At 46.8% G+C, this 72,089-nt stretch overlaps 2 protein-coding genes across 3 annotated transcripts; both read left to right on the top strand.

Moving 5' to 3' along the window:
* Positions 1 to 2,521: 2,521 nt before the first annotated feature.
* Positions 2,522 to 46,907, top strand: LOC141162623 (serine protease 33-like). 2 transcript variants are annotated; one of them, XM_073648906.1, is made up of 6 exons: positions 2,542 to 2,614; positions 25,053 to 25,269; positions 44,140 to 44,344; positions 44,854 to 45,125; positions 45,575 to 45,744; positions 46,500 to 46,907. In XM_073648906.1, the coding sequence occupies exons 2-6, from the start codon at positions 25,197 to 25,199 to the stop codon at positions 46,776 to 46,778; spliced, it is 999 nt and encodes a 332-aa protein (XP_073505007.1). In that variant the 5' UTR covers positions 2,542 to 2,614; positions 25,053 to 25,196; the 3' UTR covers positions 46,779 to 46,907. The 2 variants fall into 2 exon arrangements, with proteins under 2 accessions (XP_073505008.1, XP_073505007.1); XM_073648907.1 differs by lacking the exon at positions 25,053 to 25,269 and having other exon boundaries at positions 2,522 to 2,614.
* A 1,421-nt stretch (positions 46,908 to 48,328) lies between these two features.
* On the top strand, positions 48,329 to 56,427 carry LOC141162624 (serine protease 33-like). The gene is made up of 5 exons (XM_073648908.1): positions 48,329 to 48,446; positions 51,195 to 51,399; positions 53,237 to 53,508; positions 53,899 to 54,068; positions 56,027 to 56,427. The coding sequence occupies exons 1-5, from the start codon at positions 48,404 to 48,406 to the stop codon at positions 56,315 to 56,317; spliced, it is 981 nt and encodes a 326-aa protein (XP_073505009.1). The 5' UTR covers positions 48,329 to 48,403; the 3' UTR covers positions 56,318 to 56,427.
* Positions 56,428 to 72,089: the final 15,662 nt, after the last annotated feature.

Raw genomic sequence — 72,089 nt, forward strand, 5'->3', positions numbered from 1 at the left:
GGTCCGTCGGCAAGGGGGCAGTAGGAGTCTTCCTAATAGAATTCAGCTCACCCCGAATGTCTCGAATTTCCTGACGTATTTCCCGTACCCAATCAGGCTCTTGGTTGGTGAATCCAGGAGCAATTGCCTCATGACTTCTAACTGTGGCTTTGAGAACAGGAACTTCTCTCTCCAGGACTCTAGCTTCAGCCCCTACCTCCAGGAAGCCCATATCAGGGCTCAATCGCAGCCGCTCCTTCAGGATCTGCCTCAGGGAAGGGTCTTTCAAGCCAGCAATCAGTTGGTCACGCAACACCTCATCCAATGGTCTCAGTCCTCGGTTCCCATCTCGAGTTTTCTTAGTGATATGGGCCGTCACTTCCTGTAATGCATTAACATACTGATTTACTGTCTCATTTTCCCCTTGGACCCGCTGAAACAACCGTAAGCGCAAGTGTCCCAAATCTGTAGTGTCACTGTGCATGTCCTCTAGAATTTTTATCACTTTATCCACGGTGTCATGGTCCCCAGGTGGGCGGTACATCACAGTCTGCCGGGCCTCTCCATCAAGGGTTAGGAGGGCCAGCTCCGCCTGGGCCAGAGAGTCACGGGGATACATACGTAGCATACTTCTCAGTCTTTCTGCCCAGTCCCACAGTGACATGCCATCCCCTGTAAACTTGGGAAGATGGCTGAGCATAGACCCCAGGGGTATATGGCTCCGGCTGGACCCAGCCACAGACTGATCCGCCATCTCTGCGTCTGAATGTTGCATCCTGCCGACTACGCCAAATGTAATGCAGGTGCCAGAATGCAACGCACAGAGACACAAGGCGAGAACAGTCAGAGATGATTGCAAACAGTTTTATACAACAGGTATTCTGAAACAAGGGATTAGCAACAAGGGTAATGAACAGTGGTTTGAAATATCAGAAAAATACGAAATTTCTCAAAGTAAGGCGCAGTCTCTTAAAATAAGGCGCAGTCTCTTAAAGTAAGGTGATGCCCTCAAGCATGAGAAGCACCACACAAGTTCTTTAACCGTGAATTTGGCCCTAGCGGGGGTCACCGGTTATTCTCGCTAGGCCGTGAGTCTCTTTCCGGATGAATTCAATTAAATCACGTTGTGCTACTTTAGCCCCAACCGTCCCCCTCCCAACCTGAGTACTTAAACCCAATTGTCCCCGGTACCGTGGGTGAGCAGTGGAAGTGACGGCCCTGCTCACGTATGCAGCTCCTCTCTGCTTGGCTGTTGGGGGCAGTCTCTCGAGCCTTGGATAGGGGGGTCCAGGCCTCGTCTGTCGGCGGCCGACGTCGGGTTCCGCGAACTCACTCAGCACCGTGATCAGGTTCCTAGTATCCTCAGCAGGCACAGCACTCGGGTCACAACTGTGAGAGATCCGGAGCTCTTTTACCGGTGCCCGGCTGGAGCACCTCTCAGGCCTCTGGATTTGGCCTGTCACGCGGGGTTTCTCAGGACGCAGGGAGCACGTCTGCTCCTCTCTGCTGCTTGGCGCCAAAGACCCCTCAGGTTTGGCGCGCTGGCCTCTTATCTCTCTGAACTCCTTCCTGGAAGTCACCTGATCGGGTCCAGCCTCTGAATCTGCCCTCCCTGCAACTTCCTTTGTATATTTTGGTTCCGCTTTACTGTCTCTGGCCAGTAGATGGCAGTCTCGCTCCATCCGTGAAACGTCATGTTGAAGTTCTTTTACAAGCTTTTTTGCTCGTTCTACAAGCGGAGGAGAATTCTCCCACGCTGGGATGGCATTGAGATGACAGGCTGGATCGCAGCTGAGCGTTGCCATCCAGCTTGTCACCCTTCAGAGACACTGCAGAGCGCAAGCATGCCTGTGCTCTGCAGTGTCTATGAAGGATGGCATGCTGGATGGCAGCGCTCAGCTGCGATCCAGCCTGTCATCTCAATGCCATCCCAGGCTTCAAACATCTGCCCCAGCCGTCTGCTTAACCTCCGCTAGAGACTAAAATTAAGGGGAACCCCACGCCAATTTTTTTTCAATAAATCCTTTATTTTAACACTAAATGACAAGTGCAGTAAGCAACACTGTCACTGTACTTCATATATATGTGACTGACATGTTTCTATCTATATAATCTATGTGTGATACTCTATTCTTCCTGTTCTAAATTGTCGGGTACCGGTGTATGCCGCTGCTGAATTGCTGGCTTTTTATGTTTCACTGTGAGCACTGTTCCCATCGATTTGGGCAATCACTGTAATGCCACAACCACCATGGCTGTGGCATTACAGTGAGTGGCAGACAATCCCTGCATGATTGGTGCTCTAAATAGCGCCAAACATGCAGGACAGGGACCCGAGCTCCCGCCCAAGCACCGCGCAAGTACTGGGCGATCTCCGAGCATCTCGAGTACTGAGATGCTCGGGCGAGTACCGAGCAGTGGCGAGCATGCTCGCTCATCACTAATCCTAACAAGAAATGGTAGAAAGAAAGCCATACCAGCAAAAAATTTCAACACTTCCTTGTATACAAAACTGTGGAAACTTTCCCACCCCCTCCTCATATATATAAGAGCTGACCAACTGGTCACCAAGACATTACGAGAAAGGAAGAAATGCAGAAGAACCTGCTCTATGTGCTGATAGTCCTACATGTGGGTAAGGAACACTTAATTTCATCATGTATACAGCATATGCGGTGTTACATAGGACTGCAAATAACATGTATTACATTTTGCATACTCAAAGAGTTATCACTGTGTTATCTGTGGTGTTACATGGGACTGCAGGTGCCATCTACTACATTATCTGTACTCGGAGTTATCACTGTGTTATCTGTGGTGTTACATAGGACTGCAGGTGCCATCTACTACATTATCTGTACTCAGAGAGTTATCACTGTGTTATCTGTGGTGTTACATAGGACTGCAGGTGACATCTACTACATTATCTGTACTCAGAGAGTTATCACTGTGTTATCTGTGGTGTTACATAGGACTGCAGGTGACATCTACTACATTATCTGTACTCAGAGAGTTATCACTGTGTTATCTGTGGTGTTACATAGGACTGCAGGTGACATCTACTGCATTATCTGTACTCAGAGAGTTATCACTGTGTTATCTGTGGTGTTACATAGGACTGCAGGTGACATCTACTGCATTATCTGTACTCAGAGAGTTATCACTGTGTTATCTGTGGTGTTACATAGGACTGCAGGTGACATCTACTACATTATCTGTACTCAGAGAGTTATCACTGTGTTATCTGTGGTGTTACATAGGACTGCAGGTGACATCTACTACATTATCTGTACACAGAGAGTTATCACTGTGTTATCTGTGGTGTTACATAGGACTGCAGGTGACATCTACTACATTATCTGTACTCAGAGAGTTATCACTGTGTTATCTGTGGTGTTACATAGGACTGCAGGTGACATCTACTACATTATCTGTACTCAGTGATGTGGGAGGGCACTGTGGAGGCATCACACTGTGCGAGAGGATTCTGTGGAAGCATTATTCAATGTGGGGGTGACTCGCCCAGGGGAAATGTGAATTACTCGGTTACCCGGGCATTTAGCCTTAAGGAGGTCGCGGTGGTCGGCTCCCGAGCCCGTACCCTGGGGTCCCTCTTTAAGAAGGCGTTGATAGATGTTAAGTTTTATTAAAGAGTTTGTGACGCCACCTGTGGCTTCTGGTGAGAATCACCAGCGCTGCTCAGTCCACTGAGGCCGGTGATAAGGCGGCTTGATGGTATAACTCCCCACAGGTGGAGCTAGGCCTCAGGGCAGTGTATGAAGGGGGATGCAGGACGAAGAGACCCCGCCGGGTCAGAGCAAGAACAGGGACAGACACGATAGTCACTTCAGTACCTTTTTACTGATGGAAATTCAGGCACTCCCCGGAGCACTGTAGGGTGAAGGGTGCATATCAGGATCCTCCCCAATGAGCAGGTTTTGGGCCTCCTGGTTCTTGCTGCTGCGTAGTAAGTTTCTGACCTGCCTGGAGCTAGGCCTAACTTTGTCTCTGTCCTGCGCTGGCTGACCTTGTGGTAGGGCCTTTTCTTGGAGTACACGCACCTTAGCTGCGGGCCTATGTGTCTCCTGGCTCTGTTACGTATCAGCACTTTAGCGATCCTGGGACTTGTAGTTCTCCAGGGATTCCGGTTTATCTTACTGGGTCGTGGAGATCCCGGTAAGCTTCGGACCCGGTGTCCGGTAACCGCTTCGGGGTGAGCCAATTAAGCTCCTCTGCCCCCTTTGTACTAACTCTCCACTTGCCTTCGGCCTACTCGGGCCCTCACAAGGCTACTCACACTAACGGCAGCTTGCCGTGCTTCACTGATCTTATGGCACCGGCACACCTAATGCTCACTACTCTGAGCTACAACTGAGTCTGGACTATGCTCCACTGCAGACTGACCTCTCTCAACAGACTTCTGCTCTCTGTCGACTCCAGTCTAGACACACTCTGACTAACTGCTTAGCTCCACCTTCCCTTATATATCTATCCCTAACAGGCTCCCTCTGGTGGTCTGAGGTGGAAGGTGGAGATGTGTGAATGGTTATGGGGGCCTCTTGTGGAGGAATCCATCAATACACCCTTCTAGGATCTGTGATACCAAGCACAGCTGGGCTTCACAGGGGCACTGTAGAGGCATGATAATGTGTGGAATGGTACTGTAGAAGCATCATACAATGTGGGAGGCCACTGTGGAGGCATAATACGATGTGGAAGGGTACTGTGGAGGCATCATACAATGTGGGAGGGCACTGTGGAGCCATCATACTGTATGGGAAGGCACTTTTGAGGCATCATACAATGTGGTAGGCCACTGTGGAAGCATCATACTGTGTGGGAGGGCACTATGGATGGATCATATTGTATGGCAGGGCGCTGTGGAGGCATCATACAATGCGGGAGGGCACTGTGGAGCCATCATACTGTATGGGACGGCACTGTTGCAGCACTATATTGTGAGGGAGGGCACTGTTTCGGAATCATATGATGTGGGAGTGTAGTGTGGAGGTATCATACAATGAGGGAGGCCACCGTGGAGGTATTATACGATGAGAGAGGGCACTGTCACAGAATCATATAATGTGAAAGGCCACTGTTGAGGTATCATACGATGAGGAAGGGCACTGTTGCAGCATCATACAATGTGAGAGGCCACTGTGGAGGTATCATATGATGATGGAGGGCACTGTCGCAGCATCATACGATTATGGAGGGCACTATTGCAGCATCATACGATGAGGGAGGGCAATGTCGCAGCATCATACAATGTGGGGGTGTAGTGTGGAGGTATCATATGATAAGGAAGGCCACTGCCGCAGCATCATACGATGAGGTAGGGCACTGTCGTGGCATCATATGATGAGGGAGGGCACTGTCGCAGCATCATATGATGAGGGAGGGCACTGTCGTAGCATCATATGATGAGGGAGGGCACTGTCACAGCACCATACAATGTGGGAGTGTAGTGTGGAGGTATCATATGATGAGGGAGGCCACTGTCGCAGCATCATACGATGAGGGAAGGCACTGTCGTAGCATCATATGATGAGGGAGGGCACTGTCGCAGCATCATACAATGTGGGAGGCCACTGTGAAGGTATCATATGATATGGGAGGCCACTGTCGCAGCATCGTACAATGTGGGAGGCCACTGTGGAGGTATCATATGATATGGGAGGCCACTGTTGCAGCATCATATTGTGATGAGGGAGGACACTGTTTGGGGAAAGCGTGTAAATGAATGCACTAAGTGACATTGTACTATAGGAGCTTTTAGTGCATCATAATGTGTGGAGGGGCATTGTGGGGCATCATACTGTATGGGATGCACTGTAGATGCATCGTACAATGTGGTAGGCCACTATGGAAGCATCATACTGTGTGGGATGGCACTATAGACAGATCATATTGTATGGAAGGGCACTGTGGAGTCTTCATACAATGCGGGAGTGCACTGTGGAGGTATCATATGATGATGGAGGGCACTGTCGCAGCATCATACGATTATGGAGGGCACTGTTGCAGCATCAGACGATGAGGGAGGGCAATGTCGCAGCATCATACAATGTGGGAGTGTAGTGTGGAGGTATCATATGATAAGGAAGGCCACTGCCGCAGCATCATACGATGAGGGAGGGCACTGTCGCAGCATAATATGATGAGGGAGGGCACTGTCACAGCACCATACAATGTGGGAGTGTAGTGTGGAGGTATCATATGATTAGGGAGGCCACTGTCGCAGCATCATACGATGAGGGAAGGCACTGTCGTAGCATCATATGATGAGGGAGGGCACTGTCGCAGCATCATACAATGTGGGAGGCCACTGTGAAGGTATCATATGATATGGGAGGCCACTGTCGCAGCATCGTACAATGTGGGAGGCCACTGTGGAGGTATCATATGATATGGGAGGCCACTGTTGCAGCATCATATTGTGATGAGGGAGGACACTGTTTTGGGAAAGCGTGTAAATGAATGCACTAAGTGACATTGTACTATAGGAGCTTTTAGTGCATCATAATGTGTGGAGGGGCATTGTGGGGCATCATACTGTATGGGATGCACTGTAGATGCATCGTACAATGTGGTAGGCCACTATGGAAGCATCATACTGTGTGGGATGGCACTATAGACAGATCATATTGTATGGAAGGGCACTGTGGAGTCTTCATACAATGCGGGAGTGCACTGTGGAGGTATCATATGATGAGGGAGGGCACTGTCACAGCATCATATTGTGATGAGGGAGGACACTGTTCGGGGAAAGAGTGTAAATGAATGTACTAAGTGACATTGTACTATGGGGGCTTTTTATGCATCATAATGTGTGGAGGGGCATTGTGGGGCATCATACTATTTCCTGGCCTTGAAAAGGGTCTTTTAGTGGATTGGAGCACTGAGGGGCTTTTCTAGCTGGAGTATAAAAGGTATCACTTGGAGCTATAAGTTTCGTTTCGCATAAAAAAAATGAAATAAATGTTCTTCTGTCTTTAAAAGTTGGGAGATATGTGGTTCTGACCTCAGAAGTGTTACTTACTCTGAGACTATTTCCTACATTTATGACATATCCATAGAATGATGGATTTCCCAATAGGGCCGACATCTACAGTAACTTGAAAATGAGGCCCAAGTGGAGACGTGGTTGGAATTCCAGTTCATTTGTATGGGAATTCCAACCATGTCTCCACGGATGGTCGGGTTCTATGGAGACCTGTTCTCGAGACAGATGCCGAAACTATTGGTGGGACCCACCTGTACTACGCATTCATGGAATAGTCTGTAGATATGACATAAATCTGCGAGATGGGAATACCCCTTTAACATAGCAATGAAGCTGATCACAAAGTTGAGGTTTTGCTGCAATGTTTCAGTGTATCAATTGCTGTTTGAAAAAGTTGCAGGACTTGTTATTCTCCTATAGTTTACTGTAAGAATCAGTGCCAGGAAGCTGCTGCCAAGGCTAGTAAAAAAGTCACTTCATGTGTAATTAAAGAAGCCCTCTTCCTCCTCCTCTTCCTTGTAATACTCTCCTCCTCATCCTCCTGCTCCTTGTAATACTCTCCTCCTCATCCTCCTGCTCCTTGTAATACTCCTCCTCCTTGTCTTCCTCCTCCTCCCATCAAAGTTTTTATCCTCTTAACCTTTCGCACCAGAGCCTGTTTTCACCTTCGTGACCGAACCAATTTTTACAATTCTGACCACTGTCACTTTATGAAGTAATTACTCTGGAACGCTTCAACGGATCTCCCTGATTCTGAGAATGTTTTTCGTGACATATTGTACTTCATGATAGTGGTAAAAATTTCTTCAATATCACTTGCGTTTATTTGTGAAAAAAATCGGAAATTTGGCGAAAATTTTGAAAATTTTGCAATTTTCAAACTTTGAATTTTCATGCCCTTAAATCAGAGCGATATGTCACACAAAAGAGTTAATAAATAACATTTCCCACATGTCTACTTTACATCAGCACAATTTTTGGAACCAACATTTTTTTTGGTTAGGAAGTTCTAAGGGTTAAAAGTTGACCAGCGATTTCTCATTTTTCCAGCAAAATTTACAAAACCATTTTTTTAAGGGACCAAATCACATTTGAAGTGACTTTGAGGGGCCTTTATGACAGAAAAATACCCAAAAGTGACACCATTCTAAAAACTGCACCCCTCAAGGTGCTCAAAACCACATTCAAGAGGTTTATTAACCCTTCAGGTGCTTCACGGGAATTTTTGGAATGTGGAAGAAAAAAATGAACATTTAACTTTTTTTCACAAAAATGTTACTTTAGACCCAATTTTTTTATTTTCACAAGGGTAACAAGAAAAAATGGACTACACAATTTGTTGTGCAATTTCTCCTGAGTATGCCGGTACCCCATATGTGGGGGAAAACCACTGTTTGGGCGCACGGCATGGCTCGGAAGGGAACGAGCGCCATTTGACTTTTTGAATGTAAAATTTGTTTGAATAATTAGCGGACGCCATGTTGCGTTTGGCGAGCTCCTGATGTGCCTAAACAGTGGAAACCCCCCACAAGTGACACCATTTTGGAAACTAGACCCCTTAGGGAACTTATCTAGATGTGTGGTGAGCACCTTGCACCCCCAGGTTCTTCACAGAAGTTTATAATATTGAGCCGTAAAAATAAAATTTTCACATTTTTCCCACAAAAATGTTTTTCATTCCCTAATTTTTCATTATCATAAGGATAACAGCAGAAATTGCACCATGAAATTTGTTGTACAATTTCTCCTGAGTACGCTGATACACCATATGTGGGGGAAAACCACTGCTTTGGTGTACGGCAGGGTTCGGAAGGGAAAGGAGCGCTACATTGGCTGGGATAGGTGGCAGACACCATGTCACATTTGAAGAGTCGCTGACATGCCGAAACAGCAGAAACCCCAACAAGTGACCCCATTTTGTAAACTACACCTATCAAGGAATTCATCTAGGGAAGTAGTGGGTATTTTTTAATTTTTACATTTATACCATTGGGCAGTGAAGAAAACACAATTATATTTTTACCACAAAAAAATGTTTTACCCTCAGATTTTACATTTTCACAAAAGGCAATGGGTAAAAATGGTGCCGAAATGTGTCACACAATTTCTTCTAAACGTGGCAATACCCCATATGTGGCTGTACCGTACTGCTTAGCCATACGGCAAGATCCGGGAGGGACGGAGCGCTATTTGACTCTTGGAGAACAAATTATTGTAGAATAGTTTGCGGACTCCATATAAACAGCCCCTAAGTGCTAGAAGAGCAGAATCCCCTCTCAAGTGACCCTATTTTGGAAATGATACCCCATTGGGAATTTACCTACAGGTGTGATTTTGACTCCATGGGTGTTTTCCAGAAACAAGCAGCAGTGGATGTTGCTGAGTGAAAATTTCAAACTGCCGTTGAAGTGACCAGTACGCTGTAGTGACCAGTACGTTGTGCCCAGCTCGTGCTTCTGGAGACATGCACCTGTAAATTATTCAAGCTCTTATCGCTACAGAAATGCCAAACATGTGGACCCTAAATGTAGTTTAGGCACATTGTGGGGCTCAGAAGGGAGGGAGGCATTTGGATTTGGGAGCCATTTCGCTTTTCCAGAGCCTTTCTGCTACCAGTAACTTGGAAGTTCCTTATATTTTTACCAGATAACGGACCTGAGTGGGGACTAGCTTTTTTTGAGGACTGAGTTGAAGCTTTTATTGGGAACATTTTACATAACATTTATCCGGCGCTCTAGGCTGAGCACTTACATCGGGGTTTCCATATAAATTTCCAAGTGATGTAATTCAGATGAAACCCCTGCAGGATCCATTCACTATAATGAGGCAGCAGAGTTACTCTGGACTCCGTCTGGCCTCTGTTTAGCGGTGTCCTTTTTTTCAGAAGTGCACAAAACTGTGGCCAACCGCACTTTTATTCACGCCTAAAAAACTGACACCGTGGGATCACAGGCCAGACGGCATCCACAGTGGCCTATATCTGCCTCATTACAGGGAATCTTCCGTCATGGGTTCCATCTGAATGACGTATTTCAGAGATTTACACGGAAACTCTGGTGCAAGTGCTCAGCGCAGAGCGCAGGATAAATGTGAGCAGAGCCGTACTGAGATCTTTGGGAGACATAATAAACAAATCAGTAGCAGGTGAAGAATTGGTTTTATTTATTTTTTACGCCATTCTTCGTGCGGTATAAGTGATGAGATTACTTTATTCTTCGGGTCGGTGTGATTACAGAGATACCAGATTTATATCGGGTTTTTATGATTGACAGCTGTCACACACTAATAAACCCTTTTTTTTGCAAAATCTAGTTTTTGCATCGCCATATTTTGAGAGCTATAATTTTTCCATATTTCGGCCGACAGAGTCATGTGGGGGCTTGTTTTTTGCGGGACAAGTTGACATTTTTATTGGTACCATTTTTGGGTACGTGACTTTTTTGATCGCTTTCTATTCCGTTTTTTGGGAGGTAAAATGAACAAAAACCAACAATTCAGGAATTGTTTTTTGAGTTTTTTTTTATGCTATTCTGCGTGTGGTAAAAGTGATCAGGCAGCGTTATTCTTTGGGTCAGTACGTTTTCAGTGATACTACACTTAACATATATTTCTTTTATGTTTTTTGGCGTTTTTACACAATAAAACAATTTTATAGAAAAAATATTTTTTTTACATCGCTTTATTCTGAGAGCTATAACTTTTTATTTTTCGGCTGATGGAGCTGTATGGCGGCTTTTTTTTTGCGGAACAAGATGATGTTTTCAGCGGTACCATTTTTATTTCCATTTGGCTTTTTGATCGCATTTTATTCCACTTTTCATTTGGCGATATGAGGAAAAAGCATAGTTTTTTGCTCCATTTTTTATTTATTTTTATTATGGTGTGCACAAAAGGAGTTAATTAGTGTGACAGTTTTATAGATCGGGTTGTTTCGGAGCGGCGATACCAAATATGTGTACTTTTTTTGTTTTTGCATAAATATAAGGATTTATTGGCTTAATATTTTATTTATTTATTTGTATTTAATTTGTGATTTTTTTTTAACAGTTTGAAAACATTTTTTTAGACTTTTTTTTTTACTTATTCCCTGTATGGGACATTAATTTTTATTTTTCTAATCACTGTTCTTATGCAATGCAATAGACATGTATTGCATTGCATGAGAGCACCGTTGACAGTGTAAAACTGTCATTATCTCCTGCTAGACTTCAGCTGCAGGCTGAGCCTAGCAGGACACCGTACATGGCAGACCCGGAGGTGGTCATGTGACCTCCGGCTGCCATGACAACGCCAGGTCCTCTCAGACATCACGGGGGCCGTCGGAAAGGTAAATGGACGACCCCCTCTCCTCTCACTATCTTCTAAATGCCGCAATCGCTATAGATCGCGGCATCTAGAGGATAGCAAAGGGTTAACATCATTGGGACCTGATTCAATCAGGTCCCGATGATGTCCCCTGTCAGAGCAGTCACTCTGCACCACACCCTGAGCGCTTGCAGGACCCTGGGGGTCCTGAGCGCTGCGGGACCACCGACCATTTATAAACGTCGGCGCTGCACAAAGACCAGGCAGAGCCGACGTTTATATACAGTGGGCGGTCGGGAAGGGGTTAATATATTGCAGTCATCATATTATACAGCTCTGTGCACTTACAATTGCTCATTCTTCCTTTCTTCCCAGCTAATTCTTCTCTTTTCCATTCGGTCTGTGACATCACATGATTATAAACTGACGAGCTGAATCCATCATAGCTCTATGTACAAACATGACAAAGGGTACTGGCGAGTCATGCATGTTCCCCTTCCTTTTCTAAACGTACTCTTCCCCTTTTCACTCTGTTCCCCTTAATAAACACACTACACACCAGGGTGGATTTTAATGGCCACAGCAGCCTTTATTATAACCATACAACAAGTATAACATATTAAACTAGGAGGATGGTCCTCAAAACCCCTAATCCGTGACAGCCAGTATGTAAATAACCAACTGCTCAGGCTGAATATTTTACCTCTAGCCGTTAAGCGCCAGCTCAGAGGCAGCTGTTAACCAACCTGCCATTCTTAACATAGACCACCACCAACGAGCCCTTCCACCCCCTTAAACACAGGGGTTCCACTAACTGCCACCACTTACAAGATTCCACTTGGGTGGTCCAGAACCTTGTGAGTTCCCCTCCCACTGATCCGCCAATAACCACGTCCAGCAACTTTGAGGACCCTCCCCTCCTTTTGCCATCAACATATACTGTATGTTTTGCAACCCTCAAACATTTGTGTCCATCCTCAACCTTAACCCAAGCTCAATGCCCTCCTGAATAACTAGACACCACATGTCTAGGCCCAACGCATTAAGGTGCACTCCATCCCGCCTCCAGAATTCGCCTTCACCAGATTCCAAGTCTACATGCCGCACCGCCACTGCACCATTCCTTGCCATAAAATGGCCCACCGCTCTATTGACCTTAATCCTTGCTTTATTGATCCTGTCTACGGACCTGGCCCAAGTCACACTTTCCTCGGGATAATATTCGACCACACTGTGGTCACCATGGGAAACATTGCCCATAAACTTAATAGGTCAAATTTGATATCCCCCAAGTCATTGCCCCCGATATGCAATACTAGAACATCCGGCACTCTATCTAGCCTCACAAACCAGTGGAATTCTGGGAGAAATTGACTCCACACCTTGCCCCGATTAGCTATCCACCTGAGTATGGCCTCCTCCCTTGCAAATTCCCAGCTGTCTGCCTGATGGCCGAACCGAGGCTCGCAGTGCTGCCCAAAACACAAAGGAATGGCCCATAATCCATACCAGTTGAGACCCGGCATCTGTAAAGAAATCAAACATAAAAATAAAACGACTTCCGTTTAATTTACCATAACTCACAACCGGGTGGGACGTATATGAGACCTAAATCTTGACGATTGCCACCTACCAATCTGCTTCACTACATCGTCACTGAGCCCATTCCTCGCGGCTTCGGTAGCCACCCCTATTAACTAATCACTAGTGATGAGTGAGCATGCTCGCCACTGCTCGGTACTTGCCCGAGCATCTCAGTACTCGAGAAGCTCGAAGCTCGCCGAGTACTTGCGCGATGCTCGGGTGGGAGCTCGGGTCCCTGTCCTGCATATTTGGCGCTATTTAGAGCACCAATCATGCAGGGATTGTCTGCCACTCACTGTAATGCCACAGCCATGGTGGTTGTGGCATTACAGTGATTGCCCAAATCAATTCTAACAGTGCTCACAGTGAAACATGAAAAGCCGGCAATTCATCAGCGGCATACACCGGTACCCGACAATTTATAACAGAAAGAATAGAGCTTCACACATAGATTAGATAGATAGAAACATGTCAGTCACATATATAATAAGTACTGTGACAGTGTTGATTACTGTACTTGTCATTTAGTGTTAAAATAAAGGATTTATTTAAAAAAAAATTGGCGTGGGGTTCCCCGTAATTTTAGGCTCTAGCGGAGGTTAAGCAGACGGCTGGGGCAGATGTTTGAAGCCTGGGAAGGGGGTAATACCCACGGAGCTTCCCAGGCTACTAATATCAGCCCCCAGCTGAATACATAGCCTTTACTAGCTATTAAAATGGGGGACCCCCAAAAAAAATGACGTGGGGTCCCCCCTATTTTAATAGCTAGCAAAGGCTAGGCAGACAGCTGGGGGCTGATATTAATAGCCCAGGAAGGGTGCCATGAATATTGGCCCCCTCCCAGGCTAGAAACACCAGCCGTCAGCCGCCCCAGAAATGGCGCATCCATAGGATGCGCCAATTCTGGCACTTAGCCTCGCTCTTCCCTCTGCCCTGTAGCGGTGGCAGTGGGGTAATAGGGCTGGGGTTGATGTCAGCTTATAATGCCAGCTGACATCAAGCCCAGGTTAGTAATGGAGAGGCGTCTATAAGACACCCCCATTACTAACCTCATAGTCAAAGTTACAAAAAGACACAAACACCCAGAATAAAGTCCTTTAATTGAAATGAAGACACAATTCTTTATTGTTCTAAATTAAACCATACTTACCGTCACGCCCATTCCAGCTGAAGCCAACGATCTCCTGTAATAAAAGTAAAATAATAAAGCAACATCATCCTTACCTTTCCATGGTTCCCAGGACGGCTCCAGCTCTGCTACATCGAGATGACAGGCTGGATCCCAGCAGAACGCTGCCATCCTGCTTGCCATGCCGCAGACACAGAGTACAGAGTACCCGTATATGCTGTAATACAGGTATATACAGGTGATACAGTGACCATCTCCATACCGAATTTTAGGCCCCATGTCACGCTGCTCCATACAGTATATTGGCCAAATGCTGCTCCATATAGTATATTGGCCCCATGCTGCTACATACAGTATATGGGCCCCCATGATGCTCCATACAGTATATGGGCCCCCATGATGCTCCATACAGTATATGGGCCCCCATGATGCTCCATATAGTATATGGGCCCCCATGATGCTCCATATAGTATATTGGCCCCCATGATTCTCCATACATTATATTGGCCCCCATGATGTTCCATACAGTATATGGGCCCCCATGTGGCTCCATACAGTATATGGGCCCCTATGTCGCTCCATACAGTACATTGGCCCCCATGATGCTGCTCCATACAGTACATTGGCCCCTATGATGCTGCTCCATACAGTAGATTGAGGAGTAGGGGTGGGGGCCCCCAGAGGGGGGGGCTCTCCCTCCCCCGACTCAAGAGCGCGCCTTCCCCCCGTGGGCCCCAGCACTTACCTGGATGCGCCGGGTAGTGACACGGCCGTCGGCCATGGGCATCGCGGCGGGTCAGGTTCGCATGCGTGCACGCACCCCTGCATCCCGTGCTTTTAAAGGGCCCATGTCCCTAAAATTTATTTTATTTTATTTTTTTTACTATTTGTCTCTGGGGCAGTGGGGGCCAAGGCCCACCTGGAATTTTACTGGTACCCCGCCAGGCCAGTCCTGCGGAAGGGCTTCTGTGGGATCTAGCAGAGTGCCCCTGTCTGGAGGGGGGCTCAATGCAAGCACCGCACAAATCATATAGTTGGGGGCGGGGCCAGCTGACTGCTGTCCGAATGACACATGATGCTGCGTGGCCGGAGAGCATATTGTGGGGGCAGGGCCAGCACACTCATTGTGGGTGGAACCAACCGGCTGGTGCCCATGTGTCATTTGGCCTGAGGGAACTGGTGAGTATATGCTGAGGCTGAGGATGGGACCTTCCTTCTCACTATGTGCAGGACCAGTTGGCTGCTGCCCTAAGGATTCCTGGCTCCGTGCAGCTGAAGGGGAGCCCAGAGCAGCCGTGGTATGACTGCAAGGGGCAGGGCCAGCCGGAAGCCGCCCGCTCGAGTCCTGTTGTTGAGAGGTCTTGGGATGTGGCTTTTGCTCCTAGGTTCTCATGCGCACGCCGCCATGTGTGCTTCGCCCTTGGGACCCACAGCTCCTGGTCCGGACACCTCCGCTGATGTCATCTGATGCCACTGTGCAGGATTCCTTCCAGGCCGGGAACGGCGGGAGGCAGCAGGCTGGCCCGCAACCCAACCTGAAGGGTCCCTAGAGGGGCTCATTATGTGGCGCCAGACCTGGGGGGGTTACTTCTGAGCTTTGGAGCGCCAGAGGCCTAGTCCTCCGTGGCCGGCAAATCTCAAGAGGGGACAGGGATTGTCCACCTTCAACCCCCTGGAGTAGGCTCTGGACGGAGGCCTGCAGCCAATCCTCACCCATCAGTCCTGCAACACTTCTCAACTGGTGTAGGGCAGCTTCCACAGACTCCATCTTAGGAATAAAGGCACTCAGTTAAGAAGTATGAGATTCCTCGTTTTTTGCAGGATGTGCCTAAGATGGCTGCTCTCTTCCTGGACATTCCATTATATACCATTTCTCTGTTATCCCCTCCCCTATTATCCCTTCTCCCACCACTGGTTAACCCCATAGCTTCTCCTACTAAATTAACCCTATCCGTATCCCTCAACCACCTTTTACACTACACTCCCTGCCCCAACCCTGTCATGTCGGCCTCCCTTCCATGGCAGGGCCCCAGTACAGCCTCACTGGAGGTCAATTTTCCCTGCATGAGTCATCATTACTGCCAAGGTCCCTGGCAGGGGGAAGGAGGGAGCAGCTGGGTCAGGAAGGAAATGATTTCTATAAGAACAAGAGAATTCCTGTTTGTACATAGAGCAGAGAAAAGAGAAGAATTATCTAGGTAGAAAGGTGAAATGAGCAATTGTAAGTACACAGCGCTGTATAATTTGAAGACTTCAATACATTAAGCTTTGTTCATACTAGCCATTTTTTCAGCATTTTTTCACTGCAGCAAAACTTGATCTCTTGGCTGGAAAGAAGCAGTGTCAAAAATGCAGGTTTTGGTGCATTTTTTGTGTGTTTTTGCTGCATTTCTTATGCGTTTTTCAGGATCCCAAAGTTCAGCTTTTCTTCTAGCACAGAAGCATGAACACAGGTCACCAATGCAAGACATACAGTACAGACCAAAAGTTTGGACACACCTCATTTAAAGATTTTTCTGTATTTTCATGACTATGAAAATTGTACATTCACACTGAAGGCATCAAAACTATGAATTACCACATGTGGAATTATATACTTAACAAAAAAGTGTGAAACAACTGAAAATATGTCTTATATTCTAGGTTCTTCAAAGTAGCCACCTTTTGCTTTGATGACTGCTTTGCACACTCTTGGCATTCTCTTGATGAGCTTCAAGAGGTAGTCACCGGAAATGGTTTTCGCTTCACAGGTGTGCCCTGTCAGGTTTAATAAGTAGGATTTCTTGCCGTATAAATGGGGTTGGGTCCATCAGTTGTGTTGTGCAGAAGTCTGGTGGATACACAGCTGATAGTCCTACTGAATAGACTGTTAGAATTTGTATTATGGCGAGAAAAAAGCAGCTAAGTAAAGAAAAACGAGTGGCCATCATTACTTAAAGAAATGAAGGTCAGTCAGTCCGAAAAATTGGGAAAACTTTGAAAGTGTCCCCAAGAGCAGTTGCAAAAACCATCAAGCGCTACAAAGAAACTGGCTCACATGAGGACCGCCCCAGGAAAGGAAGACCAAGAGTCACCTCTGCTTCTGAGGATAAGTTTATAAGAGTCACCAGCCTCTGAAATCGTAGGTTAACAGCAGCTCAGATTAGAGACCAGGTCAATGCCACACAGAGTTCTAGCAGCGGACACATCTCTTCAACAACCGTTAAGAGGAGACTTTGTGCAGCAGGCCTTCATGATAAAGTAGCTGCTAGGAAACCACTGCTAAGGACAGGCAACAAGCAGAAGAGACTTGTTTGGGCTAAAGAACACAAGGAATGGACATAAGACCAGTGGAAATCTGTGCTTTGGTCTGATGAGTCCAAATTTGAGATCTTTGGTTCCAACCACCGTGTCTTTGTGCGATGCAGAAAAGGTGAACATGCCTGGTTCCCACCGTGAAGCATGGAGGAGGAGGTGTGATGGTGTGGGGGTGCTTTGCTGGTGACACTGTTGGGGATTTATTCAAAATTGAAGGCATACTGAACCAGCATGGCTACCACAGCATCTTGCAGGGGCATGCTATTCCATCAGGTTTGCGTTTAGTTGGACCATCATTTATTTTTCAACAGGACAATGGCCCCAAACACACCTCCAGGCTGTGTAAGGGTTATTTGACTAAGAAGGAGAGTGATGGGGTGCTACGCCAGATGACCTGGCCTCCACAGTCACCAGACCTGAACCCAATCGAGATGGTTTGGGGTGAGCTGGACCGCAGAGTGAAGGCAAAAGGGCCAACAAGTGCTAAGCATCTCTGGGAACTCCTTCAAGATTGTTGGAAGACCATTTCCGGTGACTACCTCTTGAAGCTCATCAAGAGAATGCCAAGAGTGTGCAAAGCCGTCATCAAAGCAAAAGGTGGCTACTTTGAAGAACCTAGAATATAAGACATATTTTCAGTTGTTTCACACTTTTTTGTTAAGTATATAATTCCACATGTGGTAATTCATAGTTTTGATGCCTTCAGTGTGAATGTACAATTTTCATAGTTATGAAAATGCAGAAAAAACTTTAAATGAGAAGGTGTGTCCAAACTTTTGGTCTGTACTGTATGTGAAACCATATTAACCAGAATTACAAATTGTAGGACACTATTTATTTTCACACTATGGTTTGCCATTGAGTGAGTTGCTCAGGGATTGTTCAGTTTCACACCTCTGGGGCCACAGGTATTGTACAATCTCATACCTAGCTCAGCCAATGTTTACATTGTACACATCACTAAGTTATTTAACTGTCCTAATCCAAGCTGCCATCTCAGATGACCAAGACAAGATGGTAAAATCACAAAAATAAATGAACTTTACATACTACTCTACTTGCTTTTTTTCATTAGAAACATAGCAAATTCTGATAGCTATGTTCACACTAGGCGTTTTTTCAGCATTTTTCACCACCCATTACTTTTAATGGATGAAAAACGCTGAAAGAAGTGACATGCTCTATTGTGCAAAAAAACATCATGGCGCACCATGTGGAGAAGAGAGGGGACAAGACCAATAGAGAGGGAATAACGCAGAGAAGAGTGTGAACATCAAGACAGGGGTCAAAATGACACAGAGAATAAAGAGAGGCATAAAGTCTACTATAACGCAGAGAAGAGTCAGGGAACAAAATTCACAGCAGAATGGAGAAGAGGGCGCAACACTAAGCACTCCACAGCTTTGAGAAAGGGGGCTCAAAACTTATGAAAAGACATAGACGAATGGAGGGGCACAAATATCACAGCACAGAGAAGAGTGTGTTACTCTATTAGTAAAGGTGTATAATTTTTTTTCAGAAGCTGACAACTCAAAAAGGCTACCTCGAATAGACTTGGCGCAAGACACTCTATTTAGCAAATCCCAGATAAACCTCTTTAACCCTTATACAGGTATCTAGGACGGCCCCCCCTGGTTGAGTCCATATATTAGCTGCTGGACAGAGGAGCAAGACGAGTAGCCAGCTAGCCAGGTCAGTAACTTGGAGGACATAACCAAGGACAGACTCAGGAGAAAAGACAGGGGCAAAGTCAGACAGGACTACGGAGCAAGAATAAGTTGGGGTCACAGATATGAGTAACAGAATATTAAAAGTATACCAGCAGAATAGAAAAGCAAACACGATATCTGCCAACTCCCAGCAGTCTGAGTTGGCAGACAAGTAACCTGACTGTGGTGGCTTTGTCTTTCAGCCGTTGTCTCACCAAGTTAATGTCAAGAAAATGACTCTCATGTCTCAGAAAAGAAAAAATATCAATGATTTTGGCTTCTGATCAGCAACTTTATTTTGTCAATGGCCAAAGGAGATGCCCATAGGAGATGCCCATATTGTCCTGCAGCTATTTATCCCAATTTCCTTTATAGCCTATAAATGTTGTCTTTCACCATTACTCTGCACATGACTTCAACAGATCCTCATAGCTGATGGCTCCACCAGATAACCCTGAGGGGTTGTCCCAAATTAGCAAGTTAACACTGATCCTTGGGATAACTGATAATGTGTGGATCATTGAGGATCCAACCAATGGAATATCCAATGATCACAAGAAAAAGGGACTAAAATGCCCCGCTCCATTCACAGTCAATGGGACTGCTGGAGATAGCCAAGTGCTATGCTGATGCATGCATTTGCCTGACCACCAATCACTTTTAATTTGGCACTTCAGTGCCCAATTCTTTGGAGTTTGAGGATCCCAGCAGTAGGACTCCCAGAAATACTTAAGTTATTAGAGATAAGCTGTTAGAATCTATCTTGTTTTACTTTTGGCCATCTTTTTGTGGTTTGCTGGCTTCTAGTCTTTTCCTCTGGTGCTCGGTTTCATGGTCACGTGATCTCCTCACTCTTTATTACTCAGCACCTGTCTACTATTCCTTGCTGGACATCAGTGTTGTTACGCTTGTGCTCTGGCTATTTGCCTTTAGTTCTTTGTGCTTTGATCAAATTGATATCCTGGGACTTCTGGTTCCACCAGTTTTGTTTCCTTTAATTTTCATTTCTGCAACTTACTTTTCTTTTAGGAAGTCACCTGTGTTTGTTCCCAGTCCTTAGATCTTTTAGGGACACCCTTTCCCGTTCCTTCAGGTCTTCGTTTCAGTTCAGTGCAGGATTGTCGGTGGGGCTATTCACAAGGAATAGGGCACCCACCCCAGCGTAGGGTTTAAGCTGAGTCTCAGTGCAGGGACAGCTTCTCCCATCTATTCCTTAGTTCTAAGTTCTAAGAGACCAAGCCATTTTTGGTTGAGGTGGATGCCTCATCTATAGGCGTAGGGGCAGTTCTGTCCCAGGAGGGAAAGGATGGTGTGCATCCCTGTGCTTTGTTTTCAAAAATTTTTTCTGAGACAGAGCTCAACTATGATGTTGGGAATCGTGAGTTGTTGGCTATTAAACTGTCGTTCGAGCATTGGCGACACTTTTTGGAGAGGGCTCGACATCCTATACAGGTTTTTACTGATCATAAGAATTTGATTTATCTGGACGCAGCTAAACGTTTGATTGCCTGTCAGGCTGGGTGGGCACTGTTTTTTGCCCGGTTCAATTTTTCCGTAACCTTTGTCCCAGGGACAAAGAATGTTAAGGCTGATGCTTTGTCTCGCAGTTTTTCTCCAGCGGTGAATACTGAGAAGGAGGAGTGTATTTTGCAGAGAGGGGTGGTGGTGGATTCTGAGTTGGAGAATAGCATCCTAGGAGCTCAGAGTGCGGCACCAACTAACACTCCGTGTGGTAAATTGTTTGTGCCTAGGGTCTTGAGGAGAGCGTTGTTTATTGAATGTCATGAGTCTCGGTTGGCGGGTCACCCAGGGATTTCGGAAACTAGGAAGTCTATCGGTCGGAGTTTCTGGTGGCCAGGGTGACAAAGAGATGTCACCAAGTGGGTGCGTCAGTGTTCTGTGTGTGCTAGGTCAAAGGCCTCTCACGCTCTGGCTACGGAGTTGCTGTGCCCCTTGGAAGTTCCTAGTTCGCCATGGACGCATCTTGCCAAGGATTTTATCACCGATCTGCCTGTATCGGATGTTTTTTCTGTCATCTGGGTTGTTGTTGACCGGTTTAGTAAAATGTGTCATCTAGTTCCGTTCAACAAGTTACCTTGCGCCAAGACTCTTGCTAAGGCTTTTGTGAAGGAGATTGTCAGGCTCCATGGTGTTCCCACGGACATTGTTTCTGATAGAGGACCACAGTTTGTGGCTCGCTTTTGGCGTGCTTTTTGTGACAGATTGAAAATTCATTTGTCAATCTCGTCGGGGTATCATCCAGAGTCCAACGGACAGACTGAAAGGAAGAACCAGGATGTCGAGCAGTTTTTGAGATGTTTTGTGGCAGACAATCAGGAAATGTGGTCGGAATTTCTACGACTTGCGAAGTTTGCCCTTAATAACCATACTTCTTCCTCGACTGGGTGTTCTCCTTTTTTTTGTTGTACTGGCATGTATCCATCTTTTGGTACATTTTCCAAAGTTGGGGCTGCTGTGCCGGAGAGGGTTTGGACCAGTGTACGCCTGAATCTAAAAGAGGCTAACAGGAGATCAAAAAGATATTTTGACAAAAAAAGAAAGGAGTCCTTGTTTGCTGTTGGGGATATGGTTTGGTTGTCCTCTAGGAATCTTCATTTAAAAATTCCTTCTAAAAAATTGGGGCCTAAACTTGTGGGTCCTTTCAAGGTGGTTCAGGTTGTCAACTCGGCAGCGGTGAGGTTGGGCATTCCCTCGTCCTGGAGGATTAATTCTGTGTTTCATGTATCGTTACTTAAGAAGGCGGACACGCCTGATAAGCAGGTGAAGCCTACTGTTCTTCCTGTTGATGAGGACGGTGAATATGAGATTTCTCGCATTTTGGATTCCAGGTGGCATAGAGGAAGATTACAGTATCTTGTTTCCTGGAAAGGTTTCGGCCACGAGGATAATTCCTGTGTGAAGACCGAGGACGTCTCGGCCTCAAGGCTAATTAAGGCTTTTCACAGGAGATTTCCTGGTAAGGCCCGGCCTAGAGGATCCGCAGGATCCTCGTTAAAGGGGAGGTACTGTTATAATCTATGTTGTTTTACTTTCGGCCATCTTTTTGTGGTTTGCTAGTTTCTAGTCTTTTCCTCTGCTGCTGGGTTTCGTGGTCACGTGATCTCCTCACTCTTTATTACTCAGCACCTGTCTCCTATTCCTTGCTGGACATCAGTGTTGTTACGCTTGTGATCTGGCTATTTGCCTCTAGTTCTTTGTGCTTTGATCAAATTGATATCCTGAGACTTCTGGTTCCACCAGTTTTGTTTCCTTTAATTTTCGTTTCTGCAACTTACTTTTCTTTTAGAAGGTCACCTGTGTTTGCTCCCAGTCCTTAGATCTTTTAGGGACACCCTTTCCCCTTCCTTTAGGTCTTCATTTGAGTTCAGTGCAGGATCGTCGGTGGGGCTATTCACAAGGAATAGGGCACCCACCCCAGCGTAGGGTTTAAGCTGAGTCTCAGTGCAGGGTCAGCTTCTCCCATCTATTCCTTAGTTCTAAGTTGCTGTTCATAACATAAGCAAGTCAATTCAATGCAAAACAAATTTGTGTCCAATTTTTAGGAATTCAAACTATTTACGATTCATTTTGCGTGAATTGGCTAAAATGGCTTCTTCCATTTTATGCATTGTAGAACAATGCACCAGTCAGAGAAAGATCACATGACCTCCAACATTGCAGAGCAGTCTCCCTCACAATGATTTGTGGCTATAAAATCACATGATTTAGCACAGCAAATCTAGACAGACTATAATAGCCTGTATAAAAGCTCTGGCAGGGAATGCAGCAGCCACTGTGTGTTAAATCTGGATAGTGAAGGGACGTCACAGCTCACAGTGTAACCACAGAGATAAGAAGAGAAAGCCATAAAAAGCTAAAGAAACTTTCCAGATTGTGTGTGACAGCACAGCAGTGAGGAAGAGTTACCATGTGTTTACCTATAGTCATATATACTCAACAAAAATATAAACGCAACCAGGCCCGGCTCAAGGTTTTTGTGGGCCCCGGGTGAGTCTCAGTGGGCCATTTAACACATACCACGATTCATGATGCACAGATGCCGCAGAGCAATATATATATAGTACAAGGCCGAAGATTTCACTTCTTACATTACATGACTGATATCTATTGTAAATTCCATAATAGCTCAGAAACTGGCGAATCGCTCCATACAGAATACTGGCCCTTATAAAATGCTCCATACTGGATACTGGCCCCCATATAACGCTCCATATAGGTATTCTGGCCCCCATATAACGCTCCATGCAGGCTGTGCCCCCAAATAATGTTCCATGCAGGCTGTTCCCCCCACATAATGCCTCATGCAGGCTGTTCCCCCATATAATGCCCCACACAGGCTGTTCCTCCCTTATAATGCCCTATGCAGGCTGTTCCCCCCATATAATGCCTCATGCAGGATGTCACCCCCCTTATAATGCCCCATGCAGGATGTCACCCCCCTTATAATTCCCCATGCAGGATGTCACCCCCTATTATAATGCCCCATGCAGGATGTCACTCCCCCCCTTTTAATGCCCCATGCAAGAAGTCACAACCCCCCTCTCTTATAATGCCCCATGCAGTATGTCACGCCCCCCCTTTTAATGCCCCATGCAAGAAGTCACAACCCCCCTCTCTTATAATGCCCCATGCAGTATGTCACGCCCCCCCTTTTAATGCCCCATGAAGGATGTCACTTCCCCCCCTATATAGTGCCCCATGCAGGATGTCACCCCCCCCCATATAATGCCCCATGCAAGATGTCACTTGTTTCCCCCCCCATATAATGCCCCATGCAGGATGTCATCACCCCCTCCCCCAATCATATAATGCCCCATGCCTCCATACATTAAGAAAAAAATCAAATACTCACCTCACTTCTCACCTGCTGCCACTGCTCTGGACCCCTCACCCACGCCGGCGTCTTCCCACTCTGCACTGTGATGGCTCAAGAGAGAGCACAGTGGAAAGACGTCACCGCACCCTCTGACCTGAGACATCACAGTCAGAGGGCGCGGAAGAGACCGGAGCTGCTGCAGAGGCACGAGGAGGGGTAAGTATTTTGCCGCCGGCTGCCGGGGCCCTGAGCAAGCGGGAGGAGCAGGCGCTGACAATACTCTCCTCCGCTCAAGGGTCCCATAGCGCGGTGGGGTGCCCGGCGGCGAGTGGGTCCCCCACCTGCTAAGGGCCCCGGCACTTGCCCGGGTGCACCGGGTGCTGACGCCGGCCCTGAACGCAACAATTGTTTTTGCTTCCATTTTTCATGAGCTGAACTCAATAATCTAAGACCTTTTCTATGGACACAAAAGACCCCTTTCTCCCAAATATTGTTCACAAATTTATGTAAATCTGTGTTAGTGAGATCTTCTCGTTTGCATCTGGAGATGCCACACTGTGAGGTGGACGGATTATCTCAGCAGAGGAGAAGATCTCACTAACACAGATCTAGACAAAGTTCTGAGCAATATTTGAGAGAAAAAGGCATTTTGTGTCCATAGAAAAAGTCTTAGATCTTTGAGTTCAGCTCATGAAAAATGAGAGAAAAAACAAAAGTGTTGTGTTTATATTTTTGTTCCTGTATGTGTTTGTGTTTAAGAGCTTGACAGGGTTCAATGAAGTCCTTTCAAGGCAGTTAGAGGTTTTGGAATACTTTTGCTTTACCTGTGAATTAAATTTTGCATAGCCGGTGAATTTAAATTTCAAAAGATTCGCTCAATCCTGTGTATAAGTATTAAATAGTCAATTTTGTACCCGACTAAGATGTAACCGATAGGAAGATCAACCATCAAGACCTGCAGTTAATTCAGAGTCCAGATTCTGAAAAATGCAGATGTAGACCCTAAAGCTTTGTCTGGTGTCTAGCAGAGATTCTGAAAAATGCAGACGCAGACCCTAAAGCTTTGTTTGGTGTCTAGCGGACGCACGGTGAAGATATACAATGAATGTGATCAATATGAATCATTGCCTGGAAACAAGACGCGTCACGCTCCACACTTTCACCCTATAGATTTTCATTATGGCCATTGTCTTCTCTGTGTCGCAGGTTTCTGAGCACCAATGTTTGCCTATAGGCCTGGGCAAAGTGTTTATCTTGAGTCTTCAATGTTTTACGAGTTGTTTCTTGGTTTGCTGTTATCCGTTCCTAAGTGATGAGGTTTCCCTATATAATGCTTAGAAATGCATAAATATGGACACAGCTCAGAGCAGAGAGGACACCATGGAGCTGAGGATTATTGGGGCTCTTATATTTTTTCTCTTTGGTAAGTTCCATTTTACAATTTTCATGTGAATACCATAATTTACTATTAATGCTGTCAGGTCAGTTTTAGCTCCCAAATGACCCATACCGTACTGTCAGAGACTTAGACAGATGTGAAAAAATACTCCAAAAGTTAGGATATTTTTAAAAATGTAAATGTTAATAGTTTATTGTTATTAATTACCAAAATATAATGTGAAAGAAGAAAAGAGAAATGTAAATCTCATCAGTCGCTTCCATCATCGCCACTTGCCTTCATCATCAGTATCTGGTGACCCCCTGTCACCTCCATCATCAGTATCTCGTGACCTCCCTTCACCTCCATCATCAGTATCTGGTGACTGCTCTTTATCTCTATCATCAGTATCTGGTGACCACCCATCACTTCCATCATCAGTATCTGGTGACCGCCCGTCACCTTCATCATTGATATCTGGTGACCACACGTTGCCTCCATCATCAGTATCTGGTGACCGCCCGTCTCCTCCATCATCAGTATCTGGTCACCGCCCATCATCTCCATCATCAGTATCTGGTGACCCCCAGTCACCTCCATCATCAGTATCTGGTGACCGCCCGTCGCCTCCATCATCAGTATCTGGTGACTGCTCATTACCTCCATCATCTATATCTGGTGACCACCTATCACCTCCATCATCAGTATCTGGTGATCGCCGTCACATCCATCATTGATATCTGGTGACCACTCGTTGCCTCCATCATCAGTATCTGGTGACCACCCGTTGCCTCCACCATCAGTATCTGGTGACCACTCGTTGCCTCCGTCATCAGTATCTGGTGACCACCCGTTGCCTCCATCATTAGTATCTGGTGACCGCCCGTCACCTCCATCATTGATATCTGGTAACCACTCATTGCCTCTATTATCAGTATCTGGTGACCTTCCGTTGCCTCCATTATCAGTATCTCTTGACCACCCATCACCTTCATCACTTTTTTTAGTTACTTGTACACAGGTTATGGAGGATCTCGGCAGGAGGTTGTGCCAAACATCTTGGAGACCTGACCCCAGATCTCCTGTGTCTGAGGCTTGTGCGGATCCTTCTGTCTCTTCATGTGATACCAGACAGACTGGATGATGTGAGATCAGGGCTCCGAGGCCGGATCATCACCCTCAGGACTCCATTTTTTCTTTCATGTCATAGGTCAAACACTATGACAGAACTGAGCACAGCAGCAAGACACAAGGTAGTTATACTGCATCCGCAAGATGTCTCCCAGGCAAACATTTGCAGCATTTTTCTGCACCCACCTAAAATATTTGCACATTACTGTACATTACTCCTCCAGTTTTTGTTGTTGTTGGATGCTTCATGTTCATGTTGAGGAACATCTTTCATCCTGTCCTCCTCTTCACTCTGCCTTTTTTGAGTCTGTTTTCTCCGGTCAGTTGGGTCATATTGTAAGAATCAATCAATCTTTATAATGTTTGCCACAAGAAACTTGGTTGATTACGCCAAGAATCTACATCTACAGTTGGCTACTAGCTTGTCTTCTCCAGCTCCCTGACGCCCCTACCCCACTTACATTGATCAGTTTTGAAGAGTTATGAGAAGTCAGAATATGACACTGTTTTTAGAGAGGTGCCCTTTAAGTAACTCTGAATTATTGCTCTTCATTATTTGCCAAAAATACCAGAAATGTAACTTTACCAGGAAAGTATATATTTCTCCTACTCTTTTTCCTAGTGTCATAACTTTTTTATATTTCCATTGATATAGCCGTATCATGGCCCATTCATTTTACCATAAAACACACTGAAAAACTGAAAAAAAACAAAACAAAGTGCCCGATGACATGGTGAAAAAAAATACAAAATACTTTGAGTTTTGTTTTTACGGCACTCATTTTGCAGTAAAAACGAGCGGACGTGAATCTCCAGGTCAGTACGATCGCAGCAATACCGAGCTTGTATCCATTTTTATTTCATTTGGTTTGTGTCACCATTTTCCGAGTTCACGGACCTGTGTGACTGTGAGGGTTGTTTTTTCTTTACTATATTTTTCTTTTGTATAGTGAGCTAATGTTTTTATTGGAACCACTTAGGGGTATAGACAACATTTTAATCACTAATTATTGCAGTTTTTAGGGATGTACAGTGGTAAAAAAATGTAAATTTTGGCTTTTCATTTTTTAAAATACATTTTAATTATTTTCATCGGTTGATAGTTAACATTTCTTACACATTACAAAAGCAGATATGTTTAGAATTTTTTTTATTTTTTATTGTATTGTATCTTTCAAACCAGTTTTTATTTTTTAATTTACCCAATATTTTAGTCTAAGTAATTGGAGAAAACACTGATTTTTTATCAGAGTGGTGAGATTGATAAGAAACCAGTAATGTCCAAATATATTTCACGTTCTTACTAGTGATGAGCGAGCACTAAAATGCTCGGGTGCTCAGTTGCTCGGGCCGAGCATATTGGAATACTCGGGTGCTTGACCCGAGCAATGAGCCCAATGTAAGTCTATGGGAAACTCGAGCATTTTTCAGGAGGCTCCCCCCGGCGGTCTGCAGAGGGCCTAAAAATTGCCCAAACCGATGAGAACAGTGCTCAAATGACATGGGAACAGCATGGGGAAGACCCCTGGAAACATTTCTGACTCCCAGGTCACTGCTGTCAACAACGTTGTCAGAGTATTACGCCACTTTTACAGACTCACAATAAAACATACAAAACAAAACCAAAATGGATTTTCCTAGGAAATATGTTAAGGAACACCCTTTCCAGGGTAATGACTTGTATATAAGGCAAAATAAATAACCAAAAACAAAAATACTCCTCCACACCTTGGGCTATGTTCACACAAAGCGTTTTTGATGCGTTTTTGCATTACTTTCAACAGTGACAAATGCATTCACCAGGAAATGTCATTTTAACATTTTACAACCTTATCTGGCAATGTGGTGTGTGACCCATCATCAGACACATCCTATTTTATTTATGATGGAGGGATTCTGAAAGTCATAAAGCCTATTTTTATAGGGACATCAGGCGGCCCTTACTATTCTTAAAAGGCCAGCAGTCGGCCCTCGCTATTGTTAGAGAGCCATCAGCCGACTATGCTTTGTTGTTCCCATTATTAACGAGTGGGTCTCCTATACTGTTATTGTGTATGCAGTGATTGCAAGGCCTGCAAGAAATTTGGACACAACCCAATACCCCTTTGAAGAGACATAGAGGAGGGTCTCTGTAACAAAAAATGTTCCCATTATAAAGGAGCGGGTCTCCTATAGTGCTAATGCCCATGCGGTGACTGCAAGGGCTGCCAAAAATTGAGAAAAACCCCACTAACAATTTAAAAACATATAGAGCTGGGCAACAGTAACGGCATGTTCCCAGTAGAAAAGAATGGGTCTGCTATACAGTTACAGGGTATGCAGTGAGTCAAATGGCTGCCAAAAATTTGGAGGAACTCCAATGCCCCATTGCAGGAGACATAGAGGTCGGAGGGCCTCCTGAAAACAATGTTCCCATTATTAGGAAGTGGGTCTCCCATACTTTTTGCCTATACAGTGAATGCAACGGCTGCCAGAAATTTGGAGGAACTCCAATGCCCATTGCAGGAGACGTAGAGGTCGGAGAGCCTCCTGAAAACAATGTTTCCATTATTAGGAAGTGGGTCTCCCATACTGTTTGCCTATGCAGTGAATGCAACGGCTGCCAGAAATTTGGAGGAACTCCAATGCCCCTTGCAAGAGACGTAGATATGGTGATACGGCAGATATGGTGGTGATATGGTGGTGGAGGATGAAGATGAGATGAAGGAGGTGGACAAGAGCAAATAGACAAAATCAGGAAGCGTATATCCATGTCTTGGTGTGAAGACAGAAGTCCATGGGAATAGAATTAGACCTCTCCAAAAAAATACTCTGTTTTGAGTTTATGTTACACTGCTGTCATTTGATGGTGTTGAGAAGTCTGGCCCAATCCAGCCCTTGTTCATTTTTATAAGAGTCAGTCAGCCTGTCAGCATTTTCAGTTGACAGGTGGATGCGCTTATAAGTTATAATTCCACCAGCGGCACTAAAAACCCGCTCTGAAAAAAACACTAGCGGCAGGGCAGGCCAAGACCTCCAAGGCATAGAGAGCCAGTTCATTCCACATGTCCAGCTTGGATACCCAATAATTATAAGGCACAGAGGAATCACAGAGGACGTTCGTACGGTCGGCAAGGTACTCCCTCACAATCTTCCAAAACTTTTCCATCCTTGTGTAGCATCGGCGTCTCTGCCCCCTGCAAGGCAGAGACACCATCCCTCTCACCGCCCGGCGTCCTCCAGCGCTCCTCTTCCTGCTTCTGCCGGCGCGCGCAGCTTCCCGGGCACTGTGCTTAGGGCGCACGCGCGCTCCTTCCCTCTTAAAGGGGCCGTGCGCGCCGCCCTAAGGAGTCCCCGGCCAATTGCCGGAGGTCCTCCCATATATATAGCACCTCCTCCAATATGGAGGTGCCCGAGCAATAGTTGATGCACAGTGTACTTACCTCTGCTTCAGCCCTCAGGTCCCGCTGCTAGCCTGACTACTAGTCCTGCCCGCCAGCCTGACTATCAGTCCAGCCCGCCAGCCTGACTACTCTCCAGCCCGACAGTCTGTCTTCCGTTCAGTCTGCCAGCCTGTCTATGGGCTTTGCCCGCCTGCTTACCTGGAAGCACCTGCCTGTTACCTGTCGTGCCTACCTGGAGGCCCCTGCTTGCTACCTGCCCGTCACTTGCCGTGACCACCTGTCTGCCTACCTGGAGGCTCCTGGCCGTCACTTGCCGTGACCACCTGACAGCCTACCAAGAGGCTCCTTCCGTCACTTGCCGTGACCACCTGACAGCCTACCTAGAGGCTCCTGCCTGTCACCTGCCGTGACCACCTGTCAGCCTACCTGGAGGCTCCTGCCCGTCACTTGCCGTGACCACCTGTCTGCCTACCTGGAGGCTCCTTCCTGTCACTTGCCATGACCACCTGACAGCCTACCTAGAGGCTCCCGCCTGTTGCCTGCTGTGCCCATCTGCTGTATTGGTCAGTCCCAGCCATCTGACCCGTGGGAGTCACCTGCTCTCTTACAAGGTTGTCCCCAGAGTAGCACCTGGTCCCTCTGCTCGGTCCCTCCCTGGTCACGGAGTCGTTAGCCACCGTATGGCCTAGGTCGGTCCGAGTTGATACTTAGTTACGCCCCTCTGGGTCCCTCCTTGCACCGCAGCACAGAGGTTCCACCATCCAGATCCGTAACAGTTTGCTCGTGCCTTGGAACCCGGTGGCCCCCAAGCTCCTTCGCTCTCTGACCTGTACCAGGAGGTTTCTCATCAGAGATCCCAACAGGAAACCATCCTGAACTTCCTGCGGAGTGTCAACTCCCGCCTGGACACACTGACTGTTCCACCTGTGTCTGCCTCGAGTCGTGAGACTCCCGCTCCGGCAGCGTTTCTGCCCACCAATACCACGGCATCCAACCCATCCAACTCCTCGTTTTGGAGGCAACCCCGCTCTAGCTCGGGGTTTCATAAACCTGTGCATCCTGCACTTTGAACTTTTGGCACATCAGTTTCCCTCCGACCGGGCCAAGGTGGCGTTCATCATGTCTCACCTCACTGGAGAGGCACTGGCATCTGGCTAAATCCCCTGTGGGAGAGAGGGGATCCCCTGGTGTCCAATCTATCGTCTTTCCTCGCTGCTTTCTGGAAAGTCTTCGATGAACCCGGACGAAAATCCTCTACTGCCTCCTCTCTGGTTCGTATCCGCCAAGGGACTCTCATGGTGGGCCAATATGCCATACGGTTCCGTACCCTCGCTTCTGAGCTTGCCTGAGACAACGAGGCCCTGGTGTCCATCCTCTGGGAGGGCCTTTCCGGCCAGATTAAGGATGAGTTAGCCAGCCGGGACATTCCTACCACCCTGGATGACCTGGTGTCGCTAGCTACCCGGATCGACATCCGTTTCCTGGAACGTGCCAAAGAAACTACCTGGGAGCGAAGATTTCCTCGTCTTGCTCCTACTTTTCAGAGACCTGTCTCTCAATTAGCAACTTCCCGGGCACGCTCGCCCGAACCTATGCAGGTTGACAAGACCAAGATGGTCAAATCTCGCCAAGAGTCACACTGAGCCGAGGGGAGCTGTTTCTACTGTGGCAGTAAGGAGCACTTCATCCGTTCCTGCCTGGCGAAGCCGGGAAATGCCAGTATCTAGGACCGCGCGGATAGGTCGTCCTAGGCAAAAGTAAACCCTCTCCTTCCCTGACTTTGTCTGTCTCCATCTCCTGGGGAGAGAACCGCTACTTTGAAATTGCACACCTAGATTCCGGAGCTGCTGGGAACCTCATTTCCCAGTCCCTGGTAGAGAAATATCACATTCCCACCAAACCTCTGGCTGAACCATTGGCAGGCGCCTCCGTGGATGGAAGACTCCTTCCTGTGACCAACCTGCTCGTCACAGAACCTATAACCCTGCAGGTGGGAATGCTGCACTCTGAGAGGATCTCCTTCCATGTGCTTTCTGGTCTCTCTCACTCCCTATTGCTAGGTCTACCCTGGCTTCAGAAACATGAACCTGTGCTGAATTGGCAATCCGGCAAAGTTCTCCGTTGGGGGCAGGATTGCCATAAGTCCTGCCTGGTCCCGGTCCGCCCGGTTCGTCCTCCACCCACCCCGGCTAATCTATGCGGTTTACCGGCGCCCGACTGGTCCTATGCAGATGTCTTCGACAAAAAGGAAGCAGAGACACTGCCACCTCATAGGCCCTATGATTGCCCGATCTACCTGGTACCCGGAGCCACTCCACCCCATGGGCGTATTTACCCGTTGTCGTCGGACGAAACCCGGGCCATGTCAGAGTACATTGAAGAAAATCTGGCTAGGGGATTCATCGGGAAATCTACCTCCCCGGCTGGAGCCGGATTCTTCTTCGTCAAGAAGAAGGATGGCTCGCTATGCCCCTGTATTGACTATAGAGGACTCAATCTAATCACGGTCAAAAACAAATACCCCCTGCCACTCATCTCCGAGTTGTTTGACCGCCTTAAGGGCACCAGGATCTTTTCCAAGCAGGATCTACGTGGGGCGTATAACCTGGTCCGTATCCGTCAAGGAGACAAGTGGAAGACGGCATTCAATACCCAGGATCGTCACTATGAATACCGTGTGATGCCCTTCGGTCTCTGCAATGCTCCCGCCGTCTTCCAAGAATTGGTCAATGACATCTTCCTTGACCTTCTGTATTCCTGCGTGGTGGTGTACCTGGACGATATCTTGGTCTTCTCTCCGGACCTTCCCACACACCGGAGGGATGTTCGTCAGGTCCTGCTTAGGCTCAGGCAGAATCACCTCTATGCCAAATTTGAGAAGTGCCTCTTCAAGCAGACCTCCCTTCCGTTCCTGGGCTATATTATCTCCCAGACAGGTCTACAAATGGATCCCGAGAAGCTCTCTGCCATCTTAAAGTGGCCCCGTCCGGAGGGGTTGAAGGCGATTCAGCGATTCCTGGGCTTCGCCAACTACTATCATCTCTTCATCCCGCACTTCTCTTCCCGGACTGCTCCCATTTCTGCTCTCACCGGTAAGGGAGAAAATCCCAAGGTATTGCCGCCCGAAGCTGAGGAGGCCTTCCTTTCCTTAAAGCAAGCCTTCTCCTCTGCCCCTGTGCTGCACCGTCCGGACTGCAACAAACAGTTCTTCCTGGAGGTCGATGCTTCCTCCTCCGGAGCCGGAGTGGTGCTCACCCAAAAATCTTCATCCGGGAGAATGGTGACCTGCGGCTTCTTCTCCAAACTCTTCTCCTCGTCTGAGCGCAACTACTCTATAGGGAGACCGAGAACTGCTAGCCATCAAATTGGCGCTGGAGGAGTGGCGTTACCTGCTTGAAGGGCCTCTATACCCAGTGATCATCTATACTGATCTCAAAAACCTTGCATATCTCGAGAATGCCCAAAGACTCAATCCGTGTCAGGCCCGGTGGTCTTTGTTCTTCGCTCGCTTCGACTTTATCCTACATTTCCGCCCGGCGGACAAAAATGTTAAGGCTGACGCCTTGTCCCGATCCTTCCTGTCCTCCGATCTAGAAGAGGAGCCTATGCACATCATCGACCCCTCCAAAGTGATGAGTATGGCCCCCTTAGATCTGACTCGTCTCCCACCCGGTAAGACGTTTGTAGCGGTTCCAGATCGGGAGAAGATTCTTCACTGGGGTCATTCATCTAAACTAGCTGGCCATGCCGGTCAGAAGAAAACTTTCCTGCTCATTACCTGGCATTACTGGTGGCCCACCCTACGCAAGGATGTGGTAGACTTCGTCTCGGCCTGTTCGTCTTGTGCCCGCAACAAAGTTCCCAGACATCTTCCAGCCGGTCACCTCCTGCCTCTTCCCGTACCTGCTGCCCCTTGACAACACATTGCTATGGACTTTATTACTGCCAGCTGTACAGTCATTTGGGTGGTCGCCGACCGCTTTTCTAAAATGGCCCACTTCATCCCTCTGCCTGGTCTCCCGTGTGCATCAGAGCTGGCTAAGGACTTCTTCCTTCACATTTTCCGTCTCCATGGCCTACCCCTCCACATTGTGTCAGATCGAGGGGTTCAGTTCACCTCTCACTTCTGGAGAGCTACGTGTAAGCTGCTGGATGTCACCCTGGATTTCTCCTCCGCTTACCACCCACAGTCCAATGGCCAAGTGGAGCGGATCAACCAGATCCTTACCAGCTATCTCCGGCACTTTGTTAATGCTCACCATACCGATTGGGTGGACCTCCTACCAGGGCCGGCTCCAGGTTTTTGTGGGCCCCGGGCGAAAGAGTCTCTGTGGGCCTTTTTAACACATACACGATTCATGATGCACAGATACGGCGGAGAAAAATATATATATATATATAGTACACAGGGCCCAGCCTGCCACCTCATCCTTCACATATCACATATGCAGACATGTGCACACACACGGTACGCAGACATGCGCACGCACACACGGTACGCAGACACATGCACGCACACACAGTACACAGATATGTACACATACAGACATACACAAATTCTTAAAGACATATATAAAACAGACAAATATATATACACAGTCATACTCACTGACATTCACATACATGCACTTACACAGACCCATTACAAATATTTTTAATATGGGGATTGGGGAAGCCTCACTCACCTGTCCCCGGTCCAGTGTCCTGTCCCCGATCCAGTGTCCAGTCCCCGGTCCAGTGTCCTGTCCAGCAGCTCTCAGGTATGGGACAGTGCAGGGCCCCCGGCGTGTCACAGACTTCATGGCCCTGGAACATCAGAGGGGCCCACTTGCGGTCGGGTCCGGGCTGCTCCCCCCATCTGTGCAGGACCTCCGACGGTGTTTGATTGCCGGCACTCCCCCAGACATGGCCGCGCACTGTGCGGTTGTGTCTGCTACTAATGACGCGGCAGGGGTGACACACAAGCACAATTAAAGGTGCAGTGCCATCGATCCTGCCGCGTCATTACTAGCAGACACAGCGCACAGCGCGCGGCCGTGTCTGGGGGAGTGCCGGCAATCAAGCAGCGCCTGCGTCACTGAACAGGTGCCGAAGAAGCGGCTCGGGCCCCGACAGTGAGTGGGCGGTGGGCCCCGACAGTGAGTGGGCCCCTCTGATTTTCCAGGGCCCCGGCACTTGCCCGGGTACGCCGGGTGCTGACGCCGGCCCTGCCTCCTACCATGGGCCGAATTCTCCTACAACAACCATGATAGCCAATCGACTTCCAAGTCCCTGTTCTTTGTAGTCTATGGTCAACATCCCCGGATTCCGTTTTCCGTCTGCGCTTTAGTGGACAACCCTACCGCGGAGTCTCTGGTCAGCAAATTTTCCACCATTTGAGAAAATACTAGGTCCGCACTTCTTCAGTCCTCCAAGCGGATGAAGAGATATGCTGACAAGAGACGTCTGGATCCGCCTCAATTCCGTCCGGGAGACAAGATTTGGCTCTCCTCCAAACATGCTCGGCTCAAAATACCCTCCTACAAGTTGGGTCCTCGATTCATTGGTCCATTTGAAGTCCTCAAACAAATCAACCCAGTGGCCTACAAGTTAAAACTCCCGGGCCACCTTACGGATTCCAAACTCCTTCCACATATCTCTCCTCAAACTTGGGAACCCAGGGAGAACATTCATGCCCCGCTTCTCCTTGAAAAATTTCTTTCTGGCCTAAAAAAGAGGGGGCGTAAAGGGGGGGGGGTACTGTAGCATCGGCATCTCTGCCCCCTGCCAGGCAGAGACGCCGTCCTTCTCACCGCCCGGCGTCCTCCAGCGCTCCTCTTCCTGCTTCTGCCGGTGCGCGCAGCTTCCCGGGCACTGTGCTTAGGGCGCACGCGCGCTCCTTCCCTCTTAAAGGGGACGTGCGCGCCGCCCTAAGGAGTCCCCGGCCAATTGCCGGAGGTCCTCCCATATATATAGCACCTCCTCCAATATGGAGGTGCCCGAGCAATAGTTGATGCACAGTGTACTTACCTCTGCTTCAGCCCTCAGGTCCCGCTGCTAGCCTGACTACTAGTCCTGCCCGCCAGCCTAACTATCAGTCCAGCCCGCCAGCCTGACTACTCTCCAGCCCGACAGTCTGTCTTCCGTTCAGTCTGTCTATGGGCTTTGCCCACCTGCCTACCTGGAAGCACCTGCCTGTTACCTGCCGTGCCTACCTGGAGGCCCCTGCTTGCTACCTGCCTGTCACTTGCCGTGACCACCTGTCTGCCTACCTGGAGGCTCCTGCCCGTCACTTGCCGTGACCACCTGACAGCCTACCTGGAGGCTCCTTCCGTCACTTGCCGTGACCACCTGACAGCCTACCTAGAGGCTCCTGCCTGTCACCTGCCGTGACCACCTGTCAGCCTACCTGGAGGCTCCTGCCTGTCACCTACCGTGACCACCTGTCAGCCTACCTGGAGGCTCCTGCCCGTCACTTGCCGTGACCACCTGACAGCCTACCTAGAGGCTCACGCCTGTTGCCTGCTGTGCCCATCTGCTGTATCGGTCAGTCCCAGCCATCTGACCCGTGAGAGTCACCTGCTCTCTTACAAGGTCGTCCCCAGAGTAGCACATGGTCCCTCTGCACAGTCCCTCCCTGGTCACAGAGTCGTTAGCCGCCGTACGACCTAGGTCGGTCCGAGTTGATACTTAGTTACGCCCCTCTGGGTCCCTCCTTGCACCGCAGCACAGAGGTTCCACCATCCGGATCCGTAACACCTTGTAAAAGTACCCAGCGCCTCAGGGCCTGTGTGATGGGAGGGTCTGAGAAAAGTGTCCCAGAACTTTGGCAGTGTTCCCCTACCTCTGCTGGATTGCATTTGTGTCTCTCTTGCCTATACTCTTTGGTTGTCCAATGAACTGTGACCTCAACCAGCGTTTTCAGATGGGAATTTTTTTAATAATTTCCCAACAAGGGCATTCTGGCACCATTTTATTAGGCCTTTCCAGCATGGGAATAAGAGACAGAAAGTTCTCCCTGATTGTGGGTCTACAAGTGTCACCAACCAGTAATGACTGTCACCTAAAATTTGGACAACGCGCGGGTCACGGGAGAGGCAGCGTAACAAACTCAGCCATGTGTGCCAGACTGCAAAGAGGCAAGACTTCCGTGTCCTCACCAAGAGGACGACTGACCATGCTCTCCTCCTCATCCCTGTCCTCAGGCCATCCACGCTGAACAGACGATATGATAGTAGTAGCCTCTATAGCGCAGGAAACTAGCTCCTGTTCTTTCTCCTCCTCATTGTCACCCAATCCACATTGGGAAGAGTTGAGGTTGGGCTGCGTGGAATCACCCTGTATGGTTCCTTGCTCCATCTCATCGTACTTCGCCTGCAATGCATCCTCTTTAATTGTGAGCAGAGAGCATTTCAGAAGACAGAGAAGCGGGATGGTGATCCTGATTATAGCGTTATCGCCGCTCACCATCTTGGTTGGGTCCTCCAAGTTTTGGAGGATGGTACAGATGTCTGACATCCATGCCCATTCCTGAAGTCTTTTGGGTGGAGTCTGACCTGAATACCGATAGCCTTGTTCATGCTGGTAGTCAACAACTGCCCTCTTCTGCTCACAAATCCTTTCCATCGCAGATCAGTCATTGAGCTGGAAGCTGCAAACGCTGCTGAAGCACAGCAAGAGCGGCAGAAGCTGTAGCTGACTTTTTAAAATGGGCACACAGGCGGCATACTTTGACAAGCAGATCCAGCATATTCAGGTAGCTTTTGAGAAACCGCTGAACCACAACGATAAGCATATGGGCCAGGCATGGTACGTGTGTGAGCTCGCCTCGCCTCAGAGCCGCCACCAGGTTCCGGCCATTGTCACACACGACCATGCCTGGCTGCAGGGTCAGCGGTGTCAGCCACAGATCTGCCTGCTCTTTCAGAGCTGTCCACAACTCTTCAGCATTGTGCGGTTTTTCACCTAAACATATTAGCTTCAGCACAGCCTGTTGCCGCTTGGCTGAGGCAGTGCTGCAGTGCTTCCAGTTTGCGACTGATGTGGTCATTTTGGAGATGGAGATAGAAGAGGAGGAGGAGGAGGCTCAGGAGCTGTAGAATGTGGGGGCAACCCTGATTGACCCAGGGCCCACAATCCTCGTTGTCAGGAGGATGTCTTCCGTCTCAAGGTCCAACTGGGTCCCGGCTTCCACTATATTAACCCAGTGTGCCATCAGCGAGATATACCATCCCTGCCCACAAGCACTTGTCCATGTGTCTGTGTTTGGGTTGACTTTCCCAGTAACTGCGTTGTTGAGGGCACAGCTAATGTTGTGGGACACGTGCTCGTGTAATGCAGGGATGGCACACCAGGAGAAATAGTGGCGGCTGGGGACCGAGTACCGAGGGTCGGCCGCCGCCATCAGGTTGCGGAATGTTTCCATCTCCACGAGCCTAAAAGGCAACATTTCTGGCGCAAGCAGTCACGAAATGTGGGAATTTAGTAGTCTGGCCTGTGGGGCGTTGGCTGAATATTTGCGCTTGCGTTCCAAGGACTGGGGTAGGGACGATTGAACGCTGCACTTGGACAAGGACATGGACGTGCTTGCTGATGGTGCTAGCTGAGAGTGCAATGACAGGTGCAGGGCGGGAGGCATCTTGCCATGCGCCATGGACCGGGGATGGGCGTGCACGCACAACAGTGGAAGGAGCAGTGGTGTCACCCGCAGACACTGTTGCTGGACCCTGGGGTTCGGCCCACTTAGTCGGCTGCTTTGCTGCCATGTGCCTAACCATGCTGGTGGTGATCAGGCTGGTAGTTTTGCTACCCCTGCTGATGGTGGCCTGGCAGGTGGTGCAAATTGCCTTTTTGGTGTTATCTGCGGAGTCTTTAAAAAATAACCAGACTCAGGAAGACCTAACAGTTGTACTGGCAACTTCCGTCGTGTTGGCATTACGAGGAACGCTTTCCCACCTTGTGTCTGTGGCCACCACACTGCTTCTTCCTGCCTGTTGTGGTGTTATGCCTCCCTCCCCCTGTGTGCTGCTGTCCTCGCTCTCTATGTCCTCCTGCCAGGTTGGGTCAGTTACTATATCATCCACCACCTTGTCTTCCATTTCCGCACCCTGGTCCTCCTCCTGACTTTCTGGCAATTGTGCCTCATCATCATCATCCACCTCCTGTGACAGCAATTGCACTTTACCACCGTTGCCTTTGTGTGACCGTGGCTGCTCCAATATTTGGGCATCGCTACACGCGTTCTCCTTTTGACTCGCTTGAAGCTGGCCGGGCAAGAGGCGCTTATCTACCAATGGAAAAGTGAACAGCTCTTCTGAGTGTCCAAGTGTGGGATCAGTTGTCTCTGAGCACTCGGCATGGTGGGAAGAAGGAGGATCAGAGTGAGGAATAAGCGGGCCAGATTCATGGCTACTGACACTTGACCGTGTGGAAGACAGGGTGCTGGTGGTGCCAAAATACAGGGTACTGGTGGTGATGTCAAAGTGACAAGAAGCATTATCTGCTATCCAGCCAACAACCTTTTGACACTGCTCTGGGTTCAATAGTGTTGTGGTGCGGTCCCCTAGTAATTGGGATAGGAAGGTCGAGCGACAAGATGTGGGTGTTTGTTGTGGCACAATTTCAGCTTGCCCAAGGCCATGTCCTCGGCCTCTGCACCATTACGATCACGTCCACTTCCCCATCCCTTGCCACGCACCTTGCCCATTTTAAATGGAGGACAATATTTTCACGATAAATGGCTGATTTTGGAACGCAGTTATATGGGATACATGTGACAGAGAACCACGGTTTTAAATAGCAGGCCTGTAATTTACTGATACTATTCTTCACAGACACCTAGTGTTAATAGCTTGACCGAGACCCTGCAACAAATTGTAAAAGGAGGCCAATATTTTCCACATTCAGTTCAAATTTCTGGATTTTTATCGCTCAAATATGGAACAGATCTGGCTGTATTCTGCAGTGAGAAGAAGCAAATGGAGCACAAAAATGGTGTACTCTGGATTGCTATGGCATTACAGTGATTGGCTGGCAATCCCTGCATGTTCATTGGCTCTGTAAAGAGCGCCAAACGTGCAGGGCTGAGACCCGATCTCCCGCCCGAGCAACCCCGGAAATACTCGCCGAGCGTTGAGCACAGTGATGCTCGAGCGAGTACTGAGCAGTGGCGAGCGAGTTCGCTCATCACTAGTTCTTACATATATTATGAAACTATTGACAGAAAGGAAAGTGCTTATATTATTTAGAACATGAAACTTCTGATTCAAAGACTTAAAAAAAAATTCCATTGTGAAAATAAATAAACCTTTAGGTTTGAGGATCTGGGAGGCCATTTTTTAAGTTGAACTTTGATGTGGTTGTGACGCCTCTACTCAGAGAAGCCCGTGTTTTACCCTGGGTGTTGGGGGACTCGGTGTCAGGCCCTATGATGGAGAGGTGGGATGCAGCCGTGGCCTGGGCCCGACCCGTGCTCAGGGCCGTCACATTAGAAAGAGATGGTGTGGGCTTGTCCGGGTTCAGTGGCTGATTAACGACTACGCCACCTGTGGTGCCTGGTGAAGGGTCACCAGCGCCACTACAGTCCGCTGAGGCCCGGTGTCATGGCGGCCAAAGTTCTCACTGCTACCCACAGGCGGAGTGAGGCCTCAGGGCAGAGGGACAGGAGGATGGGGGTAGTAGTAGAGGGAGACGGGCGCCGCGTCTCGCGGTGTGGCGCAGAATAAACAGTCCGGAGGCCATAGGGGTGAACTTCCAAGGCTTTACTCACTTTAGAGATGGCAGAAGGAAGGCGACTCCCTGCTCCTCGCGGAGTCCTGCGGTCACCAGGGACGGGGGTCTGACAGCCTCCGAGTAAGTCCAGCATTCAGTCAAGACCTTACACCAGAGTGTTCCTGAACTACAGACCAAATCCTTTCCTGTCCGTGTGTGTGCAAATAGGCTGGGTCTCCCTCTGAGCTCCTCTCAGAACAAGGGTACGGGTGGCAATTCCTCTCCATCCGATACCCGGTGGGATCCTCTTGGCCTAACCGGGCTTTCCCGTCCAGGACGTAAAGTAGCAAGGTCGGGTGCTGGGGGCCGGTACCCCTCTTGCAGCCGGAGTCCCTCTGAATATATCAGCATGGCGAGGACAGGTGGCGTACACCGCTCCGTCTGCATCCTGCCTGGGATCCATTTGCTGTGGAGCCACACTCTTAAGCTCCGGGCCTTCTTGATCCTGGTCCTTGGCCGGGTTGAGACATTCCTTGTCTGCAACCTACCTCTCGTCCCAAGGCTGGGGTACGAGGGCTGTGTCCCATGCCGGTGCAGGCCCACACAGGATCTGCGCTCCCGGAGGGTGGTCACATTAACACACAGTACATGACAGCACACAGCAACCAAGGCAGACTAGCCAGGTTGTGCCAAGATGCACCAAAGACTAGCAACAAGACCGCTTGACAGACAGACTGCCAGAGACCAAGATCAAAGATGGCTTTCTATTAAATATGAAATTTAAGTGTAACTAACTTCTACGTCCTCCACCCTCACCCACTAACTGGTTCCTACCACTTTGTGTTCCCCAGTCTCCCTGTAACCAGGGGAGCAGCACCTAGTGCATACTAGCTCCCTCTGGTGGAGAAGTGTGGTGCTGGATGCAAAAGGTTAGGTCCCGACTATCAAACTGTCCTTACCTCAGAGGAGGAACACCACACTCCATTAGAGAAGTGCAGCATCCCTGTGGCGGTCGAACCCTCAGGGGCGCCACATGGTCATAGATCAGCTTAGAAGAATTTGGTAAAAGAGAGATAATTATTACAGACCAGAATGAGCTCAGTGATGGGGAATAGTTGCATTATTACTCTACGACAGTCTTACTGTAAGTCATGTACCGGAAGTGTTCTTCAGGACACGGCGGAGCCACGGGAGAGAAAACCAACTCTTACACAGTTCGTTCCCAATAGAACTATTTTACTTATTTAAGTGAATATTTTCACCCAGATAATACAAAACATTTAACTATTATGCAAATATTAGCCAACAGCTGAACCTCAGTGCTGTACAGCGCAGCACCTAAGCAATCTGTAGTTACTATCTTTCTTTATAGATTTACCTGTTGGCGTACCTGTCTAATCCGGCCGCCTATTCCGCTTTACACCCTAAGAATTGGATTAATTATATGCGTGTAACGTACAGGCTCGCCTGCGGTACAGCACTGAAGTTTACAATCTTACAAATATTCCCTCTATTTCCCTTTCCCTTCCCGTAGTGTTTACAGAGGAACAGTCCGTCCTGAATCAAAAATACCCCAAACAAACTACAGTGATGGACGTTTAGCCGTAAATATAGTCGTACGCAGTTAAATAACCGTCCAGTATTAAGATGCTGCGCAGAAACTTCCCCCTGTAACAAAAAGGAGTTCAAGTATGATCCGGAGTCCATTGTGGGCCGCGTCGGTACCTAAAAGTGGATTGGGATTAGTTATTAAACCAGTATAAACCGTGGCAGCGAATCCGAAAGTTCTGGTCGCTGATATTAGCAACAAACATTGTGTGAAGAAGTTAATCTAACTACAGGCGATATCTCAGGCTTAACCTTTTCGCAACCCTGGGATTTTCCGTTTTTGCATTTTCGTTTTTTGCTCCCCTTGTTCCCAGAGCCATAGCGTTTTTATTTTTTGGTCAATATGGCCGTGTGAAGGCTTATTTTTTGCGGGACGAGTTGTACTTTTCAACGCTGTTACTAGTTTTACCATGCCGTGTACGGGAAAGCGGGAAAAAAATTCCAAGTGCGGTGAAATTGCAAAAAAAAAGTGCAATACCACTGAGGTTTTTTTTACCACGTTCACTAAATGCTAAAAATGACCTGCCCTTCTCATTCTACAGGTCATTACGAGTTGGTAGACACCAAACATGTATAGGTTCTTTTTTAGTTAAGTGGTGAAAAAAAATTCCAAAGTTTGCTAAAAAAAAAAAATATGGCGCCATTTTCCAAGACCCGTAGCATCTCCATTTTTCAGGATCTGGGGCTGGTTGATGGCTTATTTTTTGCACATTGAGCGGACGTTTTTATTGATACCATTTTGGGGTAGATAAGATGTTTTGATCGCCCGTTATTGCATTTTATTGCAATGTTGCGGCGATCAAAAAACCTGTAATTCCGGCGTTTGGAATTTTTTTCTCGTTACGCCATTTACCGATCGGATTAATTCTTTTTTTATATTGATAGATCGGGCGATTCTGAACGTGGCGATACCAAATATGTGTATGTGGGGTTTTTTTTTATTATTTTATTTTGAATGGGGTGAAAGGGGGGTGAATTAAACTTTTATATTTTTTTTTTAATATTTTTAAAAACATTTTTTTTACACTTTTTGCATGCTTCTATAGTCTCCATAGGAGACTAGAAGCAGCAACTATCCGATCGCCTCTGCTACATACAGATGATCAGCAGATCCCCTGTATGCAGCAGAAATGGTCCTGTGCTATGAGTGCTGACCACTAGGTGGCGCTCATAGCGACCAGCTCTTGACAACCACTGGAGTCTTCTGCAGACCCAGGGTTGTCATGCCAACCTATCGGTGACCCGCGATCACGTGATGGGGTCGCCGGTGGGCTGGGTAAATGACGCTCATCCGGTTTGCGCAAGTTAAATGCAGCTGTCAGAGATTGACAGCGGCATTTAACATGTTAACAGCAGCGGGTGGATCGCAATTCCACCCGCGGCTGTTGCGGGCACATGTCAGCTGTAATAATCAGCTGACATGTGCCCAGTTCAGTGCGGGCTCAGCGCTGGAGCCTACACTTTACCGGGGGTTACAGCCTTGTGCGTACAAATACAGCACAGGCTGTAAAGGTTTTGGCGTAAAAATGGTATATTATTTGTGAACAGTTACTCACTGTGGGGCCCCTTCAACAGGTGAGCAATACCATTGATGCTTGTAGCTTAATTCCTCGCGGTGTCCCCTGCTTCACTGTAGGTCCCGGCCTTTATCGTCTCTTAACAGCATTTCTGACAGGAATTTCCTCAAACTTGGACAGGTTCCAGTCGTGAGCAAGCTCAGCTCCAATATACCTTTTCTCTGGTGTCAATGGGGTATTTTCACAAGCAGATGCTGCTGAATTCCCTTCCAGCGCGTCCTCTCCTGTTCAGGATATATTCCAGACTACCCCCAAGATGGCCGCACCACTTATTCCTGTCACATACATTTAACTGTCCACTGGGAATTCTCCTCAGGAGATTAACTAAGCCCCTGCCAGAGTGGAGCTAGAACAATCACCAACTCTCCTTTGGTTGCTGGGCAAATTTCACTGTTACTACCCTCTAACAGGGGTCAAATCAGCAAAGCGCTTAGACCTTTCCTGTGGAACCTTGCTGCAAAATTGTTTTAGAGCCCCCAAAAGTATGATCAATGTACTGACTGACTTGTATGAATCTCTCCTTCCAGCTACTTCCAACCCTGCAGACGGCAGCTCGGTCTGTGGCTCCCCGCAGGTCACCGGCCGCATAGTTGGTGGCTCAGATGCTGTAGAAGGAGAATGGCCGTGGCAAATCAGCCTGCTTCACAAAGTACTAACCAGTTATTACCACATATGTGGAGGCTCCCTGATCGCCCCTCAGTGGGTGCTGACCGCTGCCCATTGCTTTAATGAGTAAGTTCTGGGTTATTTTCCCTCTGTTGACCTGTGTTCTGTTGTTTAATTTATGTTTTTTTTTTCTTTTTCTTTTTTATTTATTATAAGAAAATATAAATATACTGTATATATAAGCATCCCAAGACCTCCTACTCTGTCCATCCACCAACCAACCCATGCAATCTTATCCTGGTGGACTATGGTGGAAGCGGAAACGAGCCATGGCATGTTATTACTTACACAACCTGCAATGCACCTAACAACCACTGGGAGGACACAAGTAGACACCTATAGCATAACCATCTCCCAGCAGAGTACTGGGAATACATGTTTTATTTTAACGTTACTGATCTCAGATTGTGCTATGAAGAGAGGTAAGAAGATAACAAATCTGGACCTCTCCAAACCCCATGCATATGGACATTACATAATAATTGTGTAGTTGGGTGGTGTCTACTCTTATGGATTGAGATATGATGACAAATGTTCAGTCTTTTTAACATCTGATCATATTTTATTCTCTACAGTGATTCTTCAACTTCAAACTTTTTGGTGCGGCTGGGCGCCTACCAGCTCCAAGTCTCTGAATTGAATACAGTCGATATTTCTGTGTCAAGTATTATAGTTTATCCCTCGTACTCAAAAATAACGAACACAGGAGACATCGCTCTGGTCAGGCTCTCCAGTCTGGTCAACTACACCAACTACATCCAGCCCGTCTGCCTGCCCTCCGCCTCCGTCACCTTCCCTTGCGGCATGAACTGCTGGGTCACCGGCTGGGGAGACACTGCATCGGGAGGTAAGGACAAAGATGATGGGTATCATGGGGGTGATTGAGTAATAACAATAATGATGACGACCATAATAATGATGGTGCTAAAAAAAGTAATAAATAGATAACGAAAGAGTAATAAAACCTGGGTTGATCCTAGGAAATGTCACCATTATGGGAGGTCGATTTGCCCCACAATTGTCCTCAATGATGTCCACTATTGGAATAATGAGAATGATGTGAATAATGATGATCACATGAATTATAAAACTTGTGATGATCCTTAGAAAAGTCCCTGGTATGGGAGATCCTAGCCTTAATTGACCACAGAGAATCTACTCTGACCTGGATGTTGATGGCTGATAAAGTTATTTGCTGAGACAAAACATGGGCAGAGCTACGTTCTACATGATCTGAGAAGATAGCCAGTGTGGAGAACACAAGTAATGGAATAACGTGACTTCTTTCCTCCTTAGTGAGCTTGACGTCCCCGTTGACTCTTCAGAAGGTGATGATGCCACTGATCGACTACAAGACGTGTGACAATATGTATCACATAGACTCACAGACCAGCAGTTATTTTACCATAATCTATAACAGCATGATATGTGCCGGATATTCCAAAGGAGGGAAAGACTCCTGCCAGGTGAGCGACCGATGTTGTACTCTTTACAGAATGCACGCAGACAGCTAGTCGATATGCTAGTGCACATGAGCGGCTTTCCATATTTACCTAAGGTCCATCTGAAAAAAAAATCACATTATGGACCCATCATTAGTGGACAAAACTGCTCTTGGAGCTTCACTTGGCCCCAGGGAATGGTCCATGAACGGCAACGTTATTTCGACCATAGACTTAAAGTTCTATGCACAAGTTTCTGATCAAATTCAGACCTTGATCAATATTTTAATCGAAAGGGGTTGTTGACTTTAGAAAAAACATTTCAAATCACCCCAACAAGTCCGATGATTCCTAAGTTTGCAATATGTCTCGTTTAAGCAGAGCAGAGTATCAACAAAAAATGTCTCACCCAGTCCACGTATTGTATCGATAAGCTTTCAATAAGTCACCATGTAGATCTATTTCCAAGGAAGGGCACAGCGGGGGAATTAAAGGGCTTCATGGGACATTGTTATTGGTGGAATTTCAACCAAATTGTAATACCAAGCACGGCTGCGCTCACCCGGCTGCTGCAACCCCTTCCGTTAGGTCATTAAAGAGGGTGTCGGTGGTCATATCTCCATTGATCTGATAACGATGACTTCTACTGCCTTTGGGATTGTAAAAAGTGGAGACTCTCTTTATTCCAATAAGTGGGAAAAATGTGTAACTTTTACCTGTTTGCTAAAGTTTTATAGTTTATCTCTGCTTCTACTAAGCCCTTAGATGTTGTCTTTCAGGGAGACTCCGGAGGACCTCTTGTGTGTAAGGTCAATGGTGTCTGGTACCAGTCTGGTGTTGTAAGCTTTGGAACTGGATGTGCTTTACCCAACCGTCCCGGGGTCTACACCATGGTAACCTCCTACCAGTCCTGGATCCAGTCTTATGTACCAGAGCTGAGCTTCCAAGATGTGACCAATATCCCACAACCTTCTCAAAAATGCAGAGGGAACGTGAACACGTCGAGTTATCTGCTGACGCTCCTCATCATTACAGCCTTCCTAGCTGCTCGTCTTTAAGAACAAATCCTTTGTATCCAATTGTTTTTAAAATGTATCTATCTAAACATTTAACAAAAAAACATGTTACTAAAAACATGAAAAATTTATTTTATTTCATTTTCGAAAAACAATAAAGAAATTGTAACATTTCTGTTGAAGGAATTCAGTCCTGAGAGTTGACGCTGCGTGACCGGTTGACGTTGCGTGACCGGGGAATGACATGGAAATGGATGAATGAAGAGGGATTTCCACTCTTTTGAGCCTTTGTTTTAATACTTTTGTCATGAATCATCAAACTGAGTTTTTGTTCATTCTGGTGACGATTAGGAGATCTATTTTGACCTTGCTTAAAAAATATTTAATGGAAAGCTATGAGAATTGCTGACTTGCTCTAGCACCTCCTCTTTGATGTCGGGGCCACATTGATGATGCCCTCTCCACAACATGTGACCACTGCAGACAATCACTGGGCTCAGCGATCTTCTGTTGTCCACCTACGTATCACTGCTGGTGCAGCGGAGAAACAATGTTGGAGCCAAAAGTGATTTAGTAGTTACAAAATTCCTTTTTTTGTTATATTAAAGCATCAGCAACCTTAACCCAAATTTTAATAAAATAAATATCTCCTTAATATCTTCTCTCCACTCGGAAATCGGTGCTAATCCAAAGACTACAAACTTTACCAGCAACGTATTTGAACTTTTACCTGACGTACCAGAAAATCATTTATGATGGATTTCTCCTTTAGATTAAATTTTTTTTGCCTCTTTAATTCTCTTGGTGTTTCAGATCGTCGCTCAAAAGATCCCTGACGAAGTGTGCAGCTCTGTAGAGAGTACAGAGACTTTCTACTGAACCTGTGTAGAGTCTTTTCAGCAATCAGTGGGGGTCTCTGAACAAAGACCCCCAATCATGTAAAGGGAGTTGTTCACAAAACTTTTATTGCTCTTTAAACTTCGTAAAAGTTGAAATTTCCATCAGTTCAGCCTGTGAGAAAGGTCCCCTTTTTATTTTCTGGTTCACCCCTTCCAGATATTACAGAGCTGCCTCCTTTACTCTCTTCTGTTGATTTTATTTTCCACATTTCTGCAGATCTCTGGCTGAGGTGTTTTGATGATACACCCTCTGTATTTCTATTATTACTATTTCGATAGTAATAGAAGGTATATGTCCTTTTTAAGCGCCGCTCCCGTCAACTTTCGGCCATTCTACACTATGACTACGAGAGAGTCTGGGTAAAAATGCTGAAAAATGATGAAAAATCTAAATTTGAAGGTTTCTTCCTGTGTCGTGAAGTGAACTGTTGTGAAGATTAAGGCATGGATTTATGAATAATCGTCCTGATACAAGGCTCGGCGGCACACACAACACCTTGGATTACTCTTAATTGCATCCGTCATTGTTTCTCAGATTTCTCGGCAGCGCTGTTTATCTTATGATCTACTTTGTGATGATTGAGATTACAGAATTTTCTTTAGTGTTTCCTGTTATCGCTTTTTCTATAGCCTGGAGTGATTGATGAGTTTTTATACTTTGTTATGTAAACTATCAGTTACTATGTAATTGTCCTTTCGTTACGTAATGATTAGAAATTAATCCTTTATAAAGCGGGTATCTAGATCAGATCAACCAGACAGGACACTATGGAGCTGTGGATTCTTGGGGCGCTTATATTTCTGCACCTTGGTAAGTTACTTATTACAGTTTTCATGCTGAATACCATCAGGTACTTCTGACAGGTCCGTTTCGATGATTGAATAGGAGTAATCCTTCTACAAATGTCCTGTCCTTCATTGGGGCTTTCGAGCTTCATGTTCATGATCAGGTTCCTTACTCTTCTATCCTTTTTACTCTTGTGGGTAAAAAAAAAATGTCTTCTCCTCTCCATTCAACTGGGTCAAAATGTAAGGAGAGTAAGGTAAAACCTCGGTCTGATTATTTGGAATTCAAGTAGAAGACTTGGTTTATTTAAGTCAAGGATCACATCTAAAATTGCCACCGATGGGCTTCTCAAGATGTCTACTCTGACTCAGCCACCATACAATACTGTCCTGAAGGATGTCCTCATATCAACTATAAATTATTTGGCACAATATTTGCTCTTTTACATTTATTTTGGGAAGGTAAGTGGGGAATTTTGTAAGTTACATACTACAGTGTTCATTTTGAATACCATCAGGTACTTCTGACAGGTCCGTTTCGATGACTGAATAGGAGTAATCCTTCTACAAATGTCCTGTCCTTCATTGGGGCTTTCGAGCTTCATGTTCATGATCAGATTCCTTACTCTTCTATCCTTTTACTCTTGTGGGTAAAAAAAATGTCTTGTCCATTCAACTGGGGAAAAATGTTACGAGAATAAGATAAAATCTTAGCCTGATCATCTGGGACTCAAGTAGAAGATGTGGTTTAGAGAAGTCAAGGTCCACATCTAAAATTGCAACCAATGGGTTTCTCAGGACGTCTGCTCCATCTCAGCTGTCCTACAATACTATCCTGAAGGGTGTTCCCATATTAACTATTTAATTGAATTTAATGCTTATTGGATGGATGGACAGGGAATTTTTACTATCCCTTTAAGTAATGGGTATGCCTTTTACAAGGTTATCCCACCACAAAAAAAAACTTAAAGCTTTCAATACTATTTTTAATTAAAAAAAATTATACGCAAATTAATTCTTCTATAAATTATAATTGTCTCGGAGCTTTGTTTTTCTTGAGCTCTAAAACTCCCCTGTCAAAGGAGATTTAATAGAGTTAAAGTACTGTATATAGATCCCTTTGGGGGTATTTTTTCTTACTTAAATGCATGAATAATTGGTTATAAAAAATTGCCTTTTGCAATTGGAGTTGATTTCAAATTTGTAGATACGTAGTCTTCTACATCCTTTGGGTATCATAGTACATAGTTGAATGCAGAATGAGTTACTGTGAATGAGTCCATGAGCTTGTTCAGGCCTGTAACACTTATGTCTCTTCTCCATCCTCCGTGCATGACTGTACATGGCAAACTGCAGAATGAGTTACCAGGCAATCATCAGTGATTTTGGTCTGTAATGCTGAATTGATCTGGTTATAAATCAGCTTGGAAGATCCTTCAGGAGAAGAGAGATATGAATTATAGGCCAGAGAACAAGCTCACTGATCCAGGGTCCGAGTTGGATGCCGATGTAGTGACAGTCTATTATTATTTTTTGACTGCGTATGATTATAATGTGCCTTTATTTTTTCACTATTGATTTTATTTTTTTGTGCATTTCATTGCACCAAATCTCTATATATCTTGCAGAATTGAATTATAATTAACTTTGTGGACATATATATATATATATATATATATATATATATATATATATATATTTGTATCTATACATACCTGATATCATTACTCCCTGATAGTATTCTGCTATTCGGTGGCTCCCCTTGGTATTTTAATCTTATTTCTATTATTTTGTGTCTCTCATCGGCCTCCCCTTGCTTTCATTGATCCTTGTTTTTACTATTAACTTTCACATTTTATTTTTATTGTGTAATAGTTTGCATTAAAGGAGAACTCAGAGAGTTACACATGTCTTCTCTGGGCAATTAAAGGCTTTGCAGTATTTAGAATAGCGATTAACTTATTCGCCAAGAAACAAGCCAAGAAAGTTCTCTGTTCGCATCATTAAACCTTCGCAAACTCTTCCACTTTGGTGTTTACTATTGAGTTGATTTTTTTCTGGAAACAGTTAAGTCCTACTACTGACACATGTCCTCCAGGGTTTTTTCGTTACACTGAATGTTTTCTACTCTGGGAAATGACCTACAAGGAGATACTGTGCATGCTTCATGCCCGGAACGCAATGTTGCAAATTAATTCCGGATTGGTCATTCAACTTTAAGTGCGGAGTTCTGTAGGGTTCAGTGATGAGAGCCTGAGGCTTCGCTGTGCCGTCATATGCACCGAGGTTACACAGTGTCACCAGAAATACCTATGGTTCCAAGCTAAAGAGTTACAGATCCAGATCTGCCAGTGTATGGTGCCTCCATGTAGAGTTGTATCCTGCAGAAATTTTCCCCTAGCAATAATGCTTCCATACTCCTCTATAAAATGGCATCTTATTCAACATGACATGTTTTAATATTGGAAGCATGTAGAGGTCCAGTTGGGCCACCTAAAACATGGCGGAGACGGGAGCCTTGGATAAAGGGCTCCCAATGTATGATATATTTTCTTTTTTATCTTACTGAAGACAAAAGTAAGAAATAATAAATCCCATTTGATCCTTCATTTGTGTAAGACCCAAACACAATGAAAAACAGAAAAATAAAAGATAAATGATGAGAAAACACCATCTAATGAGTCCGTATAAACATATACTGTAACAAAAGGGTAAAAGTCATTAATATAAAAAAGGTAAAAACGTGCTGATTTGTAGGAATCTTTCCTTCCAGCTGCGCCCAGCTCTGCCGATGGCGGCTCAGTCTGTGGATCCCCGAAGTTCACCGGGCGGATAGTTGGCGGGACAGACGCTGTGAAGGGAGAATGGCCGTGGCAAGTGAGTCTGCTGTACCTCAAACAGGGCAATTACTACCACGTCTGTGGAGGCTCACTGATCGCATCCCAGTGGGTGCTGACCGCTGCTCACTGCTTTGATAAGTAAGTGCCGGTTCATTTATATGTGTAGGTCTTCTCAATGATTTATGTCTTTATGTTCTCTTTTATTTACTTCTTTCCTTCCTTTTCTTCCTTTTTTTACTTCCTTCCTTTCCTTCCTTCTCTTCCTTTCCTTTCCTTCCTTTCCTTCTTTCCTTTATTTTCTATCTCCTTCCTTTCCTTTCCTTTCCTTCCTTCCTTCCTTCCTTCCTTCCCTTCCTTTCCTTTCCTTCCTTTATTTTCTCTTTCCTTCCTTCCTTCCTTCCCTTCCCTTCCTTTCCTTTCCTTCCTTTATTTTCTCTTTCCTTCCTTCTCTTCCTTTCCTTACCTTCTTTCCCTTCCCGTCCTTTCCTTTCCTTCCTTTATTTTCTCTTTCCTTCCTTCTCTTCCTTTCCTTACCTTCTTTCCCTTCCTTTCCTTCTTTTCTTTCCTTCCTTCATTTTCTCTTTCCTTCCTTCCTTCCTTCCTTCCTTCCTTCCTTCCTTCCTTCCTTCCCTTCCCTTCCCTTCCCTTCCCTTCCTTTCCTTCCTTTATTTTCTCTTTCCTTCCATCTCCTCCTTTCTTTTTCTTTCTTTCCTTTCCTTTCCTTCCTTCCCTTCCTTTCTTTTCCTTTCCTTCTCTTCCTTTCCTTTCCTTTCCTTCCTTCCCTTCCTTTCCTTTATTTTCTATTTCCTTCCTTCCTTCTCTTCCTTTCTTTTCCTTCCTTTCCTTCCTTCCCTTCCTTCCTTTCTTTTTTACACAAATATATAAATATATTAGAATCTCAAGTCCTTCCACCTCTCCCCCCAACAACCACCCCCTGTTCCTTTATCATGATTATCTATAGTGAGAACAGTGTCCACTTTGGGCTTGTATTTTATTCCCGCTTCTCCCCTGAGATGCTGGATTTTGTTTTTCCTAAAATTCACCGTATGGTTCCAGAAATACAAACCTTTACATTTAATACTATTTTTCATGTTCTTTACCAAGGGGGTGCGGCTCACGGGTTAATTAACCATGGCAGCCTAAAGACACCCCCATAGAGAGGGTATAGTAATGTTGACGTGAAACATTGTTACTGTCCATTAGCAAAGACGACGCGTTTCTGGTGCACACTGCACCTCTACTCATGATGTCTCATGTCACCAGAAGAACGTTAATGGACAATATGTGGATGTAACAATGTTTCTACTCTACATAAATAAAGCTGCAGGTGTTATCCATCGAGCCGGCCCTTTCTACTATACCGTGGCTGTTTTCGTCTCTGACAGGGACGATGGTTCCATGTTCCAGAAGACAATAGGTTGATTTGATGAGCTGGCTTCCCCTTACTCACACCCACAGACAATCTTGTAAAACACGCCCTCTTGGACAAGACCTTACAACTAGCACTAAATACAAATAGCAGGTTAAAAATACAAGAAACAGAAAACTGAGGTGAGCAAAGTAAATAAGATGAGAGCAAAAACTGGTCTCTTTTGACCTGCTGACAAATTTGTCAAAGTTTCCAGTTTCTTTTGATACAAATTTATTACAATTTCACAACATGGAAGCAAAATGCTGGACGAGCGGCAAATCACATCATAACGCCTGGGAGGTCACATATAGCATTAACTGCTCCCAACAGAGTATTATTTCAAAGCTTTTTCATGTCCTGATCTTGGAATACGTCTAGTCAAGAGGAAAGGTAAGAAAGAAGCAATGTGAACTTCTTCCAACCCCTTATATTTGGAGAAGAACGTTACATGACAATTGCGCAGTGGTGTCATGTCTGGTCAAACATGGGCTGAGATATGGTCACTAGATGTACTGTATTATTCCTCGGCTCATATAACTTCTGATCGTATTCTCATCTCCACAGGGATTCCAACTCTGATAACTATTTAGTGCGTCTGGGCGCCTACCAACTCCAAGCTGTAGAACCTGAGAGCATCGATAGTTCTGTGTCAAGGATTATAATTTATTACTGGTACTCAAGTAAAACGCTCAGAGGAGACATCGCTCTTATGAAGCTCTCCAGTCCGGTCAACTACACCAACTACATCATGCCCATCTGTCTGCCCTCCGACTCCATCTCCTTCCCTTCTGGCTTGGAGAGCTGGGTCACTGGCTGGGGACATATTGAATCAGAAGGTGAGAGGATGAAATGAATGATGGTGATGATTGGAATGATGTGGATGATGGTGACTATATGGTTGATGCCAATGATCAGTAGAATGATGAAGATAGAAAAAAATAATGAATCTTGAGATGATCCTTGGAAAAATCTCTAGTACGGTGGTCGATCTGCACCACAATCATCTTTGGTGATCTACCACTTGGTTTTTCTTCTCGTTTTGTGCTGCACCATTTCTTAATTGATCACATAGAACCAATGATCTCTGCAGCCACATTGACCAAGGGGTCACTAAGATGTTAATGTTTGTTCTGACTGGCCAGACCCCTGTTCCACATGATCCAACTGGGTATAAATTGTTAACGAGAAGATAAATGACGCATTAACGTGACTTCTTATCTCCTCAGTGACCCTGCCGTCCCCGCTGACTCTTCAGAAGGTGATGCTTCCACTAATTGACTACAAGACGTGTGACAAGATGTATCATGTAAACTCAGGGATCCACAGTTTTTTTACCATAATCCATCACACCATGATATGTGCCGGATATTCAGAAGGAGGGAAAGACTCCTGCCAGGTGAAGGACCAATATTTTATAGACCTTCGTTTATAATAATGGAAATATTTCCATTAATCATTGAATGGTATTGTGAAGATCTGAGGTTGTAGGTTGTAATAATCACCTAGGCAGGTTAACAATGCAACAATATTTTATTTCTTACATCCAAGGTTTTACAACAACTCCAGGTAAATGGCCAAAATATATTGCCCGTAGTCTACAAGCACCCCTCCCCGGGGCGGCGGTTCCACTGCCTTTGTATCAGGTGATACTCACTATCTCCCAACTTTTTTTTGGCCGACAGATTTCGTATCTCGAGCCAGTATAGTCTGTATTCACATTACATGCTTCTCCAGGCGACAGATAAAACTATAGAAACACAGGTATCCAGTAGCAACAGTTCAACAGTTCATCAAATCCAGATCACAAATCCCAAAATGTAGCACGTTTATCCAGCCCAGTTGGCAACCGATCTCCAAGACTCCATAGGCCATCCATCCATCCATGGCTCCACGACCTCAGCCTAGATCCTCTCCCTTCGACATTATTCCACCAATTGCCACTAAAACATATGGCTTAATTGTCCTCCCTCTCCTGGCATGGATTTATATAGTGTGACCCCAAAGAATGGTTAAAAATCAAAAAATAAATATATACTTACCTTCTGATATCCCCCGCAGTCTTGCTTCGCTCTGTCCTGGCTGCCGGCAGCTCGCGGTACACTGAAGGACCAGCCGACGTTAGCATCGCGTGACCCGTCACATGACTATGACATCAGCGCAGGTCCTACAGTCCACCACGATCTGCCGGCAAGGGAGGACAAGCCTAGTGGGGGCCGTCAGAAAGTAAATATAGCATTTATTTTTTATTTTACTCTTTTTTACACAGGTTCTATGGTACCCGGGTCCGGAGGAGAGTCTCCTGTCCTCCACACCCGGGTACCATCCGCACATTGGAACGCATGTAATGCCCATCTACATATACAGTGATGCGGAATCCATGCGTTTCAATGCAAGTCAATGGCGGCGAAAACGCAGCACTTCCGCAAAATAATTGGTAGTGTTGCGGATTTTTCCGCAATGATAATCCGCAGCGGAAATTTCCGCAGCATGTGCACAGCACATGCGGATTATCATTGGGGAACATGGCAGGCCTTCTACCAAGCGTTCTTTAAAAGTTTCTGCAGCGGAATTGCCGCTGCTGAAACACTTAAAAAATGCATAGTGGGCACCCAGCCTTATAGTTTTGTACAAAAGTTTGGGCATCTCTGGTTAAATTGAAAGATTTGTTGATTTTTCGATTGAAACACAGATAAAGTGACCTCCACCATGGGACATCTCTCCTATATAGTCACCCTACCTTGTGTGCTTCATTTGCTTCCTTGCTCAGATTGGGTATTTGTTCCTCACGCTTCCAAGATGACCACTATACTGGCATAGTGATAGGTGTAATCCATGGCTCTCGGCCTTTCCTGTACTGTATTCAAATAAAGGCAGGAAAGACGAGGTTCGGACTTACCACTGCATTGCCCGTGACCGGTGGTGATCATCTTGGAAGCCCAGACCTGATCGAGGAAGCAATCTCCTAACCAAAAGGAACTTGTTAAAATGATAGAATTCCTGATTTTTGCCAAACACTTCACATTTTGGCAGCGTCTTCTGTCACCTGATAACACATTTTTTGTTGCTTTGGGATATTTGTTGGAAAACGTTCAGTTTAGGAAATCTTACATCCATTTCTGGTTTTATATCAGTTTATATAGATACAATAGTGTTCTCACCTCTGAGCTGTAAAAGTCGCTGCTTGCTCATAAATATTTGCTTTTTTGGATGGTTCAGGGTTGAATTTGGCAACACATGGAGTCATTGCCTGTTTTCCAAACTCAATAATTATTCCCAGAACCGGATGAGATTATCTTGGAAAGTCTTGGATCCCTGCTTCTTTTGTCCACTACGCCAATGGATATTGTCTTTCAGGGAGACTCCGGAGGACCTCTCGTGTCCAATATCAACGGCACCTGGTACCAGCCTGGTGTTGTGAGCTGGGGAACTGGATGCGCCTTACCCAACCGCCCCGGGGTCTACACCCTGGTATCTGCCTACCAGTCCTGGATCCAGTTATATATACCAGAGCTGAGGTTATATGATGTGACCGACATCCCTGACATCCCAGAACAACGTCCTGGAACAAGCAAAGGAAACATGAACGCGTCGTGTTATCTGCTGACACTCCTCATCATTACAGCCTCGGTGCTCCGATATCTGTAGATTATAATGTACAGGACCAGGAATTTTGCAGAATGATCGATTACTTGTTATGTCTTGATTATATTCATTGTGTCAACAGGGAATGGATGATTAAAACACTCGTACCAGTACGTTACGCTCAGTGCACTCTTTATTTTCATTCATGATATAATAATCACTGAATTTCTTGAACGGACCTCATCTAAGAAACCTTTGCCCACACTAAAGATTAGTCATCCACCATCGATATCCATCATCAAAATCTCGAATAAAAAAAACCTATCCTCAGAAATTAACTATTAGAAATCTATGAGTGGTCCCAAATGGATTGGACTCTTCTCCTAAAGTCTTAAACTCTTCAACAAATCTCCCTACCCAAAAAAAATAATAAAAAAAAGGAAACTTCTATAGCGCTACTGAAATAGTCCAGACAAAGCGGAGTCAGGACAAAGACTTCTCATTCAGAGAAGCAGGTGATGCTCTTCTGCCGGCCAGGATATGTGATCACTAACAAAAGTCTGGTCATAAATAGAGGAGAATAAAACAGAAATATATGGTATATAGAGAAAGATAGAGGTCATCATGGGGCTAAAATATCAGAATCCATACATATAAATACCTGCAAATTTAGAACAGTAGAACAAAGGGACCATCTTCTTCAAGAGCTTGTGTTGTGATCTGCAACAAGTACTAAGGAAAGAAGGGGAAAGCTGTCCCTACAGTAAGACTAAGCTGAATCCCTACAATGTAGCGGGCTGCCTGTTCCTTGCGAACAGACCCACCTTAGTCCTCGGCTAGTCTGAACGAAGACCTATAGAATAGAGGGAAGGGGTCCCTAAAAGAACCAAGGACTGGAACAAAAAGGTACTAGAGGTCCCAGAAGGACCAAGCGAACTGACAGAGATAAGCACCTGGCTAGCAAAACAGTCAAACAACACTGAAGTCCAGGGATGAGCCCAGGGGATGGGGACGACTCGGCGCCCGGGCCTTGTTGTTTGGTCTTGGGGGTTGTTGCGGTAGTCGGCTCCCTGGCCCGTACCGTGGGCCTCTCTTTTAAAAGGGTGGATATTTATGGGAAAGTTCCTGACGCCACCTGTGGTGTCTGGTGAGGATCACCAGCCCTGTAGCAGCCCTCTGAGGCCAGTGTTAAGGCAGCTTGGGTGGTATAGCTCCCCACAGGTGGAGCTAGGCCTCAGGGCAGCGTAGGAGGGGGGATGCAGGACAGGGAGACCCAGCCGGGCCTGAGGAAGCATAGGCTAAGACACAGTTTACTTCTGTACCCTTTACTGATGGGGGTTCAGGCACATTCCGGAGCACTGTAGGGTGAAGGGTGCATATCAGGATTCTCCCCAGTGAGCGGGTGTAGGGCCTCCTGTTTCTTGCCTGTCCGTAGTAAGTTTCTGACCTACCTGGAGCTAGGCCTAACTTTGTCTCTGTCCTGCACCGGCTGACCTTGTGGTAGGGCCTTCTCTTGGAGTACACGCTCACAGCTTGCGGGGCCTATGTATCTCCTGGCTCTGATACATATCAGCTCTTGGGTGATCCTGGGACCTGTAGTTCTCCAGGAATTCTGGTTGTTCCTATAGGTCGTAAAGATCCCTGTAGGCGCGGAACCAGTGTCCGGTATACGTTTTATGTGGTGAGCGGGTAAAGCTCCTCTGCCCCCTATGTTACTCACTCCTCTAGCCTTTGTCCTCACTCGAGGCCCTCACTAGGCTAAACACACTAGCGGCAGCTTGCCGCGCTTCACCGCTCTTATGGCGTCGGCACGCCTTGGGCACTAACTGAACTATTAGTTAAGCTCTCTAGACTGAGCTCCACTGCAGACTGACCTCTCTCTGGCTCATCTTCTGCAGGAACTCTCACTGCCTAACTCCACCTTCCCTATTTATATCCCTAACGGGTTCCCTCTGGTGGTCTGAGGTGGAAGGTGGAGGTGTGTGAATGCTCTGAGGGCCTCTTGTGGAGGAATCCCTCCATGCACCCTTCTAGGATCTGTGGTACCAAGCGCAGCTGGGCACCACATTCCCCCCTAGCAAAGCTCAGCACTCCTGGGATGAAGTACATTTTGCGACAACAATATAACTATAACAATAACGATCTTCCCTTTTTGGAAGGCACCTTGCTTGAACGTTGTATAAAAACATTACAAACAGTAAATAGATATATACAATTTGGTAAGCAACCCCAGAATCCAAGTCTCTTGTGGTGAGGTTCCCAGACAGGATGTCCATCTCACAGGGTAGAGTACTTGGTAGTTTGAGGGACCTGTCCCAAACCCTCAATGTAGGCCCTGGGGTAGCTGCAGGGCATGGAGATCCTGAGTTGGACCTCCGGTAGAGCCACTCCCAGACAGGTTTTGTTTCTGAGGTCACCTAAAAGGGGCACTCCAGGGAGTGCAATTATGTACAAGAAGCAGTTTTTGGGCTGCACATAGTCCTCAGCCACAGAGTTCTTTAGGTAAATAACAAGAGAAATAATTAGGCAAAGTGTCCATATCACTTGAATTGTCCATTAATGAAGGCAAAAGTATAAGTTAGTAGATACATACATATGAAAATACACAATATAATACTATACAATACCCTAGGGGTAACTATTTACACTGTCAGGGTTTCCTTCTTACGGTCTGTATCTGACAGGGGTCTGACCTAGGGTGCTACGTGTTGATCTGCGTAGTACTGGGATGCGGGAAGCACTAGTATGTGTACTACCTCCCATTCTGTCAGTACTAGGTGTGGAGGGGCTACAAGACTGCATTGACCTCTCTGCAGGACTGGCAAGTATACCATTAGCTGGGCCTTCCTGCTCTGCTCCAACCGGGGATCCTTCTTCCGGGGACTCTTCTTGAGCAAGCTCGTCTGGAGCAACTACATGTTCCTCTTGCTGCTTATAGAAGATGATTACAGGTATGATTACTGCTCCTCCTAGTTGGAGACAATCTGCCGGGAAATCTCCTAAGTCAGTATGTATTACTGCTTCTTTAGGCTCCTCCGGTATGGTGAGAGGCACTTCTTCTTGGGGTTTTAGCAGACCTGGACACAACTTCAGATGGTCCCTGGATACTGTTGCAGTCGTTCTTCCTCCATCTCTACTAATTAGGCAGGTCTTCCTGTTATCGAATCTTGATTGTAACACAGTGTAGGGTTCTCTCTCCCACTGGTCATCAAGTTTATGGTTCCTCCTTTTCCTTTTTAATACCACTTCTCCTGGTGTGAAGGGTTCTGCGGGCGCACTTTTGTTGTAGTGGGCCTCCTGCTTGTCCCTCACCCGAGTGAGACTGTCTTCGACGCAGGTCTGTGCTCTTCTGTACTGCTCCTGTCTGGTCGTGTCCCAGTCCTCAGTGGTCACATCAGCTTCTGGTTCTACAACGCCAAGCTCCAGGTCCATGGGCAACTTCCCGTGTCTTGCTCGCATGAGGTATGCCGGAGTGCAATTGGTGGAACTTACTGGTATATGATTATACAGATCTACCAGGTCAGGTACCTTATCTGGCCACTGGTTTCTCTCCTCTAGTGGTATGGTCTTCAGCAGGTCGATGATGATGTTATTCATCTTTTCAGAGAGACCGTTAGTTTGGGGGTGGTACAGTGTAGTCCTGATCTTTTTACATCCGTACAGATGGCAGAACTCTTTGAACAATTCAGCCTCGAAGGCCGGGCCTTGGTCCGTCAACACCTGCTCAGGGTACCCATGGGGTCTGCAGAAACACGCCTGGAACGTTTTTGCTGCTGTCTCTGCCATCAGGTCCTTGACGGGGGCGACCACCAGGAACCTGGAGTTGTGATCCACCATGGTCAGGGCATAGGAGTACCCTGACCTGCTGGGCGACAACTTGACATGGTCCAGGGCCACAATCTCCAGGGGTAGAGTCGTCTTGATGGGTTGCAGGGGCGTCATCTGGCTGCTGAAGTCTTTTCTTCTTAGGCCACAGGGTCCACAGTCCCGGCACCACCTCTCAATGGAGCTGCGCATTCCAACCCAGTAGAAACGACACTTCAGCAGGGTCTCTAGCTTTTTCCAGCCAAAGTGTCCCGCCTGATCGTGGTAGGCTTCTAATACCATTTGGATATCCATCGTGGGTACCACTATCTGCCATACCATCTCATGGGTCTTTGGATTGAAGTACCTCCGGCGCAGCTTCTCACGGTAGATAAACAACCGGCTTCTCTCATTCCACAGCTGCTTTGCTTGCAGAGACGCGTCCTTCTCCAGGGAGGAACCTTCCTGGGTTATCAGTTCTTTAATACGGCTTACAACCGGGTCACTGTCCTGGGTCTCCTTCCAGCTGTGGTGTGGCAGGGGGTTTAACATCTTCCCACACTGCCTCCTGGTTGCTCATTGCTCGTGGATCACCCCATTCCGGTGAAAGGCAGGTAGCTCAATCTCCTCCAGATCATCCACTTCTTCTTCCGTGTCTGACTGGTGAGGCATCCTGGACAGGGCATCGGCGTTGGCATTCTTGCGCCCCCATCCGGTATTTAATTGTAAATTGGTAGTTTGACAGCCGAGCCATCCACCGCTGCTCCATGGCTCCTAGCTTGGCTGTTTCAAGGTGAGTCAAGAGGTTGTGGTCAGTCTAGGCAGTGAACTTGCTGGAGGCTGGGTAGTGCTTGAACCTTTCAGTGATGGCCCAGACCAAGGCCAGGAACTCCAACTTAAAGCTGCTATAGTTCTCTGGGTTCCTCTCGGTCGGGCGGAGCTTCCTAATTGCGTATGCGATCACTTTCTCTTGGCCATTCTGCTTCTGACTTAGGACTAGAGATGAGCGTTGTTCTACTCGAACTGTTCGCCAATCTCAAATTCGAGCTGTTTTGGGCGGTGTTCGAGCCGTTCGGCGAACACGAACAATTTGATAAAAATTCGGCTGTTCGAGGTTATGTTCGATAACTGTTCGTGCACCAAAAGCGTAACTGGATTTTTTCTCAGTAATGCTGATAATCAATGTTAATAGACAGTTTGAGTGTACAGCGGGGCGGGGGGAGGGGCAGGGGATGGATCTCTGCAGGAACAATGAAAAACTCCATTTTTTTTTCTCTTTCCCGCATTTGCAGCGGGGAGGTGCAATCTGTCAGCCTATCAGCAGTGCACACACGGAGCGAAGTGCTTTTTTTCACACAAGCAAGGGCATGTGTCATTGGCAGTGTATGTCACATGTCCTTGCCCTATAAGACCAAGCCATTTTCCCCGTCGCCACCATTTTCTCACTGCTGCAGCTGCGTGTTAGACGGCACCGCTGTTGCTGTGTGCGCTATACCTTGTTAATTTCAAGCCAATTTTCGCACAAATCTACAGATAGCTTGGGAGTAGGGAATAGTTGTGATTGCAGTCCTTTTAAGGACTAGGTTACAGCATTTCCTATGACTTTTATCAGGCAGGTCTGTGCTCTTAAATAGATAGATTGTGGGAGTAAAGACTAATTGTAATTGGAGTCCTTTTCAGGACTAGGTTACATCAGTTCCTATCAGTTTTTGCCAGGCAGGTCTGTGCCAGTGCTGTGCAAGTTTTTTTCACAGCATTTGGCTGAATCTAGCAAAGCTAATCCTTTTTGGCCTATTGCAGAGTGTGTTAGTCAGTGGAGTAGCCTATCTGTGCTGCAAGATATACCACCTGTGTATAGAATACCAATTTTTTTACTGCACCTAGTGAAGTAAAATCTTTTGGGCATAGCATCATTCTATTAGTCCATCTATACTGACCTCCATCAGGTTGCAAATTAAAACTAATTTTTATCTGCATCTACAGTACCTCTGAAAAAATATTGGGCTTCTAGCTGTGTGTGGGTCTTGTTGTATTAGTCCATCTATACTGACCTCCATCAGGTTGCAAACTGAATATATTTTTTTCTGCATCTACCTCTGAAAAAATATTGGGCTTCTAGCTGTGTGTGGGTCTTGTTCTATTAGTCCATCTATACTGACCTCCATCAGGTTGCAAACTGAATATATTTTTTTCTGCATCTACCTCTGAAAAAATATTTGGGCTTCTAGCTGTGTGTGGGTCTTGTTGTATTAGTCCATCTATACTGACCTCCATCAGGTTGCAAACTGAATATAATTTTTTTCTGCATCTAGCTCTGAAAAAATATTTGGCCTTCTAGCTGTGTGTCGGACTTTTTCTATTAGTCCATCTATACTGACCTCCATCAGGTTGCAAATTAAAAATAATTTTTATCTGCATCTACAGTACCTCTGAAAAAATATTGGGCTTCTAGCTGTGTGTGGGTCTTGTTCTATTAGTCCATCTATACTGACCTCCATCAGGTTGCAAACTGAATATAATTTTTTTCTGCATCTACCTCTGAAAAAATATTGGGCTTCTAGCTGTGTGTGGGTCTTGTTCTATTAATCCATCTATACTGACCTCTATCAGGTTGCAAACTGAATATATTTTTTTCTGCATCTACCTCTGAAAAAATATTGGGCTTCTAGCTGTGTGTGGGTCTTGTTCTATTAATCCATCTATACTGACCTCCATCAGGTTGCAAACTGAATATATTTTTTTCTGCATCTACCTCTGAAAAAATATTGGGCTTCTAGCAGTGTGTCGGACTTTCTCTATTAGTCCATCTATACTGACCTCCATCAGGTTGCAAACTGAATATATTTTTTTCTGCATCTAACCCAGCCAATAGTTTTGGCCTAATACCACAGTTTGGCCACTCAGCTCTGCTCGGTTCCCATCCATTGTTTTTTTGTGCAAACAACTCCAGAGTTGTGAATTAGTTAACCACCAAAATGAGTGGAAAAAGGCCTGCTGCTGGTGGAAAGGGGAATAGGCGTGTTGGGAAGGGGAAAAAAGGTTGTGTCCATAGAGTAGGTGTTAAAGCAACAGTAACATCTGCAGAAGAAAGACCATCTTCCAGCCAAACTAAAATGTCTACTTCTTTTAGCGGACAATGTGATAAGATCCCTTTCTTACGGCCACGCCAATCGCTACAAATTCCAGATGAGGCACAAAAACAGCAGGTGCTTCAACGGATATCAAGTGCTCCTTTAAGTGGGCTCTCCTCCACATCAACTTCAACATCACAAATACTCCAGTCCTCAAAGGTGTCACCCAAATCGCACTTGCTTCCTCACAGCTCCCAAGTCTCCAGCTGCCCATCTGAGTATGAGGTAGAACAGATGGTTGAGTCTGCAGAGCTGTTTACTCATACTATAGCCTGGGAATCAGAGGTCGACTCCAGCGCTTCTGTGAATCCAGACGAGGAAATGATCTGCACTGATGCCCAGAATCTTTATGAGTCGGATCCAGGACCAGACGCAGAAGGTTCTGACCATAATGTAGACCCTCATTCCCAAACTGTAACTCCTGTTGGTGGAGACAATGAGGAAGACGATGATAAGACTCAAATACCTGATTGGAGCGACAACTTTAGTTTTTTGTCAGGGCAGGAACAGGTTGGCTCTGAGGACGACGGGTGTGATAACGCACAGGGTGATGACGATGAGGTTGGAGATCCCACTTACTGTCAACCCACAGTCAGCCAAGAGATGAGGTCAGCAGAGGAGGTGGAGGAAGATGCTAGTGACGACGAGGTCAGGTTGCGCCTTCCTGGACAGAGACGTAGTACTGGAAGCACGTCAACAACTGCATCCTCAAACACAACTCTGCCTCTCACCACAAGTCGTGGTGGCTCTTCAGGTCGCATGGGTGCTAAGCCTTGCATAGCCTGGGCATTTTTTCAGATCGATAAAGATGACCCAACTCGTGTTATCTGTAACATTTGTCAGCAAAAGCTAAGTAGAGGCCAAAAAATACATAGTTTGAGTACTTCATGCATGAACCGGCACATGGACATGAAGCATAAGTTGCAGTGGGAAGCTCAGTGTGCTACAATGCGGCCTAGCCGGCCGGGCCAACCACCGTCTGCCATATCTTGTGCATCCGCGGCCTCTTCATCCTCTGTGACTGGGGGGACAGCAGTCACACCTGTTTTGGGGCGCAGACCTGCCACCTCTTTACCCGCAACAGCCAGCGTGATTGGCAGGTCATCATTTTCTTTGGAGGTGTTAACAGCAGCTGGTGTTGAGCGCTGTCCGACATCGATAGCACCACCTTTGGATCAAGGCAACCTAACATGTCCGCCTGCATCTTCCTCACAGACCGGCAGTTTGCCGGGGACACCCTTATCAACCCCGTCTAAGCACAATAGCCAGCCCTCGGTCCCTCAGATGTGGACAAGTAAAAGACAATTTCCTCCTAGCCATGAGAAAGCTAAGAGGTTGAATTTCACCATCTGCAAGCTCTTGGCTACAGAAATGCTGCCTTTCCGCCTGGTGGACACAGAGGATTTTCGAGACCTTATGTCCGTCGCAGTGCCCCAGTACCAGATGCCCAGTCGGCACTACTTCTCAAAGAAAGGTGTGCCTGCGCACCACCAGCATGTCGCACACAACATCACCGCTTCTTTGAGAAACTCTGTGTGTGACAGGGTGCATTTCACCACAGACACTTGGACGAGTAGGCATGGACAGGGGCGTTACATGTCGCTGACTGGGCACTGGGTAACTATGGTGACAGCAGGACAAGGGGCTGCTGTCCAAGTCTTGCCGTCCCCACGAGTTGTGCGTCAATCCTCTTTATTTCAAAGTTCCTCCACTGCTTCTGCCTCCTCAACCTCCTCTCGGTCTTCCACCTGCACCCAAAGCCTATCTGGTCATGCCACAAGCTTTCTAACTGCGCAGAAGGGATCCTGCACACCTCCTTACTATGCTGGCAGTAGGGCTCAACGTCATCAGGCGGTTTTTACATTGAAATGTCTGGGAAATGTGAGTCACACAGCTGAGGAGTTGTGGTCAGCTCTGGAGAACCAATTTCATGAATGGTTGTCTCCACTGGACCTGAAACCAGGGAAGGCCGTGTGCGACAATGCTGCAAACCTGGGTGCGGCCCTTCGCCGGGGCAATGTCACACACGTGCCTTGTATGGCTCACGTGTTGAACCTGGTTGTCCAGCAATTTTTAGCCCACTATCCCAGACTAGATGGCCTTCTGCAGAGGGCACGGTCGCTGTGTGCTCACTTCCGCCGTTCGCATCCCGCAGCTCAGCGACTTACATCTCTACAGAAGTCGTTGGGCCTGCCACTTCACCGGCTAAAATGCGATGTGCCTACCCGGTGGAATTCAACTCTGCACATGTTGCAGCGACTGTGGCAGCACCGACAAGCCCTGGTGCAATACGTTCTGACGTATAGCCTGGGCCAACGAGATTCAGAGGTGGGGCAAATCACGCTGGAGGAGTGGTCTCAGATCAGGGACTTATGCACCCTTCTGCACAGTTTTGAAATGGCGACGAAGATGTTTAGTGCTGACGATGCCATTATCAGCATGACTATTCCGGTGATTTACATGCTGGAGCACATGTTAAACAGAATTCGGAGTCAGGTGGTGGCACAAGAGGAGGTGGAGGAAGTAGAGGAGGAGGAGTTGTATGCGGAAGGGCTAACATCTGCAAGGTCCAGACGGTCGGCAGCACCAAGGCGGCAGGCATGTGAGGGTGGGGGAGATGGTTTTACCAGGGTGCATGGTAGCAGCCAAACTAGTGAGGAAGGTGCAGGAGCCCAGGAAGAAGTGGAGGACGAACTGATGGAAGACTCATCAGATGAGGGAGACCTTGATCACATTTCTGTTGTGCGAGGTTGGGGGGAGAGGACAGAGGAAGGAAGCATGATTGTTACCTCGCCATCAACACAACAGGGACTTGGTGCTCTTGGATGCGCAACACACATGAGTGCCTTCTTGCTGCACTACCTGCAACATGACCCTCGAATTGTGAGAATTAGAAATAATCCTGACTACTGGGTTGCCACACTGTTAGATCCCCGGTACAAAAGTAAATTTGCAGAAATTATTCCTGCCATAGAAAGGGATGCACGCATGCAGGAGTATCAGCAGAGACTGTTGCAGAATCTTACATGTGCTTTTCCACAAAATACCAGTGGTGCACGTAGTGAATCTCACAGTTCCAACTTGCCAACCGTGGGACCGTCAAGTGTTCAGCACTCAAACCGTAACAGAACCACAGTATCTGCTGGTAACATCAATTTTGTGGAATCATTTCACCACTTTTTTAGCCCATCCTTTGCAAGGCCACAGGAGACAAGAAGTCTGACACATAGTCAACGCCTAGAGACGATGGTACAGGAGTATCTCCAAGTAAACATTGAAGCCACGACTGTGTCACTGGACCCTTGCTCTTTTTGGGCTTCCAATCTGGATAAATGGCCGGAGCTAGCCACTTACGCCTTGGAGATCTTGTCATGCCCCGCAGCCAGCGTTCTGTCTGAACGTGTGTTCAGCGCTGCTGGTGGTGTGCTGACAGATAAGCGCAACGCGGCTCTCCACTGATAATGTAGACAGACTCACATTCATAAAGATGAACAAATCATGGATCCGAAACGACTTTTCTACCCCTGTGTCATCCTGGGGAGAGTAAAAGCTTGATGATTGTTTAAAATCACCCTACCAACCGTTTTAAGCTTTCAAATTACTAATCATTTTTATCTGTATCTTGACTGGAAAATAATTTGGGCTTTGTAGCAGTGTGCAGCACTGATCCTATTAGGCCATCTATAATAAGCTCCACCAGATTTAAAATTACTAATCATGTTTATCTGTATCTTGACTGGAAAATAATTTGGTCTTTGTAGCAGTGTGCAGTACTGATTCTATTAGGCCATCTATAATAAGCTCCACCAGATTTAAAATTAAAAATAATTTTTAGCTGCATCTAGCCCGGAAAATAATTTTGGGGCTCCGAGATGCGCAAGACACATAAGTGCCTTCTTGCTGCACTACCTGCAGCATGACCCTCATATTGTCAGAATTCGAAGTAATCATGACTACTGGGTTGCCACACTCTTAGATCCCCCAAACTTTTCGATCAACCTTTTCATTTTAATAAAGACCAAAAAAATGGTCATTTTTGAAATTATAAGCATTAGCGGGTTGTTAGAAACTGAAATCAAACAGTTTTCAACTCAAAACTTTATTCTAGGTGATGTTACATTTTCACATAGGACCCCTTGTTCGAAAGGAGCTTCTGAACTCTCTCGTCCATTGAATTTGTCAGGTTTTGGATGGTTTCTGCTTCAATTGTTTTGCATGAGGACAGAATACCCTCCCAGAGCTGTTGCTTAGATGTGAACTGCCTCCCGCCATCATAGACACTCCTTTTAATGATGCTCCAAAGGTTCTGAATGGGGTAGAGGTCAGGGGAGCATGGGGGTCACACCATAAGTTTGTCCCCTTTTATGCCCATATCAGCCAGAGATGCAGATGTTTTATGTGCAGCATGAGATGGTGCATTATCATGCAGAAAAATGATCTTGCTGTGAAATACACGGTTCTTCTTCTTGAACCATGGCAGGAAGTGCTGTTTGAGAAAATCCACATACATTATGGAGTTCATCTTTAGCGCCTTCAGGGATCCTAAAGGGGCCGACAATCTCTCTCCCCATGATTCCAACCCAAAACATTACTCCACCTCCTCCTTGTTGGCGCTGTAGCCGTGTTTGCGTGGGGTGTCCATCAACCAGCCATCCTCCACTCCATCCATCTGGACCATCGAGCGCTGCACGGCACTCATCCGTGAACAAAACAGTTTTGAAATCAGTCTTCATGTAATGTTTGGCCCACTGGAGCCGTTTCTGCTTGTGTGAAGTGGATAGAGGAGGTCGACAGGATGGCGTATGCACAGCTGCAAACCTCTGAAGGACCCTGCATCTTGTTGTTCGGGGGACGTTGGAGGCACAAGCAGCTTCAAAAACTTGTCTGCTGCTATGACAAGGCTTTTTTGCTGCTGCTCTTTCAACCTGACGTAATTGCCTGTAGGAAAGAGTCCTCAATTTGCCCTTATCAGCACGCACACGTGTGTACTGTGAATCAGCTACATACTTCTTGATTGCCAAGACACTTCATCCTGATCATCGCACAATGTTGATTGTAGTCATGCCTTGACCTAAACACTCCACAATTTGTTGCTTCTCAGCAGCCGACACATCCTTTTTCTTTCCCATTTTGGCAGAAAATGTAGGCTGCTTAATAATGTGAGACAGCCTTCTTAAGTAGTCTTACCTTTCATTGGACACACCTGCCAAACTAATTAGCACAGGTGTCTGCAATTGCTTACAGTGATATAAAGAGCCCTGACACACATCACCATCAATGAGTTTAACTGACAAACAAACAAATTCTTCCCTTATCACTCCTAAACACTTTTTGCATAATAATTTGGAACGCGGTGTACATGTGCTTTTCCACAAAACACCAGTGGTTCACGTAGTGAATCTTACAGTTCTAACTTGCCAACCGTGGTCTGTATGGAGTTGTTCAATAAAGGGCCCAAAATTAAGATAACATAGATGGGAGAGGTCTCTATGAATAGGAATTCCTAAGTATTTGATACCCTGTGAGGGCCAGGCAAAGGGAAAGTTGGACTGGATGGAATCCTATATGGATTTAGGGAGGGAGACATCGAGGGCCTCAGACTTCGCTGCATTGATTTTAAAATTTGACCATGTAACAAAGTGATCTATTTCAGCCATAACAGCATGGATGGATATATGTGATTGAGTGATATATACTAGGACATCATCAGCAAATAGAGAGCACTTGTACTCGGTGCCTCCCACCTCAATCCACCTAATATTGGGGTTATGGCGAATTGATGAGAGCAGGTGCTCCGTCACTAGGATGTATAAGAGAGGGGACAGAGAACATCCCTGCCTTGTCCCATTGGTGATTGTGAAAGGTGATGAAAATGTTCTGACGCGCCCCCTGGGCCTTGGGACACCCGGAGCCGGACCCTTTTTGGTGGATGCTGGTGGTTGTAGTCTCCGTGGCGGCGATCCGGTTCCGTGGCTCAGGGCTGTCAAACCAGTGGCGGAACTATTTATGTGGTTTTGATGTTTAAATGTCCGACTACGCCACCCGTGGATTGCGGTCAGAGTGAACCGCCGCTCCAGGGCAGACTGCTGAGGCTGGTGTTTTGGGTGCAGCAGAGCGTAGCATAACTCCCCACGGGAGGAGTATAGCCTCAGGGCAGTGTATGCGGAGGATGGGGGTGATGGTGCAGGGCAGCAGCAGTAATGACACGGAGTCAGTGATGCAGTCCAGGGCCTTTACTCACAGTTCTTATTATCCAGACCACGTCTGCAGGTAACGGCTGCCCACGTCGTACTGTGCTCACCAGGTGAGGGGCTCAGACAACTCCCAGATAACTTTGGAGCGCTTCACAGGACCCCCTTTGTGTGTCCTTTGTCTGGCCTTTCTTACCAACCCTTCTGTCCGGCTGCCTCGGGCCTCCTCTTGGTAAACTTGGCGCCAGTTTCCCTGACCCTATGTGGTGCCTTCCTAGCGGGTGTAGCGAGGGGCTGCGCCACATAAAATGTCACAGCCTCCTGTTTCTAGCTGAGGGTCGTTTCCTGCCTCCACTAGTTTCGGGGACCGGTCTCCCCCTTTGGCCTGACCCCTCCACGCAGGTGGATTCTGGCGTGCGGTGGCGACTCGCCCGTCCGCACCCCTGAGATCCCTTCGTTCCTCGTTCCTGGAGCCTTCTCCGCTCCTCTTCCTTCCTTCTCCCTCTTCCAGGCCTGGGCCTCTGTTACTAGGCCCGCCTCCGGAGCAGAGCTCATGCAGAGCCCCTGCTCCCTGCCACTTCTGCTCAGACTTCTCTGCACTGAACTAAGATGGTGCCCACCTTTTATACTCCCTTCTCAATGCACCCAGGAACTGCTTCCTCCCTGCTCCTGCACTACAGGGTTCCCCTTCCTCAGTGTTCCCTCCCCCCACTCCAGCCAGGGACAGGGACTGTCGTGCCCATCTCAGGGGCATATTGGTCGCCCTGCCCCACGGCAATGTGGTGTAATCCATGCAGGTGTCGGGTCCTGATCCACACTACATCCTTACCTGAGAGTGAGATATCACACCTCTGGGTGAGGTGCAATACCTCTGTAGCAACCGAGCCCTCAGGGTGCTACAGTTCCATTTATCTTCAGCCTAGGTGACGTATTGCGATACAGGGCCGTGATTTTGGCTATGAAAGGGTCCCCTAGACCCCTACCCCAAGCGTTTTAAGAGAATCATATATGGCGTGCCAGGAGACTCTATGGAATGCTTTCTCAGCATCAAACGAGAGTATCTAATTACAAATTTTTAACTGCATCTAGCCCAGGAAATACTTTGTGCCTAGTGGCAGGGTCTGCTAGTCAGCGGATTATCCCGGCTGTTAAGCAAGCTACACCACCTGTAGTTTGGACACTTCATTTTTTCAAAGGAAATGCTTCGGGACCACGGGATACTCAGTGAAGAGCATCAGGAGGCACCCCAAGGCATAGGGGCTGGGACTGGCAGTAGGATGCCTTGCGGTGGACAGCCGAGCTCGATCCTTATAAAAGCTTTTTAACTGCAGCAGCTTTAGTGGACGCTACTGGAGCTGGAATTACGCGGCTGCTGGCATGAGACTTGCCCTCCAATAGATCCTTGTAAATGGATTTAAAGTGTATTCATTCAAATTAGAGAGACAATTTAAATTAAAAAGCTTAGAGCTGCCTCCACCACAGGGGGGCTCGCTCGACCCACCAGCGGACAGGCACCAGTATTGGGAGAGGGGGGCTGGCCATCAGGGTTCACCGCGGCTCTGGCACAAACCCGGCGACACGGAGGTGGCACGGGCAGGAGCGGACTGGCCGTGTCGGCTTCTCACTTTTTGGATTTTAGAAGGGCATGACATGCCTATATCTGTGTCTCCCCCTCCTTTTACTCCTCCACCTCTTTTATTTTCGCATGACTATATGTACTTGTCACTTTTCCATGTGTTAGTTATGTCTTCTGAGCAGTTTGTCAGCTTTTGGACACCTTTGAAGGTGTTTTCTATGTGTTTCTATGTGTTTTTGTTTGCCTGCCATTGGTTTTAACGGTGTTCGAAGGTGTTCGACGAACAGTTCGACGAACAGTTCGGCGAACACACGGGTGTTCGACGAACCGAACCGAACTCGAACACTACGGGGGTGGCTCAACACTACTTAGGACAGCTCCCATCCCTTCGTTGCTGGCATCAGTATACAGCAGGAACAGTTGGCTGTAGTCAGGGTAGGCCAGGATCTCGTCGCCTGCCAGGATCTCCTTCATCTCCTGAAAAGACTCGGCTTGCTCCTTACCCCAGTGGAACGGGGGATTCCTGCCTTTGGGGGACTGCCCTACCAGGAGGTCTTGCAGAGGGGCTGCTTTCCTAGTGTAGTCTTTTACAAACCTCCAGTAGTATCCTACTAGTCCCAGAAACTGACGCACCTCCTTGAGATCCTTCGGCTCCGGCCACTTCTGGATGGCAGTGACCTTCTCCGGGTCTGGTGCTACTCCTTCCGGACTGACAATATGCCCCAGGTACTGTACCTTTCTCTTGAGCAGGTGACATTTTGAGGGCTTCAGCTTCATCCCGTACCGGGACAGTGACTCAAATACCTCCGCCAGATGCTTCAAGTGGTCCTCGTATGTTTTGGAGTATACTATCACGTCATCCAGGTATAGTAGCACAGTCTCGAAGTTGCGGTGTCCCAGGCAGCACTCCATCAATCTCTGGAACGTTCCGGGGGCATTGCAGAGTCCAAACAGCATACTGTTGAACTCGCAGAGTCCCATCGGGGTGGTGAAGGCCGTCTTCTCCTGATCCTCCACAGCCACAGCTACTTGCCAATACCCACTAGTGAGGTCAAGGGTGGAAAAGTAATTTGCAGACTTTAAGGCAGCCAGAGATTCCTCTATGCGTGGTAAAGGGTATGCATCTTTATGTG

The sequence above is a fragment of the Phyllobates terribilis genome, unplaced genomic scaffold, assembly GCF_046119375.1.
Source record: "Phyllobates terribilis strain yellow unplaced genomic scaffold, ASM4611937v1 Scaffold_9__5_contigs__length_417890890, whole genome shotgun sequence".
In the NCBI taxonomy this organism is placed as follows: domain Eukaryota; kingdom Metazoa; phylum Chordata; class Amphibia; order Anura; family Dendrobatidae; genus Phyllobates; species Phyllobates terribilis.

Bases quoted from the DNA above. Each gene is read 5' to 3' on its own strand.
- LOC141162623 (XM_073648906.1), top strand. From the start codon at position 25,197: ATGGACACAGCTCAGAGCAGAGAGGACACCATGGAGCTGAGGATTATT. The intron at 25,270-44,139 runs GTAAGTTCCATT...CTCTCCTTCCAG, and splicing joins TCTTATATTTTTTCTCTTTG to CTACTTCCAACCCTGCAGAC. The intron at 45,126-45,574 runs GTAAGGACAAAG...TTTCCTCCTTAG, and splicing joins GGGAGACACTGCATCGGGAG to TGAGCTTGACGTCCCCGTTG.
- LOC141162624 (XM_073648908.1), top strand. From the start codon at position 48,404: ATGGAGCTGTGGATTCTTGGGGCGCTTATATTTCTGCACCTTG. The intron at 48,447-51,194 runs GTAAGTTACTTA...CTTTCCTTCCAG, and splicing joins GCTTATATTTCTGCACCTTG to CTGCGCCCAGCTCTGCCGAT. The intron at 53,509-53,898 runs GTGAGAGGATGA...TTATCTCCTCAG, and splicing joins GGGACATATTGAATCAGAAG to TGACCCTGCCGTCCCCGCTG.